General features: G+C 45.8%; 2 protein-coding genes across 4 annotated transcripts; one reads left to right on the top strand and one right to left on the bottom strand.

Annotated features, from left to right (window-relative positions):
• The first annotated feature begins 283 nt into the window (after nucleotides 1-283).
• On the top strand, nucleotides 284-35,972 carry ACOX2 (acyl-CoA oxidase 2). 3 transcript variants are annotated; one of them, XM_082664553.1, is made up of 15 exons: nucleotides 284-367; nucleotides 2,395-2,577; nucleotides 3,005-3,167; nucleotides 3,378-3,529; nucleotides 3,948-4,055; nucleotides 6,201-6,320; nucleotides 6,645-6,760; nucleotides 7,447-7,619; nucleotides 9,655-9,817; nucleotides 17,221-17,411; nucleotides 18,986-19,156; nucleotides 21,630-21,735; nucleotides 25,599-25,816; nucleotides 32,310-32,442; nucleotides 35,629-35,972. In XM_082664553.1, exons 2-15 carry the CDS (start codon nucleotides 2,418-2,420, stop codon nucleotides 35,689-35,691), a joined length of 2,037 nt encoding a protein of 678 aa, XP_082520679.1. In that variant the 5' UTR covers nucleotides 284-367; nucleotides 2,395-2,417; the 3' UTR covers nucleotides 35,692-35,972. The 3 variants fall into 3 exon arrangements, with proteins under 3 accessions (XP_082520679.1, XP_082520680.1, XP_082520678.1); XM_082664552.1 differs by lacking the exon at nucleotides 284-367 and having other exon boundaries at nucleotides 2,287-2,577; XM_082664554.1 differs by lacking the exons at nucleotides 284-367; nucleotides 32,310-32,442 and having other exon boundaries at nucleotides 2,286-2,577.
• A 2,619-nt stretch (nucleotides 35,973-38,591) lies between these two features.
• On the bottom strand, nucleotides 38,592-48,401 carry KCTD6 (potassium channel tetramerization domain containing 6). Its single transcript, XM_082664000.1, has 3 exons — nucleotides 48,347-48,401; nucleotides 41,153-41,222; nucleotides 38,592-39,899 (listed from the first exon to the last, which is right to left on the bottom strand). The coding sequence occupies exons 2-3, from the start codon at nucleotides 41,177-41,179 to the stop codon at nucleotides 39,213-39,215; spliced, it is 714 nt and encodes a 237-aa protein (XP_082520126.1). The 5' UTR covers nucleotides 41,180-41,222; nucleotides 48,347-48,401; the 3' UTR covers nucleotides 38,592-39,212.
• Nucleotides 48,402-53,933: the final 5,532 nt, after the last annotated feature.

Raw genomic sequence — 53,933 nt, 5'->3', positions numbered from 1 at the left:
TCTGACCAGCACAGGCTCTGGGAGGCGGGTCGGATAGGCAGGGAGAGAAAGGGAGAGACAGAGGCTCGGTAGCTGGCACTCACTAAGCTGCCCAGCCAGCCTCGTGCTGAGCTATCTATCCTGCTTCACACCCTCCTAGCAATCTCCCAGGGTAGCCCCCGACCAGGCACAGCGCGGTCACAACCACCAGAGGGAGGCAGGGGGACAGGAGAGTACATGCAATGAGCTCAACCAGGAAGAGCTGGGAGCCGAGGGCCTGCCAGGCCGCGCCCCTCCAGGGGAGGAGAAAGGGGCCGGGCCACCCGTGAGAGGCCTAGGCCTGCAGCTAGAGGCCAGGCCAGGCCGACTGTGCAGACACAGGACAGAGGTGAGTCGGGTGAACCAGGCCATAGGGTCCGGGAGGGACTGGGAGGCTCCTGAGGGCTGCACCCTCCCCGCAACTCCTACTGACTCTGAGAGCTGCCTTCTTCCAGTCGACCCCTATTTCCTAGACGCCACCTGTGAGCCGGGCCCTGTGCTAAGTGTGGGAGCCACAGCACGAATGTGACAAAGATCCTGGCCCTCTTGGAGTTTCCCTTTAAGTAGGCAGAGACAGCAATAAACAAAAACATAGCAAAAGAGCAAATTATGTTACGATAAGTGAAAAGAGAAAAGAGCAGAGTGAGGGAGACTGGGAATGCTGGGGGAAGGGGCTTGGGATTTTAAAGAGGGTGGTCAGGTGGGCCTCACTGAGAAGGTGGCACTGATGAAGGACTTGCAGAGGTAGTGAGGGAGCCATGGGCACATTGGGGAAGGAGTGTTCCAGGCAGAGCACACAGCCCTGGCCTCTAGAGGCTGGAGGGTGAGGGGCGAGGCCTGGGTGTTGGAGCACAGCAAGGACGCAGCGGCAGTTAGAGCGCAGGAGGAAGACGCAGGGAGAGAGGAGACAGGCTAGAAGGCCTTGCAGGGATCCAGGGGGCAGCTGACGGGGGCGCTCCTTGAATGTGCCAGGCCCTTTGTCAGCATCCCACAGCCCTGTTGCCCACTTAGGGGTGTCGGTTTGTAAGCCTGTGGATGAATCCCATGTGCTATCGTACATGTGGCTGCGTGACGTTACAAAGTCTCCTCTCTTCCCGAGGCTGCTGTCCTCTCTATAAAATACTTGTAACGACAGCAGTGTATCTGCAGGGTCGTGGTGGAGAAGAACAGGAATCAAAATAGTGGCCACCTGCAGGCTCTTGGGACCCCACAAAAGCAGAGCTGGCCTCCCCAGGCACTCACTGCCTTGGGACAGGGACATTCGAGTGAATGAGGAACTGCTCCTATTGTCCACTCTAATAGCACCCAGTGGGGGCACCGAAGGGCTGCTCGGTTCTCCCAGGGGGCACTGCCATCGGGAAGGCTTCTTAGAGGAGGTGGCCCTGGAGGCTGGGGCTCACTAGGAACACCAGGGGAAACAGCGGGGGCAAAGGGCAGGAGGAGAGGGAGAGGAGGCCTGGGTAGGCGGAGTGGGTGGATACGGGGCAAGGGGCGAGAGGTGGTGAGATGGCAGAGGGCATGGACTCCATACAACAAACAGCCGGCCCCAAGCACCAGACTCCCAGCAGGGTACAAGGTCAACAACGTGACCGCAGTTTAGGAGCTCACCCTGGCAGCCAGAAGAGCAGATGAGAGGCACTGAGGCCAGGCGAGCGACGAAGGTGGCCGAGGTGGTAGCCAAGGGAATGGATGGAACACATGGATCTGAGAGACTCGAGAAGTAGAAAGGACTATACCTGCTGGTCGCCGGGCTGTGGGGAAACAGGGGCTCTGAGAGGCTGAGGGTTTGCTGTGAAGGATGCAGGGCCCACCGTGGCTGTGGAGGACACACAGGGGTCCCGGGGGAACATGGCACAGGCAAGGGGCAAGCTTCCTCCCCTCAGCTCCGCAGTACCCCTCAAGGCTCACGGAAATGGGCCAAACGAGTCTGGGACTTAGTCCCCCAGGTGCGGCTGTAGCATGGACAGAGCATGTGTTCTGTGGTCGGACCCGGTCCAACTCCTGGCCAGCAGTAGCTGTGCAGCTAGAGGCCACGCACTTAACCTCTCTAACATGAATTTCTTCGTACGTGACCTTCATTGACTTTATGTGAGAATTTCCCCCAGGCAATCAGACCCCGTCCAAATCTTGGCTAGAACGCACTGAACTACTGTTTACTGAGCAGTTACTGCATACAGTCCTGGACAGTGCCTGGTACACAGCCAAGGGCCACAGGGGAGAGTGCGGGGGTGGAGTGGCACACGAGCATTTAAGGGAGGTTGCTTTCCTCCAAAGCAGGCCTCAGCTGACACTCAGCCCTGGGCAGTTCCTCCTGCACACAGGTTCTTAGCACAGCCCAAGGCTCAGAGCACCCAGGCCACAAGTCTCTCTTCTCAGACACCAGGCAGACCCGGGCTAGGATGGGCAGTCCAGTGCACCGAGTGTCAATGGGGGACACCTGGAGCAGGCAAGTGCACCCTGACATAGAGAGCGAGCGGCACATGCAGTCCTTCTGCGTGGAGGAGCTCACCAACATCCTTGACGGAGGGGCCCAGAACACTGCGCTCCGGAGGGAAGTCGGTAAGAGGAGGCTGGGGAATGGAGCGTCTGCTTCGTGTCCATACGCTTTTCTTGGAAGAAGAGTCCCTCAATAGCAGTCCCACCTTCAAATAACAAACTCTGCTCTCAAAATTCCACTATTAGAGATTCATTCTTTTGGACTATGAAGGCATCTTTAACGTGTCAATATTTCCTGAGCCCCTCTGAGGGATAGAAGAGTCCTAGGTAGCAGAAGACCTGGATAGAGTCCTTATTCTTCCACTGCATGGCTTTGTAACCTTGGGCATGTCACTTTGCCACCTCTGGACCTCATTCATTGCATCTGTAAAATGACAGCAATGTCTGACTTCCTTTCCACATCCATGAGGCAAGTGGATGGGAAGATTTGAAGGTACCAGGAACCTCACCCAGGACTCTAAGCCCTCTCTCTGTTCTCTGTCCCTGACAGAAAGCATCATCCACAGTGACCCAGAGCTTAGCCTGAAGGATAATTATTTCATGACCCAGAATGAACGTTATGAAGCCGCCATTAAGAAGAAATTCCACGTCCAGATGTTAGCACAGCGCCTGGGCTGGTCTGAAGACAGTCGTGAATTATATTACGCTAACAGGTGCTCACACCCAGGGCAACCCCACCAGAGAGGAATTCACCTGGGACCCCCCAGAAAACCCAGCCCATGAGCTATTTTCCCCAACAAAGGTACTACCTGTTGGGAAAGAAGGATATCAGGTGCCCCTTCCCTCCTGCACCCTGCCAGCCTGAGGGTACCGGGGCCCTTGTCTCCAATGGGCTGTTCAACCACTGTGTCTCTCCCCTGCAGAAGCCTTTCTGGAGATCTGGGCTTAGCGTTACAATTCGTCTTCCAGAAAGCGCTCAGGAGCCTCGGCTCAGAGGAGCAGATTGCCAAGTGGGACCCACTCTGCAACAAGTTACAGATCCTTGCGACATACGCCCAGACAGAACTGGGGCACGGTGAGCCAGGGCTGCTGGGTGCAGTGTACAGGTGTGCACTGCACAGTTCCAGAGGGCCCATTCACATCTCACTAGTCATAGGTTTATATATTTAATATGAAGATGTTACAGCAGGTGGCAGTTAAAGGTCTTGAGGAGGGGGTGATTTTTTCTAATTTACACGAACATATTGCATGATCTAGTGGTGAGGCAAGGTGTTCCTTCTGGAAATGTCAGCCACCATTCCCTATCATGGGCTGGCCATGTGCCCCCCAAAGAGCCCACCGGTGAAAGGAGAGAAATGCCTGTGAGTACAGCTGGGAGCTACCCCGACTCCATACTGCACTGACGACTGGGGGCTCCAGGCCGACCTAGACACTGCGCCCCCGGTGAGATTCCAACCATGGCCCAATGTCTAACTCCCCTCCTTGATGCCCAGGGACATATCTTCAGGGCCTGGAGACTGAAGCCACCTACGATGCAGCCACCCAGGAGTTTGTGGTGCACAGCCCCACGCTGACTGCCATCAAATGGTGGCCTGGGGACCGTGAGTATAGTATCCCTTCATCCCCCCAACCCCCGCCACCTGCCCCCAAGGAGAACAAAGCTGGACCGCAGAATAGCACTGACTTTGATGTTCAACAGACCTCAGGTTGATTCCCTGTTCTAGGCTGGTGACCTTGGGCAAGTGAATACGTCTCCTCGAGCCCCAGGTTCTTACGTAGTAAAACAGGTGGGATACGAAGAATTTCATCAGTGAGTGGCTGAGAGGCCGCCAAGGGAACTTTGAAATAGCTGAGGAAACTGACCCAAACTTTGGGGGCTGACGGTCAAGGTCTCTCTCACATGCACACTGCCCCCACGCCCTCCACACACAGCACTCGCCACAGCCCCTGTTCCTCTCATCTCCCAAGTTAATGATTAAGCTTGCCACCAGCCAGCACACAGGGTACAGTCAATGCGAAAAACGTCCCTCCCTTCCCCTGCTCCAGACACTCAGAAGGGCTCAGGCCCACCCCCAGCGCCAATCAAGCCACCGGTGCCACATCACCCCCTGTGGCCACCAGGTGCAGGCCGCACCCACCGTGCTTCCCAGAGTCTCAGTGATTTGCCAAGCCCCAAGGAGCAGGGTTCCACCAGGGCCCTCTTCCTCTGATTTGAGAATACATCTCTGAGGATACATCTGTGGCACTTGGGGACCCATTAGGTGAACACTTATATGGGGAAAAAAAAAATACAAGTGTGAGGAGTCCAACTAAAGCAGAAAGAGAGAGAGAGGGAGAGGTGAGAGACAAGCAGAGAGGGAGAAAGACTGAGAGAAGGAGAGAGAAGTGGAGAGACAGGCCAGAGAAATAAGAGAGCGATGCTCGGGGCGGGGAGGTGGGGCGTGGTGATCAATGACCACTGACAAAACTGCAGAAAAAAAGAAACCAGCCTTTGAAATCAGGCAGGGTTCAAACCCGGGCTCTGCCCCGTTCAGGCCAGTGACCTTGAGCACATCACTCCGTTCTCTGAGCCTCAGTTTCCTTTTCTGGAAAATGGGACTTCAGCTTACCTGTCCTGCAAAGACCGCAAAGCAACAGCACAGGGGCGGTACCACCTGGATTTTGGTAAATGCTAGCTATCTGTATTCATATTATTAGGCTGATGGCAGAAAGAGTCATTAATAAGTTTTTGAGGACAGAAAAAAAGCAAGCTTGTTTATTTCACAGTGCCCTTTGCAAGTCGCTGCTAGGTTTGTTTGGCTCTTTGGGGGTAGTTCCCCCTCTTTGTGAACAGGGACTTTTTCAGGTCTCAAAGGTGCCCATCTGCTAGGGTGGGCAGCAATGCACACATCTCCCTATGACTTGGGACCCATGTTCTGACCACAGATCCTGACATACGTACCCCAGCAGCTATGATATAAAAATCCTGTCTCCTTGATTCCAAAGGAAATGACTCAAGAGCACACACTTCAGTCAGAAGACTGTAGTAAGACCAAGTTTTAAAAGATGCAGAGCTTTTCCAGATTGCTCCATTTGGGGTGATTTCCTTAAAATCCATAGCCTTTGTCAAGCTTTGCCTTTGGAAGAAAGAGAGGCCAGAGGGCATAGAGGGCTTTCGTCCCCTCAAGATCTCCATCAGCCTCCTTGAGCCTTCCCTAGCCCATGGGGATCCTGCCTGTGTATCGTAGGGTGGTTCCTATACAAACCTGACGTTTAGACAAAACCCCCTGTATCTCCAGCCACCAACCCAGTGCATTCTAGAGCCAGACACTCACATTAAAGCTCTCTGGATGGTTCCAGTCATTTCCAAGGACGAGTAAAGGCCTTATGAATCAAGGGGTATCCTGACCAAGCACCCCTTGGCTGCCCTGGATGCCACCACCTCCGCTGCCTGGCCCCAACAAGCCAGTCCAGTCCTCAAGCTTCTGAGCAGGCTGTTCCCTCTGCCTTGCATACCCTGTCCTGTGCGGTTCCCCTAGAAAACACCCTCTGTCCTCCAGGCTCCTCGTGCCTCCTCCCCTGACCCACACCCTCCAAGGTGGTTCAAACAAAGCCCCATTCCAGCCTCACAGAGTGTCCTGCCCTTCCCGTACCACCACACTGGTCCTCACAGACTAGGCCCACACCCAGGGTCCTGATGGGGAGGGTTAGCCTGCCTGCTCTGTACATCAGGGATCACGCTGGGCTTCTCACCTCTCTACCCTCAGTGGGACGGTCGGCCACCCATGCCCTGGTCCAGGCCCAGCTGATCTGCTCAGGAGCCCAGCAGGGCATGCATGCCTTTATTGTGCCCATCCGGAGTCTCGAGGACCACAGCCCACTGCCCGGTAAGCTCATGCTGCTTCCTCCAGGACCCCTGCCAGGAGACCCCACCAGGACTCCCTGTCCTGGGGGCCCCAGAGGTCCATGGAAGAAACTGGGGCATGTCTCCCTTGGGCAGGGAGGGGTCCAGTTGTACAGGCCTGGCGCTAACTGGCTTGATGACTATGAGCAAGGCCCAGCACCTGACCTCAGCTTGGTCACCTGCAAACAGGTATGATAACCCCAATGTCACAGGCTGCTGGCAGGCTCAGATGAGCTGGAATGTGGGTGTTGGTACCTAACACACAAGCACTCAACTGATGGACGTTCCTACCTCTGTCTCCTCCTAGGAATCACCGTTGGAGACATTGGGCCCAAGATGGACTTTGACCACTCGGATAATGGCTTCCTGCAACTGGACCATGTGCGCATCCCCAGGGAGAACATGCTGAGCCGCTTTGCACAGGTGGGGTCCCGGGGAGGCTGCAAGCCTGCACTGCCTGGAGAGGGGACAGAGGCACCCTGTAGGCTGCTGCTGCCTCCGGGCCCTTCTCTACAGAGCTGAGTTTGGGGCACCCCTCCCAGAGAGGCTCTGGTGTCCCACAGACCTGAGTAAAACCCCAGCTTAGGAGCTTTATGATTTGGGGCCAGTCACGTGGCCTCTCTGAACCTCAGAGTTCTCATGGGTAAATGCTCACCTCGTGGGGTGACAGCGCAATCGTGGGGTAGGGTGGCAAGGCAATCTGAGGAAAAGAGGAACGGGCTGAGGACGATGTGCATATCGACCTACAGCGCAGCCTGGACACAGCCAGTCACTGACCAGCCAGCAGCCAAGTGCTGGAGCAAGTTCTGGAGGCCTCCATTTTGCCAGGCGTTAGCATGGAAGTGTGGGGAGGTCTGGGGTGTCACAGGAGAGGAGCAGTGAACCAAGACACTCGGGCAGCGGCTATTTAGCAACAAGCACAGGAGCGTTTCAGTTTTAAGAATCAGCGTGGTCACACCAGCACATTCTGGCTGGCGGCTGGCTATGTCTATCCCGGGTGAGCAGCTTGAGGACTATGGTGCTTTCAGGGCATGGAGGGCCACAGTTCTGGGTGTGGGGAAGGCTGGGGAGCCCTGGCTCAGACCCACTGCCTGTCCTTGGTCTACCAGGTCTTGCCAGATGGTACCTACATCAAGCTCGGAACAGCAAAGAGCAACTACCTCAGCATGGTGGTGGTGCGGGTGGACATGCTGTCAAACGAGGTCATACCACTGCTGCAGAAGGCCTGTGTCATTGCCATCCGCTACTCCGTCATACGCCACCAATCCCGGCTCCAGCCCAGGCAAGCGGCGCCCAGAGGAGCCACCGCAGCCCGGGCTACCTCGACCCCACAGTGCCTACCCCCTGACACCAACCCTCTGCCAGAGTGGGGTGCTGGGAGCACACGTTCCCCCCCCCCCTTGCACACACATCCGCCTGGACCTGGCCCATCGGGTCTGTGGGGTCTCTATCTGGCTCTCTCTAATCCAGGCTGACCAGCTGGCCCAACCTATGTCTGTCAGTGTCTGGCCCCATCAGGCTCTGTGTGATCTTGTGTCTCTGGCCCTGTACCACCAGATCTGACTCAGTCTGTCCAACAAACTCGGACTGTTTCCCAGTTGGGTATGGCTGTGACTGGCTGAGTGTATCTGGATCGGCTGGGCACCAAGCTGTGGGTGAATGGGGCTCCCGAGATTGTTCTGTCTGCCCAGTGAGTGACTGTGTCTGGAAAAACCCAGCTGTCACGTCAGACTGTACTTGGCTACAGCTGATTCTGTACGTCCACGCCTGCACCCATTTTGTTGTACGTGGTTCTGTCTGGCTAATAGCTCTACTCCATGGCACCAAAGGGCTCACTGTACCCTCTGCTTTGATGTGAGTACGTGTACACACGCATGTGCGCACACACACACACACACACACACACACACACACACACAAGGTTATCAGATTCAGCAAATAAAAATACAGGACTGCCAGTTACATTTCAATTTTAGGTAAACAAATAATTTTTTAGGATACATATGTCCCAAATGGGCACATACCCAGCATGCAGCAAACTGGAGCCTGGGCATATGGGGCCGCAGCATGAGCACAGGGAGAGAGGGTGGGGCTGGACACAGCATAACTGACCGAACTCATGGAGCAGAGACGAGCTTTAACCTGGCAGTTCTCGCCCCAACTATAGTAAGCGCCCCTTGGCAAGTCCTTTGCCCTCTCTGGGCCTATCTTCTCACTTGTAAAGGAAAGAGTGAGGTTACCAGGACTGGAACTTGAGGATGTCTGGCTCAAGAGGCCGGTGGTATTCCACACCATGGGCTCAAGGATCCAGAGTTCTCTAATGCAAAACGGGCTGAGGGTCGAACACCAGGCAGACCCGGTGCCACCCTCAGCTCCGCCACTTCCGGGAGCTTAGATTAGCCACCCCACCTCTTTGTCGCTCAGCTTCCTCGTCCACTAAATGGGCGTGACAAAAACGCTCTTCCAGGGTGGTGCTAGGGCTGAAATGCAGTGAAGGATGCCAGGCCCTCAGCCCAGGGTCCTTTACTGGCAAACCCAAATCACCCTCAGCCAGCCTGGCTTCAGAATCCCGGGCTGAGGGGGTCTTCTCTGGGGGACAGGGGAGCTGGGAAGGAGGTATTGCCAGTGATATCCTGTCGGAGCCCAGTCTTCTGGGTTGCATAAGACTGGGATGGTTATAATAGTACACGTCCAGGTGAGGGGCTGCTGGCCCAGAGAAGAGACACCAGGTTTCTCCCCATCAGCCACGGGAGGCGTCTCACATTCACACTCTGTTTCAATCCACTAATAGTTACCGAAGGCCCCTAATGCTGAACAGAGTCTCCAGCACTGAGAACACAGCAACGGACAAGGCGGGTGCAATCCTACCTCGGAATTCCATCCAACCCAAGTTCACATCCTCAGTTATCAATTAGGTTCCACATATTTCCCAGCACACAGCACATGCACCTGGACAGTGAAAGGTCAAGGTTCAAATAATCAGGGCTTCAGGGCCACAACCCCTCACCCAAAATCCTTGAGGCCAGATCTGCTGGAATTCAGAACTTTCCAGATTTTTAGCAGGTTAATACGGTGCGTATACTGTAAACCTCCACAACGGGCAGCACCCATAAGCGGACATGTTAATATTTCTACAGTGAAATGTGTGGATATTCATGTTAGATGGAATTTTAAGATTATTACTAGCGTCACGTCAGTCTACGTCAAATTTTGCAGTGAGCTATAAAAAACTGTCCGTTTTTAAGGATTTTATGGCACTGGGAATATGGGAAGATGGATGTGGCAGGTAGCAAATCTTCTGCTTTTCTTCCCCTCAGTGACCCAGAGGCAAAAGTCCTGGACTACCAGACACAGCAGCAGAAACTCTTTCCTCCACTGGCCAAGGCCTATGCATTCCACTTCGTGGCAAAGAGCCTCTTGGAATTCTTCCATCGCTCCTACAGTTCCATTTTGGACAGAGACTTCAGACTCCTGCCTGAGGTATACCTGCTTTCTCTGGGGGGCAGGAGCTGGGACCATGGCTGAAATGGTCCTCCCACTGGGAAGCAGCCCCAATCCTGCCCCCATGGGCTCTTTCCACTTTCTCCCTCTGCAGACTTCCAACATCCCAGGTGAACTGTACCCTGACATATAAATCCACCTACAACTGGCCCCCAGGAAGCTCCAAACATGTTAGAGGAAATGATCGCAGATAGTGTATAGAACACAGGTGCACAATCCCTAGTGTGTTTTTTTGTTTTTATAAATTTATTTATTTATTTATTTTTGGCTGTGTTGGGTCTTCGTTGCTGCGCGCAGGCTTTCTCTAGTTGCGGCAAGTGGGGGCTACTCTTCCTTGCGGTGCGTGGGATTCTCATTGCAGTGGCTTCTCTTTTTTTTTTTTAATTTTATTTTTTTTTATACAGCAGGTTCTTATTAGTTATCTATTTGATATATATTAGTGTATACATGTCAATCCCAATCTCCCAATTCATCACACCACCCCCAACCCCGCTTTCCCCCCTTGGTGTTTGTTCTCTACATCTGTGTCTCTATTTCTGCCTTGCAAATGGGTGCATCTGTACCATTTTTCTAGATGCCACATATATGCGTTCATATACGATATTTGTTTTTCTCTTTCTGATTTACTTCACTCCATATGACAGTCTCCAGGTCCATTCACAACCCTACAAATGACCCAATTTCGTTCCTTTTTATGGCTGAGTAATACTCCATTGTATATATGTACCACATCTTCTTTATCCATTCGTCTGACAATGGGCATTTATGTTGGTTCCATGTCCTGGCTATTGTAAATAGTGCTGCAATGTACATTAGAATGCATTTGTCTTTTTGAATTATGGTTTTCTCTAGGTATGCCCAGTAGTGGGATTGCTGGGTCATATGGTAATTCTATTTTTAGTTTTTTAAGGAACCTCCATACTATTCTCCATAGTGGCTGTATCAATTTACATTCCCACCAACAGTGCAGGAGGGTTCCCTTTTCTCCACACCCTCTGCAGCATTTGTTGTTTGTAGATTTTCTGATGATGCCCATTCTAACTGGTATGAGGTGATACCTCATTGTAGTTTTGATTTGCATTTCTCTAATCATTAGTGATGTTGAGCAGCTTTTCATGTGCCTCTTGGCCATCTGCATGTCTTCTCTGGAGAAATGACTATTTAGGTCTTCTGCTCATTTTTTGATTGGGTTGTCTGCTTTTTTAATATTGAGCTGCATGAGCTGTTTATATATTTTGGAGATTAATCCTTTGTTGATTCATGTGCAAATATTTTCTCCCATTCTGAGGGTTGTCTTTTCATCTTGTTTATAGTTTCCTTTGCTGTGCAAAAGCTTTGAAGTTTCATTAGGTCCCATTTGTTTATTTTTGTTTATATTTCCATTACTCTAGGAGGTGGGTCAAAAAAGATCTTGCTGTGATTTATGTCAAGAGTGTTCTGCCCATGTTTTCCTCTAAGAGTTTTATAATGTCTGGCCTTACATTTAGGTCTTTAATCTATTTTGAGTTTATTTTTGTGTATGGTGTTAAGGAGTGCTCTAATTTCATTCTTTTACATGTAGCTGTCCAGTTTTCCCAGCACCACTTATTGAAGACACTGTCTTTTCTCCATTGTATATCCTTGCCTCCTTTTTCATAGATTAGCTGACCATAGGAGTGTGGTTTTATCGCTGGGCTTTCTATCCTGTTCCATTGATCTATATTTCTGTTTTTGTGCCAGTACTGTATTGTCTTGATTACTGTAGCTCTGTTGTATAGTATGAAGTCAGGGAGTCTGATTCCCCCAGCTCTGTTTTTTTCCCTCAAGATTGCTTTGGCTATTCGGGGTCTTTTGTGTCTTCATACAAATTTTAAGATTTTTTGTTCTAGCTCTGTAAAAAAATGCCACTGATAATTTGATAGGGATTGCATTGAATCTGTAGATTGCTTTGGGTAGTACAGTCATTTTCACAATATTGATTCTTCCAAACCAAGAACATGGTATATCTCTCCATCTGTTGCTATCATCTTTGATTTCTTTCCTCAGTGTCTTATAGTTTTCTGAGTACAGGTCTTTTACCTCCTTAGATAGGTTTATTCCTAGGTATTTTATTCTTTCTGTTACAATGGTGAATGGGATTGTTTCCTTAATTTCTCTTGCTGATCCTTCATTGTTTAGTGTATAGGAATGCAAGAGATTTCTGTGCATTAATTTTGTATCCTGCAACTTTACCAAATTCATTGATTAGGTCTAGTAGTTTTCTGGTGGCATCTTTAGGATTCTCTATGTATAGTATCATGTCATATGCAAACAGTGATCCAGTTTTACTTCTTCTTTTCCAATTTGGATTCCATTTATTTCTTCTTCTCTGATTGCCGTGGCTAAAATTTCCAAAACTATGTTGAATAATAGTGGCGAGAGTGGACATTCTTGTCTTGTTCCTGATCTTAAAGGAAATGCTTTCAGTTTTTCACCACTGAGAATGATTCCTGCTGTCGGTTTGTCATATATGGTCTTTATTATGTGGAGGTAGGTTCCCTCTATGCCCACTTTCTGGAGAGTTTTTATCATAAATGGGTGCTGACTTTTGTCAAAAGCTTCTTCTCCATCTATTGAGATGATCATACAGTTGCTATTCTTCAATTTGTTAATATGGTGTATCACATTGATTGATTTGTGTATATTGAGGAATCCTTGCATCCCTGGGATAAATCCCACTTGATCACGGTGTATGATCTTCTTAATGTGTTGTTGGATTCTGTTTGCTAGTATTTTGTTGAGGATTTTTGCATCTATATTCATCAGTGATATTGGTCTCTAATTTTCTTTTTTTGTAGAATCTTTGTCTGGTTTTGGTTATCAGGGTGATGGGGGACTCATAGAATGAGTTTGGGAGTGTTCCTTCCTCTGCAAGTTTTTGGAAAGAGTTTGAGAAGGATGGGTGTTAGCTCTTCTCTAAATGTTTGATAGAATTCACCTATGAAGCCATCTGGTCCTGGACTTTTGCTTGTTGGAAGATTTTTAATCACAGTTTCAATTGCATTACTTGTGATTGGTCTGTTATTTTCTATTTCTTCCTGGTTCAGTCTTAGAAGGTTATACCTTCTAGGAATTTGTCCATTTCTTCCAGGTTGTCCATTTTATTGGCATAGAGTTGCTTGTAGTAGTCTCTTTTGATGTGCTGCGGTGTCTGTTGTAACTTCTCCTTCTTCATTTCTAATTTTACTGATTTGAGTCCTCTCCCTCTTTTTCTTGATGAGTCTGGCTAAAGGTTTATCAATTTTATCTTCTCAAAGAACCAGCTTTTAGTTTTATTGGTCTTTGCTATTGTTTTCCTTATTTCTATTTCATTTATTTCTGCTCTGATCTTTATGTTTCTTTCCTTCTACTAATTTTGGGTTTTCTTTGTTCTTCTTTCTCCAGTTCCTTTAGGTGTAAGGTTAGATTGTTTATTTGAGATTTTTCTGGTTTCTTGAGGTAGGATTGTATTGCTATAAACTTCCCTCTTAGAACTGCTTTTGCTGCATCCCATAGGTTTTGGATCATCGTGCTTTTGTTGTCAATTGTCTCTAGGTATTTTTTGATTTCCTCTTTGATTTCTTCAGTGATCTCTTGGTTATTTAGTAATGTATTGTTTAGCTTCCACGTGTTTGTGTTTTTTATGGGTTTTTTTCCCTGTAATTTATTTCTAATCTCATAGTGCTGTGGTCAGAAAAGATGCTTGATATGATTTCAATTTTCTTAAACTTACCGAGGCTTGATGTGTGACCCAAGATGTGATCTATCCTGGAGAATGTTCCGTGTGCACTTGAGAAGAAAGTGTAATCTGTTGTTTTTGGATGAAATGTCCTATAAATATCAATTAAATCTATCTGGTGTACTGTGTCATTTAAAGCTTGTATTTCCTTATTAATTTTCTGTCTGGATGATCTGTCCATTGGTGTAAGTGAGGTGTTAAAGTCCCCCACTATGACTGTGTTACTGTCGATTTCCTCTTTTATAGCTGTTAGCAGTTGCCTTATGTATTGAGGTGCTGCTATGTTGGGTGCATATATATTTATAATTGTTATATCTCCTTCTTGGATTGATCCCTTGATCATTATGTAGTGTCCTTCCTTGTCTCTTGTAACATTCTTTACTTTAAAGTCTATTTTATCTGAAATGAGTATTGCTACTCCAGTTTTCTTTTGATTTCCATTTGCATGGAATACCTTTTTCCATTCTCTCACTTTCAGTCTGTATGTGTCCCTAGGTCTGAAGTGGGTCTCTTGTAGACAGCATATATATGTATATATATATATATATATATATATATATATGGGTCTTGTTTTTGTATCTATTCAGCAAGCTTATGCCTTTTGGTTGGAACATTTAATCCATTTACATTTAAGTTAATTATCGATATGTATGTTCCTATTACCATTTTCTTAATTGTTTTGGGCTTGTTTTTGTAGGTCCTTTTCTTCTTTTGTGTTTTCCACTTAGAGACGTTCCTTTAGCATTTGTTGTAGAGCTGGTTTGGTGGTGCTGAATTCTCTTAGCTTTTGCTTGTCTGTAAAGCTTTTGATTTCTCTATCGAATCTGAATGAGATCCTTGCCTGGTAGAGTAACCTTGGTTGTACATTCTTCCCTTTCATCACTTTAAGTATATCGTGTCACTCCCTTCTGGCTTGTAGAGTTTCTGCTGAGAAATCAGCTTTTAACCTTATGGGAGTTCCCTTGTATGTTATTTGTCATTTTTCCCTTGTTGCTTTTAATAATTTTTGTCTTTAATTTTTGTAAATTTGATTACTGTGTGTCTTGGTGTGTTTCTCCTTGGGTTTATCCTGCCTGGGACTCTGCACTTCCTGGATTTGGGTGGCTATTTCCTTTCCCATGTTTGGGAAGTTTTCGACTATAATCTCTTCAAATATTTTCTCTAGTCCTTTCTCTCTCTCTTCTCCTTCTGGGACCCCTAAAATGCGAATGTGGTGTGTTTAATGTTGTCCCAGAGGTCTCTTAGGCTGTCTTCATTTCTTTTCATTCTTTCTTCTTTATTCTGTTCTGTGGCAGTGAATTCTACCATTCTGTCTCCCAGGTCACTTATCTGTTCTTCTGCCTCGGTTATTCTGCTATTGATTCCTTCTAGTGTAGTTTTCATTTCAGTTATTGAATTGTTCATCTGTGTTTGTTTGTCCTTTAATTCTTCTAGGTCTTTGTTAAACATTTCTTGCATCTTCTCAATCTTTGCCTCCATTCTTTTTCCGAGGTCCTGGATCATATTCACTATCATTATTCTGAATTCTTTTTCTGGAAGGCTGCCTGTCTCCACTTCATTTAGTTGTTTTTCTGGGGTTTTATCTTGTTCCTTCATCTGGTACATAGTCCTCTATCTTTCTGTGAATGTGGTTTTCTTTCCACAGGCTGCAGGACTGTAGTTCTTCTTGCTTCTGCTGTCTGCCCTCTGGTGGATGAGGCTATCTAAGAGGCTTATGCAAGCTTCTTGATGGGAGGGACTGGTGGTGGTAGAGCTGGGTGTTGCTCTGGTGGGCAGAGCTCAGTAAAACTTTAATCTGCTTGTCTGCTGATGGGTGGGGCTGAGTTCACTCCCTGTTGGGTGTTTGGCCTGAGATGATCCAGCACTGGAGGCTACAGGCTCTTTGGTGGGGCTAATGGCAGACTCCGGGAGGGCTCATGCCAAGGAGTACTTCCCAGATCTTCTGCTTCCAGTGTCCTTGTCCCCGCAGTGAGCCAAGCCAACCCCCGCCTCTGCAGGAGACCCTCCAACACTAGTAGGTAGGTCTGGTTCAGTCTCCTATGGGGTCATTGCTCCTTCCCCTGGGTCCTGATGTGCACACTACTTTGTGTGTGCCCTCCAAGAGTGGAGGCTCTGTTTCCCCCAGTCCTGTTGAAGTCCTGCAATCAAATCCCACTAGCCTTCAAAGTCTGATTCTCTGGGAATTCCTCCTCCCAGGTCCTTTGCCAGACCCCCAGGTTGGGAAGCCTGACGTGGGGCTCAGAACCTTCACTCCAGTGGGTGGACTTCTGTGGTATAAGTATTCTCCAGCTTGTGACTCACCCACCCAGCGGTTATGGGATTTGATTTTATTGTGATTGCGCCCCTTCTATTGTCTCATTGCAGCTTCTCCTTTGTCTTTGGATGTGGGGTATCTTGAACTTTTTTGGTGAGTTCCAGTGTCTTTCTGTCGATGACTGTTCAGCAATTAGTTGTGATTCCAGTGCTCCCGCAAGAATAAGTGAGCTCATGTCCTCCTACTTCACCATCTTGAACCAATCTCTCTTCTCTTGTTGCGGAGCAGGGGCTCTAGGCACAGGTTGCAGTAGTTGTGGTACGCAGGCTCAGTAGTTGTGGCTCGCAGGCTCTAGAGCACAGGCTCAGTAGTTGTGGCACACAGGTTTAGCTGCTCTGCGGCATGTGGGATCTTCCCAGACCAGGGATCGAACCCGTGTCCCCTGCACTGGCAGGCAGATTCTTAACCACTGTGCCACCAGGGAAGTCCCCCCTGGTGTGTCTCTGAAACCTGGAAAGCTCTGAAAACCAAAAGTCATTTAGAACTCATTTGGTGGCACAGTTTGACCTGAATTAACCTGATTTATCCCACTGAGTGTGAATACATTTTGCAGCCGAAAATATTAATACACTGGATCACTAGGGTCTCCCTGGACTCCTCTAGGGGTATTATATATAATCTACCTTAAATGCGCTGCTTTACCTTTCTAAAATTCAAAACATATCTGATTACAAAACGCATCTGGACCCAAGATTCTCAGATAAAGGACGGTGGCCTTACATACAGATTTGGTCTGTCCAGGCTCTGTGCTTTGTAAGCATTGCTTCAGTAATCCTTCCAACTGTACCGCAGGCACCATTTGTATACCCATTTTACAGATGAGGAAAGTGAAGCACAGAGAGGTTAAGGGACATGACCCTTCCTCCCAAGGACTTGAAAGTGTGAAAGATGGGTAAGGGCTTTCAAGAACCAAAAACTCAAACCAGGTTGGCTGCCTGGCAGCCCCTCCTACAACCCAGAGCAGTGGGCTGATGGTGGACCTGCATCCTCACAGACAAGCCCTCCAAAACCTCTGCCTGCCAGCAAAATCCACAGCTCCTGGATAATGGCGAGACCAATCCTAGAAGCACTCTCTTCCCAAGATCCTGGAGACACTGGTCTAGACAGTTTTCCTTCGTTCTTATTGCCCCTACAGCAACACTGCCTCTTTTTATGACCTTGGGTGAGTCACGTAACCCGAGTCTGTCTTCTCATTCATAAAGTTGTGAGCTGAGGAAACAGTTCTTATCTCACAGAGCTGTTCTCAGCATAGAGTGGGTGCTCCATGAGTGGTAAGCATGGCTGTAACTGAACGGCCCCTTAGGCCACCTGACCCCCTTCCTGTTTTTGCAGCTTCACGCACTGAGTGCAGGTATGAAGGCCTTGGTGTCGGACTTCTGCGTCCAGGGAGCTGAGCTGTGCCGCAGGGCCTGTGGTGGACATGGCTACTCGAAGCTGAGCGGCCTGCCCTCCCTGGTCACCAGAGTGACAGCCTCCTGCACCTACGAGGGTGAGAACACGGTGCTCTACCTGCAGACAGCCAGGTAAGGCCCACGTCTCTGTCCAACCCTCAGGGACCCCACCAAGCTTCTGCCTGGGTTGAAGCACCATCTGATGCCCACAGAGGGAGCAGACTTTGGGGACCACCGTCTGCAGACTGTCCAACTCCCACATTATGTCTCCAATCCATCCACTTCTCCCCAGACTCATGCAGCTCCCAGCCAGGCTGCCACACCCTCCACCAGGACAACATCAATCTCCTCACTGGTCAGCTGCTTCCACCCTGCCCCATTTCCATCCTTCCTCCACAGGCAGCCAGGGGGATTTTTTTGAAGCCTAAAGAAGATCACATCTTTCCCTTGCTTGAAATTCTTCAATGGCTTCCCACAGCTCACAGGAAAATGCCACAGTCCACACTGTGGCCTGCAAGGACCTTAAGACATGGCCCCTGCCTCCCCTCCATCCTCTCACAACCTTCTCCTCTGCTCACTTTGCCAGCCACACGTTTCTTCTTCGGGGCCTGCACACTCACTTCCCTCCCCCTAATCCTCTCCACCGCCAGGCTCCTCCTCATCTTCAGGTCTCAGCTAAAATGACACTTCCTTCAGATGCCCCCCTACTGCGTCTCTTTTTGTGTGACGGGCCTTGAGGGCAGGGAGTCTGCCGGCCTTGTTCACTGCAGCATCCCCAGGTTCAGCACAGGGTCTGCACCAGGAGGCTCCAACCTGAAAGGCAGGGAGGAATGGCTGATTCCCCCTCCCCGCAACAGGCGGTTTCTTTCTCTCTCTCTTATGTCTGTGGGTCTCGTGGCTGACCAGGCCTTTCACGTGCGTCTATCTCAGGTGAGTAGACAGGCCAAATACTTCTCCAGGCAGGGAGAAAGGACCTGCTGGCAAATTGGCTAGGTAACATTTCTTTAAAAAAATTTTAAACATACAACATTTGTTTTTTCTTTTCAAATTACAAAAGGAATACAAAATCATGTATTAGATACTCTATGCCCCACACTGTGCCAAGTGCTCTGCAAATATTATCTCATTCAGTTTTCCCAAACCCCCTCTCAGGTGACCCCATCCTCATCTAGAGATGGAGGCACTGAGGCTGAGGGAAGTGAGGTCACACAGGTCTGCATGGAGCTGCAGAGGAATCCAGGGTTGTCTGACCCAGAGCCGCTAACCATTGGATTAGCACAAGGAAGAAGCTAAGAGTCACCTGTAGTTCTCCTATACATGCTTGCAATCTTGCATCTATCCTTTTATGAGCTAAGAAAATTTAATTTCCGCCATCACTGTACAATTCATCATAAATCCCCGAATCATAAGATCTTAGCCAAGAGAAAAGATTCTGTTTGTTCAGGTATCAAAAGAATTTATGTTCATGGTCTGAGAATGTCTGAAGTCTACAGCTCCAGCTCCATTTCACTGTGAAAGAAGCTACAGCCTCGGGATGCATTTCGGCTTTTGAGTGAAGAGTAGCTATCAGTAGGGACCTGGGAAAGAAAGTGGGTGGCCCTGGTTCTCCCACGGGGAGCGTAAGAGTGCATGACGCTGGGAGAGGGGTGCTGGGCTGTCCCTCAGGGCTCCCCACCCTCTCACCTGCTGGTACCCCTGCCCCCTAGGTTTCTGGTGAAGAGCTACCTGCAGGCTCAGGAGTCCACATCACAGAGGTCTCTCCCTCAGTCTGTTGCATACCTGACTGCACCTGACCTGGCCAAGTGCCCAGCCCAAAATGTAGCCGACTTCCTCCACCCAGAGCTTTACACCACTGCCTGGGCACACGTGGCAGCCAGGTAAGCCAAGCTCAGAAATCAACCATCCCACCTGGGGGCAGGCTCCTTCCCACTAAGGCCTTTGGGACTGGCTGGGTGGACATTCTAGGATACTCTTCCAAAAACCACCCCCTTCCCCAACCTCCTCAGTCCTCTCAGCTCCTGCCACCAGGGGCAGAAAGGAGAATTCAACCTGTCAGCCATGGACCACTATCACTTCCCCATCCTGGTCAAGATAGTAGGAAGACATCACCCCTCTAGCCAGTGCAAGGAATTTTTAAAATCTTAGGTTCTTACTGTGGTTTGCATTACAAAGAATGTACCCATATGTAAATACTACATATGTATTGGTACATAAATACTAATAAATAAAGCAATACAGTCATCCATCTGTATCTGCAGGGGATTGGTTCCAGGACCCCTGCAGATACCAAACTCCCAGGATGCACAAGTCCCTTCTATAAAATGGGATATTTGCAGATTTGCAATATTATGTGTAGGTATTTGCATATGCACATCCTCCCATTTACTTTAAATCATCTCTAGATTACTTATAATACCCAATAAAATGTAAATATTATGTAAATAGGTGTAAATACAATGTAAATGATATGTAAATAGTTGCCAGCATGCAGCAAATTCTATTTTTGCTTTTTGGAACTTTCTAGAATGTTTTTTTCCCAAATATTTGATTCTTGGTTGAATTTGAAGATGTGGAAACTGTGGATACAGAGGGACAACTGTGCTCACGTATTCGAAATATCCCACAATCTAAAAATAATTTTCAAAAATGTGACTATAACAAGGGATAGTATATGTTTATTTCCAGGGTCTAGTAGACAAGACCAAGGACTCCTCCATTCTGTCATCCAGCAAATATCATTGGACACTTACTGTATGTCAGGAATGTCCAAACATGCCAGGGGGCTGGGAATAAAGACACCATCATGGAAAAGGTGGAGAGATTTAGCTACCTAGAAAGGAAACCTTCTGAGCCCCTCCCCAACTAAAACACCAAAAAAACCTGGAAAAAACAGTTTCATTATATAATATGAGGTCTTATAACCTAACCTGTGGTCTCAGGGATGGTTAATAGTCATTTCAAGATCACAAGCAACTTGGGACATTCATTTATGTTTTTCCACAAATATTTAGTACCTATAATCTGCCAGGCACTGTTCCAGTCACTAGGGATCTATCAGTAAACCAGTCCGACAAAAAGCCCAGGCCTCGGGCTTCCCTGGTAGCACAGTGGTTAAGAATCCGCCTGCCAATGCAGGGGATATGGGTTCGAGCCCTGGTCCGAAAGATCCCACATGCCACGGAGCAACTAAGCCCGTGCGCCACAACTACTGAGCCTGCGCTCTACACCCCACAAGCCATAACTACTGAGCCTGCATGTTGCAACTACTGAAGCCCGTGAGCCTAGAGCCTGTGCTCCACAAGAGAAGCCCCCGCAATGAGAAGCCCACACACCGCAACGAAGAGTAGCCCCCGCTCGCTGCAACTAGAGAAAGCCTGCACGCAGCAACGAAGACCCAATGTAGGGAAAAAAAAAAAAAAACCCAGGTCTCACAGAACTAACATTTCAGTTGGAGCAGTGGGGCAGGCAAAATAAGGCTGCTCAGGGTAATTAAAATGCCATCAAAGTTGGTCTTCCATATCCCCAGATGCAGAACCTGTGAATAAGGAGGGTGACCATACTATACTTTTATACCGGGACTTGAGTATCTCGATTTTGGTATCTGTGGTGGTCCTGGAACCAATCCCCCCGGAAATACCAAGGGACGGCTGTATATTGCTTTTTGCTTAGAACTCAATGTGACATGTGCTTATCTATCCCATGACAAAGCAAAATAAGTATTGCTTAATAAACAGTTTGTTTTGCATACAAATTCCAAGGGTCATGAGTGGATGGGCAGGGAATAGAAAATAAAAGAATAAAGGTTAACTAAATGGCAAATTACCAATTTCGTGGTTTGGAGAACAAGGATTGGTTTTCTTTTCTCCTCTTTTCTTTTCTTTTAAGGTCCCTTTGGTAGAACTTAGAGCAGACTGGGTGACTGACAGGCTTCACTAGCCTTTAGAGGAAAACCACTCTCCTTGCTCAGCCATAGGAAGTCAGTCAGTTGAATGGCCTGAAAACACTGGTATCAGGATGGAGTCTGCATTAGAAAGAAGGGATGGTGCCCGGGCCCTGAGGCTTTACAGCCGGGAGGTTAAGAACAGCTCCACTCCTTACTAGCTACGTGACGCTGGACCAGTTAATTAGCCTCTCTAGCACTCAGTGTTCCCCACTGCAAATTGGGAATGCCTACTCTTAAAAGGGTTAAAGAGATAACGTATACCAAGTATTTAGGTTTGTAACACAAACAAATGGTCAATAAATTGGTATTATTTCTACTTCTGTGGGACCCCAGGCAGCCTGGGACCAAATGCCACCCATCTCTTCCCCACTTGTTCAAAAACAGAACCTTTTTTCTTTGGCCTTTAGGCTCATAAAGGACTCAGTGCATCACTTACAGACTCTCATGCAATCTGGGGCTGACAGGCACGAGGCATGGAACCAGACCACTGTCATACATCTCCAGGCCGCCAAGGTGAGCTGCCCAGCAGCTAAAGCTGAAACAGACCTGTTTTGTTTCCCCAGCAGGTTGTCCTGCTGAGAAAATCAGAACTCTGCCATTATTCCCCAGCCCTGCTCAGTGGCTGCCTTTATTTGACTTTCAAGGCTTTAGTCCAGGGTATTTTAATTAAAGGACTTAACTCCAAAGCAATCTTACTGGCAGCTCTTAGGGAAAAAGTGTAATGAGGCAGTGTTATTGGATTTGCTTCAGGTTGTTCAAATATTTCCTCCCAGATAGAAAAGCAGGTCAAGTCTCTCCTCAGCCCCACAGGCAATCCTTAGATGTCTGATTCCATTTCCACTACATTTTGTGTTTGCGCATAATTCACAGTCAGTCAGCAAATATTTGAGCACCCACTCAACATCAGCCATCAGGCTGGGTACTGGGGGCTCAACAGCGTCCACAGACGGCTGCGATCAGGAAAGCACCGTCACGGGGAAATAAATACAGGCTGCCACAAGATCCCAGAGCAGGTGCAAGTCTACCCAGCTTGAGGAGTCAGAAAGCCTTCTCAGAAGTGGCGTATAGGCCAGGACTGCAAGGATGGGCCGAAATTAACCAGGCAAGGGGTGGAGGCTGTGGCTTTGGACAGGAAGGTGTCCCAGCAAAGGGATGAGGAGGTGTAGAAGGAGGAGGCAAGAAAAGGCATGGTGCTTGGGAGGAGATGTACATCCTTCCAAGGAGAACCTAAAGGAAGAAGACAAACCAGGACAGGAAGGAGGATAGGGGAGGAGGAAAGATAGGCAAGGCCTGGCACCTGCACCACTGTGAGAAGTCTGACTTCTGTTTCTCATTGCAGTGGGAAGCCTCTGCAGGGTCTGTATCAGAGGAGCGAAGCGATCAGTTTCATTCTAGAAGGATCATACAGGCTTCAGGGGGTGGAATGGACTGGAGGCTAGAGGCCAGTACGGAGCAGGCAGCAGCAGTCTGGGCAAGGGCTGAGGGTGATCCAGACCATGAATCTGCCAGAGGGCACGGAGAGAAGTGGGTAGATGCAGAGATATTAAGGGTGTAGGAGAAAGGGACGGGCTTCAGGGAGCAATGCGGTGGGAAGGAGGTAGGAATGACTGCTGAGCTCTAGCTAAGGCAGCTGGGACTCTGGCCCTACCTACAGCTGGAAAACCAAGGCGTTCCCTTCAATCCTCAGGCAGCAGGCCCCAAAAATAGCAGGCTAGAACAGGGGAGCCCAGAAGCGTTTTGCAGCCTCCCTCATGGGTCGGGCAGGGCAGGGCTGGTCAGGCAGGCTGGGCATGAGCGCCACCTGGTGACCTGCCACCTCCATCACATCGGCCGGCGCCGGTACTGACTCTGCCACCCTCCATTCCGCTCCGGCCGTCACAGAGGCACCCCCTGCTGTGTCAAATGTCCGGGTCAACACAGAAGAGGGTAAGCAAATGCTGTGCTCTCACCAGACACCTAAAAAGGAGCCACACCTGCCCATGATTCGCCTGCTTTCCAAACCCATGGCCGGCCATGCACCACACACTGCTTGCCAGGGTTACCTCATATTAAATGACCCTGAGAGGGAAAGTAAGCATAGCCTCAGTTTTAAGGATGAGCGGCTTCCTGGGAAGACGGTGCCCAAGCCGAGTCTCTAAAGTCATAATGCGCAGGGAAATCTGCGCTTTCTGGTCTTTGGGCTCTGGGAGGACATCTACTCTACAGAAACCTCAAGTACCCAACTGGGTCTCATCTGGAAACCACAAATGTGTAGGTAGAGTGATGGCAACACAGCGGGGGGGTGGGGGGGGGACAGTGGCAGAGGGGTGGAGGAGGAGGACCGGACCCTGGCCTAAGTTCTGGTCCCAGCCCATTATAATCTCGCCTCAGTCTCTGGTGGCTTTGGCAACACAGCACAGCGGTTAACAGTACAAACTTGACCGAGAGGCAGCCTACCCTGGTTTGGATCTCACTGCCACCACTCACCAGCCAGTGCTTGGGCAGGCAAGGAACTTAATCTCTCGATGCCTCAGACGCCTCATCTGCAAAATGGAGCTACTGATAGTACCTAACTTGTAGGATTATTGTGAAGATTCAATGAGTTAATACCTGTACAACTTGAAGAGCCACCTAGGCTATAAATGCTACACATCCCACCCCAGCCCTAAATTAGGCAGGAAGCAAGACTGAAACAGACACACACACACACACAATAAATAAAGTTCATCGTGTTCAGAGCATAGTGCCGAGGTTTGGCTCAGCCTTTGCCCAAAGGAAGAGGCCACCTTCCTCTCTCTGGTCCTCCTCCTGCTTTGTGAGGCAGAGCTCCTTGGGCAGCTCTTCATCACTCCACTCTTAAACCCAGGTCCCTGAGAATTTAAGGATGTGGCTCTCGGATTAGAAAAGAGAAACAGGGCCTAAGTGAAAAAACTGAGGCTCTCCAGCTGTGCCAAACTGGGTCCAGTTTGAACACCAAGGGCTGTCTGACCCAGCAGGGGCAGCAGAGCACATCTTCTCCTTTTCCATATTCAAATGCTGCAAACCCAGCATGGCTGTGAGCACCCCAGGTCCAGGTGGCAAAGTGGTATTGTTAGCACCCACGTGAGGCCTCCCTGGGAAAGGCAGATCCACTCCAAGTGAGAAACCTCATCAGGTCACTGGCCTGTTGAAGACTCTGGTGGCCCCCTGACCCCCACAGAATAAAATCCCAACCATGTCATTCACAGCCCTTCATCGACCTGGGTCCCAATTGCCCGTCCACCCTAACTTTCACAGTTCCCTGTCATCACCTCACCTTACCCTCAAATTGCTGCAGCCTCCTGAAAGTATAGCCCTGTGCCCGTGCAGTTCTCCCCTACCTAAGAATGACTTTACCCTCATTCCTTGTCCCTCGGGTAAACTCCTTTGATCCTTCGAGACACTCTAAGCCTTGCTACTTCAAGTCACTACCAGTAGGATGGGCATTACTGGGGAGCTATTCCAAAATCTGCATTTTGACAAAATCCCCAGGTAATCTGTACACACATAAAAATTTGAGAAGACCTAATATATATGCTCTCCTTTTCTCTCTCCTCCCATAGAACTCGTATATCCTACCAGATAAAAATAATGTGCATTTGTCTTAGGGAGAAGGGTTTAATAACCAGTAAAGCAGGAGCACCCACCAATCAGAAAGGACTTCAGACCTAAGGGAGGCAGGGTCCTTAAAGCCTCCTGCTGGGTCAGGCGGCGTTAAACCTTTAGTTGCTGGGCTGTGTGGAGGAGGGGGCATCCCTGGGAAGAAGCCTGGCAGAGGAGGTTCTCGCCAGATGAAGGCAGTGGTCACTTACCAACCAGCATCAAAGTATTATTTTAACCACCGACGAAGCCGGACTGTTGTATATGGGCTAAATAGCTTACCTCAAGGAGTTTACATTCTAGCTAGGATAAATTTTGTGTACATCTTGAACCTCTATTCTCTCACTTCAAGGCACACACACACACACACACACACACAACCACTGCCTTGAACACGGCAGACAATAAGTAGCTGTTTTCTTGAGAAAAGCAGTGCTGTCCTCCACTGTCCCCAGGTCAGCCTCCAATACTGCTGTATTCTCTCTCTCTGCTTTCAAACCTACTTGAGTGGCCCAAGGAAAATGAGGAAACTAAGGGCCAAGTTCCAGAGCCCACCAGCCCCCAGCACGCACACACACACACGTGTGCACACACACGCGTGCACACACCCCTGTCAAAAAGGCTCAGTTAGACGCGGTGAGCTAGTAGAAAGGCAGCTGCTTGTCAGCCTGCTGGGAAACACATGGCCACGGCAATCTTATTCCAGCAGTTTTGCCAAGCTTCCAGGATGACTTGTCGAGGCAGAAATCAGAGGCTAACGCATCTCTGTGTCTTTGTAGGCACACCTCTACTATGTCAGTGTGAAGATTTTTACAGAAGCTCTGGAGAAACTGGAAAATCAACCAGCAATTCAGCAGGTGCTCAAACGCCTCTGTGATCTCTATGCTTTACACGGCATCATGACTAACACGGGCGACTTTCTCCATGATGGCTTCCTATCCGGCGCCCAAATAGATGTGGCGAGAAAAGCCTACCTGGACCTTCTCCTCCTCATCCGGTGAGTGGCTGCCCTTCGCCCTAAGCCCTTTGTTCACTTCAAACTCCAAAACCTTCAACTCTAAAACCTTGTTAAATGGGGGTCTGGCAAAAGCAGCACCAGCCCTGGACAGGTTTACATCCTAGCATCATTACACCAACGTAAAGCATTATGAATTAATGAAAGGAAAAAATGGGGGGGAATCACAACTAAAAATGCTTTAGAATAAATTATCTAGCTACCTCAATCGAACTCTTCAACATCGTCCAGAAATGACAGAATCTACAGAATATGAATAAAAGCATACTACATATTAATAATATGTGTTAATTAATAATATTAATGAGCCTTGGTCTTAGCTAATACTTAAGGAACACTTATGCGTGGCAGGCACTATGCCAAAAGCTTTTATATACATCATCTCATTTAACCCTGACAGAGTTCTGAAGTGGATACTATTACGCTCCCCATTTTACAGGGGAGGAAATTCAGGCTTAGGGCCCAAGGTCACACAGTGAGCCAGAGGAGGGTCTGGGTACAATCGAGGACCTGTCTGCCTCCAGAGCATGTGCTCTTAAACTGTATGTTAAAGTGAAGGTTGGGCTATTGTTTATTTCAAATATATCCTTATCTTTGTTGAATATGCTTAGTTGACTAAGCTCACTTTAATACTCCCTCAGCTTCAAGACGACATTTTTAAAATCTAGTAATTCACATACTGATTTGTAACACAATAATATAGTTTTTATATGCAGCATAAGGCGGTGCAGTTTAGGGTCATGACATACTAATGCAATACTTTCATCCTGTCACTTTATATATAATCTAAATGATCACTTTAAAAACATATAAAAACCAAAGCCCCAACATGACCAGGGTACTGGAAGAAACAGAAATTAATACTAATTAGTAACCATTGTCCATAAGATGGAAAATGAGCTAACTTGATAACACAACCTTTTCTGAAAAAATAGGATGCCTGTTGTGTATGTTGGGGGCTGGATGTGGCATGACACATGTGTATATGACTTTTCCCCTAGAACCTCCAATAGTTCACATTATCAACAAGACTAAGAACAAAAAGAAAGGGGAATTCACTGGTGGTCCAGTGGATAAGACTCTGCGCTTCCACTGCAGGGGGCATGGGTTCGATCCCTGGTCAGGGAACTGAGATCCCGCATTCCACGCGGCCCAGCCAATAAATAAAGATTTGAATTTTTTTTATATAATAAGATATTCATGAAGGAGGTTTATAAAAACTAGACCAGGTTCTTTTTCTTTCTAACAATATGCAACATGTTACATATGACTCCAAATAAGCACCTAACGGATAGTTGGTGGTCAGTAAATGTCTGTTCAATTAAATCTTCAAAAATTATCAAAAACTACCTTTGATATAATTATGCCCCGGGTATTAAACTTTCCCTAATATAGAGAATCCAGTGGTGGGAACCATTAATAGCATGATTGAGTACTGCACAGTTCAAGCCCAAGTGTATCTAACTTTCTGAAACGCTTGGCATTTAAAAGCACATGAAGACAATAATGTTCTAGCCCTGACTGCCAGTGATAATGAAACACAAACGATCACCTTAATACCTATAAGCATGATTTTTTAAATCTCCAACAGCACACTAAGTGCTTCCCATGGCCCCAGAGGCTTACAATTCAAGACAAGAAAGACAGCACTGACACAAATAGACAACTTATGCATGCAACAAACCCACAAACTGATTTACTCACATTATGGTTCCTAAGTAACCTTCCGACTACCACAGGGTAATTAGGTATGTAACAGACTCCATGCTTTTAACAGTTCTGTGTTCCATGCCTCGATTATTCAGTATCGCCCTCAGATTTCTGAGATGACAAATGAAGGATGGCACACTATTCTAAGTGACACTGAGAACCAGCTCTCTGTGTTATGGTAATTAACTGACCAAAACAGTTTTTAGTTGTTTAAATGGTCATAAAATCTCAGGTGGGAGACTTCCAGGCAAAGATGGCAGATTGAACATATGCATTTATTTTTGTTCCCTCCTGAAACCCTACTAAAACGTCAGTAAATTAATTTAAAAATTAATAAACCCATAAAAATTTAAATTTTAAAAGGCATTAACACACAAAGAAAGAGAACTGGAGAGGAAACATGAAATTTGGAGAGAAGATGGACTTAGCAGACCTGAATAAACTGAATCATAAACCAGCAGTAGGAAAAGCCAAGAAGTAAACAAGTGCCACCAAAGAACTACAGCACCAGGTGCCTCTGGCAATGGGGGTGAAGGTAAACGTGACAAGATGGGTTGGAAGTCTATTTCAGGAGGAGTTGAATCCCCAGTTCCCCTTCTCCTGTCTGAGTAGTTTTAAGGCTTTCCCTGACCGCACCCTGGCAGGAGGGTAAACAGAGGGTCTACAGACTAGGGGACATCAGGCATAGTTGAGGATGAAGAACATCAGGCTACCCTACAGAAAACAGGGGCTTGAATAAATGTTTATAGGCCAATGCTGACAGCCCTCTCCCCCAGCCCTCTTTCCCCACCGGTTCCCAGCAAATTGGCAGCCAGGCTCGTGTTCTGCAGGAAAATGATAACATGATCCTCCTCTAGAGAATCTAACCAGCCCAAAGGAGAGAGAAGTAAAGACACTGACACCGAGGTCCCCCAATGGTATACCCAGTTCACCCCACAGGGAACCCCACACTGACAAGCACACCCAGACTTCTAATCAGCTAGTTAATGCCCCACTCTTAGCTATGATCAGACACTCAGGGATCACCAGACACCTGAGGAAAGCCCTTGACATAAAAGACAGAGACCAAGCAAGAACAAGGCAACTCGAGGCTCACAAAAGAATCTTCACAGAGAACTTTTTTGAAAGATCAGTAATATCCTCAAAGAGTTAAGAGGAGCTATGGCAACCACAAAACAAGAATGTCATTTCTTAAAAAGTAATATTCAGAGAACCAAAAAAAAAAAAAAGGGCTCTATGAAATTAATGATAGTGAAAATGAAAAGCTCAATTAAAGGACTGGAAGACAAAGCTGCAGAAATCTCGCAGAAAGAAAGCAAAAAGGCAAGAAGACAAAAATAGGAGAGAAGATAAAAATAGTAAGAGGACTGATCCTAACTGTCCATCATCTAAAGAACAGGTCTAGAAAGAGAAGAAAAAGAAAGCAGAAGGGAGCAAATCATTAACAAAATAATTCAAGAAAATACTCCTCAAATGAAGGATATGAGTTTCAGATTGAAAAGGCGACAGACTGGAGGAGAGGAAACAAACACACATACACAAAATAAGTCAAACATATAGCGTGCAAAGTGGTAATAAACGCTACGAAGAAAAAGATAGCAGGGAAGGGGGATGAGGAATGCTGGGGGTGGGGGTGGAGGACTGTAGTTTCAAATAGGTTAGAGAAGGCCTCTCGGGGAAAGTGATGTCTGAGGAAAGATCTGAAGGTGGGGAGGCGAGAAGAGCCATGTGGTTGGCTGGGAAAAGTGCATTCCAGGCAAAGGAGAAGTACAAATGCTGGAAGCCAGAGAGTGCTTGGCATGTCCATCCAGCAAACAGAGAAGAGGCCGCAGCAGCTGGAGTGGCATGACTGAGGTGGAGAATGAGAACAGAGGTCAGAGAACTAGGGGTGGACTGGGAACGACAATGGAGTGGGTGTAGGTCACTGCAAAGACGTAAGACTTTGACTTTCACTTTGTGTGAGAACAAGGAAGGTTCTGAGCGTAGGACAGACACAATCTGAGGAGATCTGAGGTGTGTTTCTAAAGGATCACTCCAGCTGCCATATTAAGAATTGACTCGGGAGGGGGACAAGAGTGAAAAGCAGGGAGTCCAGTCAGGAGGCTGCTGCAATAATCCAGGGGAGAGATGCTGCTGGATTGGACCAGGGTGATAGCACTGGAGGTGGTGGGAAGTGGTAGAAGTCTGGATATATTTTGAAGGTAGAACAAGATTTGCTGACAGATTAGATATGGAATGTAAGAGACAGAGAGGAGTTCAGGTTTTGGGCCAGGACAGAGTCGCCATTTACTATAAACGGGAAAGACTACAGGAAAGCCAGGTTTGGGCAGGATGGATAGAAGGTCTAGAAGGTCAGGAGTTTGGTTTTGAATACATCAAGTTTGAAGAGCCTGCTAGAAATCAAGTAAGATGTTAGTAAGCAGGAGAGACTGGAGAGAAAAATTTCGAAGTCACTGGCATATCGTTGGTATTTAAAGCCATGAGAAGGATGGTATCACAAGGGGTGAGTGTATGAAGAGAAGAGGCCCAGGTACGGAGTCTTGGGACCCTCCAAAGATGATGATGAGGTGACCTCGACAAGAGCTGCTTCAGTGGAATGGTGGGAGTGAAGACCTGAACGGATCTAGTTGAGAAGAGGCGGAGAAGAACTGGAAAGAGCAAGCATCAACAAGCAGAACTCTTTCAAGTTTTGTCACAAAGTGGAGCCAAGATATGGGTCAGATGATGGAGAGGGAAATAGAGTCAAATGATTGTTTTTATTTTCATTTTTTTGCGGTACGCGGGCCTCTCACCGTTATGGCCTCTCCTGCTGCGGAGCACAGGCTCCGGAGGCGCAGGCTCAGCGGCCATGGCTCACGGGCCCAGCCGCTCCGGCATGTGGGATCTTCCCGGACCGGGGCACGAACCCGTGTCCCCTGCATCGGCAGGCGGACCCTCAACCACTGTGCCACCAGGGAAGCCCCAAATGATTGTTTTTAGGTGGGAGAAATGACAGCTTGTTTGGAAACTGATGGAAATGTTTCGGGAGAGAGGGGAATTTTGACGTTATAGGGGAAAGGCAGGAGGACTTCTGGAACATTGCTCTCTCTACTAGGCAGGAGGGGAAGGCATCTAGTGGACGAGGAGGGACTGGTCAGAGCTGGGAACCTGGACAGTTTACCTGTACTATGAGAGAAAACCTCATATGTTTAAATGCATGGGTGGGAACTTGTGGAACTCTTCTTACCACTTCTATTTTACCAGTGGAATAGGACTCAAAGTCATCTAGGTTGAGAGAGATGTGGAGGTGAGCAGTGTAGATCTGAAGATCAAAGAGAAGGTGGGAGATAATCATCTAAGAGAATGAAGGAGTAAATGAATTAGAATGTGATATGACTGCCGGGTAGCAATAAGGGCCCACTTGGGTCCTTATTACAACAGTCAGTATTGGTTTTTCCAGCCATATAGTTACAAAGGTATGGGGCAAAGTCGGTGGAAAACTGGAAATAACGAGGAACGGGGTTTTGCTAAACAAGTATGACAAAGCAAGAAAAATTGTTGAATATTGTTTGGAGGGAGTGAATATAATAAATAGACCATGGAATTTCAGACAGATGAGGGAAGCGAGACCATGTAGATGAGGGACTTTAAATAGGCAGTAGGTGCCAGGAGGGTCAAAGAATCATGAACAGCCCTGTAGGAAAATCATTTCATAATAATGATTAAAGGCCATCCAGAAAGGATTAAATAAGTACAGTATCTCAGTCACCTCAAATACTCTGTGAAACGAGCGTTAAGGAAGAGTATAAACAAACAATCACATATTTTATTTTATATCCTCTGCTAAAAGAGGAAGGGAAGCATGTGAACAATTATTTTAATATTTCATTCCATAGGTTAAAATAATTTTGTCGCTTGAAAGGGAAAATAAGAATCATAGAAGTCAGAATAGTAGAGGGAGTAAGCTAGAAAGAGAGGAGACAGTGACAAGAACATGGCTGAGACTATGGTGAGATGCAGGTGTGGATGACAAGGCCTGGTGCGTGATCTCGGCAGACAGTGACAGAGCCAGGCTGTAGAACACGGTCAATGGGGAGAAGATTCAAGGAACTTCCACACAGACAGTGAAATCACTAAGAACTATGACAGAAGTGCTGGAGAGCGACCCCTAGAACAGGAGAGATGTGGTGGGAACGTGGCTCCGCCGTGAACAGAATACATAAAGTCATACTAACATACAGGATACATACAGTCATAACAAGGGAAGCACTGAACATCAGTCTGGCCAACACTGTAATTATATTGGGAGGCAGGAAGGCCGTGGGGAGGAAGCAGAGGTTGGGGGATGGGGAGGGGGGCTGATCGGTACTGCTGAGGAGAGTGGTGCTAAAATAAATCCGGATCTTCTGTAATAGTCAACAGATAATATCTAGCACCAATGAATATGAGGTAGCAATACAAACAAGACATTTAGAGTCATTCGGGTAAATTCCCCAAATATCAGCTAAAAGACTAAAACTGATTGCCTCTAGGGGTAGGGGGAAGAAATGGAGGGGAGAGGCAGGGATATGCTGATTTTCAATAACAAGCCTTGAAGAACTATTTGACTCTTTATGCTGTGCTTATATAACTGATCAAAAATTAAAACTTAAAGAAAAAAAAAGCCGAGTTGTTCGAAAAGTGGATAATGATGCAACTTCTAATTAGGTGTTGTTATTCACCATCCCAGATTAATCAGATTCGCAAAAGCAATCTAAAATACGACTCTTTTGTTTTTTTCTCTCAGAAAGGATGCTGTCTTGTTAACTGATGCTTTTGACTTCACCGATCAGTGTTTAAATTCAGCACTTGGTTGTTATGACGGAAATGTCTATGAACGTCTGTTCCAGTGGGCTCAGAGGTCACCAACCAATACTCAGGTAGTTGAATAGAACACATTATAAATTATGCAAGACAGCCGAGAGCAAGCAGTGAATATAACTCCATGTTTTCCCATTTTAATTGATTCCCATTAGGTTAGAAATTGCTTGGCATAGCATGTCTATTTAAAATATTTTGAGAATACATAAAAGAAACCTGGAGCAGGGATGTGGCCTGGTAGGAACTCTGAGTCTGAACTGTAATAAGCAAAATGCATTGCTCAGAATTTGGTAAAGGGAATTTGGAGAAAGGCCCAAGCTCTAAATCACGGCTTGACATACACAAGGGCATACACACATAGTGGCAAAGTGGCTTTTTAAGTAACAGAAATAAAAAGGTAAATCACTGCACTGATTTAACCATCTTAATTTCAGCCTTTTAACTCTTAGTTTCGTGTTGATACAGTAGGTATTCAGGGGTGATAGGAAGCTTGGGGGTGGGGGTCTCTCTCTCAGCCCTCACTGCCTGCTAGAGATGCCTCCTCCCTCTTCTCTACAAGGAAGAAAATCCCAGGGACAAAGAAGCCTGCTGCACTGCCATCAGTATCCCAGGAAAGCCAAATAAATGACAATTACAAGGGTTATGGCAAAAAGATCCCCAGCTGTCCCAGGAGAGAACACGAGAACTCATTAACAGAAGAAGGGGGAGGACTCATAAAATCCTAACAGTCTACAGCCAGCATCCCAGACTCTCTGCTATGAGCCTCATTGGGAAACATTATGAATATCAACGCCTACATTAACTGGAGTAGAGAAATAAACCCTGTATTTACAATTTGGGGAACCAACATTTACTAGCAGATTTGATACAGATGATCAAAACAAAGACACTCTATAGCTATACAACAGGTTATTTTAAGTTCTATAATGCAGATATGTAATTCAGATGATGAAGTCTAGTTTTTTACCTCTTTCCTCTTCAAATTTCAGAAAAGGTGTCTTAACACCTCATCAAATTGGCACCTCTCAGGCTTTCATTCACACTTAGCATGGTGTTAGACTTGCTCTTAACATTCTGCATCCTGTCATACCTCATAGCTTAATTTAACATGGTTATCTAAAGTTGCAACACAACGTTACCCCCAAGATGGTTGTCAGCTAGAAGGCCAATCCCTGTCTCCAGGAAGGCATCCTTTTAACTCAACAAGGAAAGATAAAGAACTTAACTAAAGAAGGTACAATACATTTACTGCTTAGTACAGTTAAGCTACTTCTAGTGTGTTACTTTTTCTAATGATTAGATCTCTCTACTTTCTAACATTTAAATCCTGGCATAGAACTACAGCAATCCTGCCACTCCAGATTAGCCCCTGTGGTCTAAAGAAACACACGTGCCCTTTGGTACTTGAGAGAAAAACCTACCCTGCCTTAACACCTGTCAGGAAACACTGACATATCTAGCTCAAACCTGCTTTACTAGCAACACAAGGAAACGTGCCAGTTCTCCTGATTCCTCGTATTCACCAAAGAACACAGGGGCTTCCTTGTCTTTTACTTGTTTCTACTCTTCATCTTGAAAGAATTTAATCTGGACACTATATGAGGGCAGGCTTGTCTAGATGAGGGGCATGACTGACCCACAGCATCAGCAGACTTGGTAAGATGGTGATGCACGCCATCCCATTCACTCTTCCCTATCTCCTGCCACGTGACTGTGAACAAGGATGGAGTTTTCATCTTCCCAACTCCAGGGTCTATCACAGAGTAGATACTTTGCATTTACGGAGTAAATGAACATGGTTCTGTGACCTACGCAGCGGAACAAGGACCCTGCTGCATACCCAACACTGCAAACTTTTGCCATCCTAGCTTACATTACCTTGCACAAAAGGTGACAGGTACAGCAACGTGACTCTTTCATGCACAGCGATTTTAAGAATGTGAGATTGTAAGTGACCTTGAAGAATGCTTCCAGTTAGTTAAAACGACACTTTGTTGACAACTAATATATGGCTCCCTAATCTTACATTTCTGGCTCCTCTAGGCACCACCAAAATAGCCCTTTTAAAGTGTAGTTTCTAATCTGCTGTAGGTAATTTTGAAACTGCAGTTAGAGACATTTTTCCTCATTTGCACTGGCAGAAAAAGGAACACTACAGGTATTTCAAATAAATTAAAACAAAAGCTACTTTGAAACATGCCTTGTAGACACAAAAGTACACACAGGAATTTATTTCACTGACATTTCTACCAAAAGAAAAGTGCTATGCTGTGTTGAATGTCTTAGAATTATAAGAGTCTCTCCTGTCTGGGGCAGGTTAGGTGCTGAGCTTTATCCCCAGACAGGATGATGCACTCCCATGGTTTACTCTCGCTATGGTGTTCTGCCTTTTGGCTTTTTTCCTGATTTGGATGCTATTTCAAGACAGTTTCTCCAAAATGAACTGCAAAAGACTGTTCCTGTTCCCCACGTGCACTCCTATCTAAGTGATTCCCTATAGATGCAAGCAGTGAAAGAACCACTGGGGATAATTTCAAAATAAGAATCCTATTTCTCCCCAATTATTCTATTGCAGAAATTTATTCAAGTAGTTGCCAGATGCAACTACTGATCCATGCATTCATTCAATCTGATCCATGCATTCATTCAATCATTCAACAAATAGTTACTGAGCATATGAGGTATGCCAGAAACTATTCTAGGCACTGAGGACACAGGAGAACAAAAGAGTCATAGACCCTGTCGTCAAAGAGCTTACAGTTTTAACTGAGACAGGCAAAAAAGTAAACAAGTAAATACTATAAAAGATGGGGATAGAGCTGTGAAGAAAAGAAATCAAGACATCACATTAGAGAATAATGGGGATACCCAATTCTGACACAGAATATTGCTTACCTGATTTCACCTTCTGGCTCCTTGCTTTGTGGTTAACATGTTCAATTTCAAAGAGCCTCAAAGAGTCAAGCCTTTCATTTGTATTAAATCCCAAAAGCAAATGATAGCTGTGTTTTTTTAATTGGCCACCTGCATCCACAATTTAAAATCTGCATGAGAAAAGGAAGGATGCCCTTTGGAAAAAATGTTTCCCCATATGTTCACACAAAATGAATTTTAAAAATAAATTAAAATATTAAGAATCGTATGTAATGTTACTTTTTTGAAACTAAAAACTTAATTTGAAAGTAGAAGTCATTAATCCTGGCAGAAATAGTCTGTCTTAACAATGCACTTTTTTCTACAAACAGGGGAACCCTGCCTATGAGAAATATATAAGACCACTATTACAAGGCTGGAGATCCAGGCTATGAAATAATCAACAGCATTCAGGAGGCACCACCACGTGGTAATGGTACTATGGCATGTGCATCATTAAAATCTACAACTACATATGTATGTATTTTTTAAAAAGGATCATTATCTTCCAGAGACACAGACTGAAGCAGATGAAATATCTGTGATTTATTTCAAAATAATCCATGGGAAGAAAAAGGGGGAGTGAATCATTGTTGAAGCTATTCAATGGGTACGTGGGTGTTTACATTATTCTACTTCCGAATATGTTTGAAATTTCCCACAATAAAAAAACAGTAGCACTATCCATTTGCAGCTTCTATTTTGTTAAATGCCAGGATTTGCTTTAGAGCTAGCAAAAGCCAATAGACTCATTAGTTATCACTTGTGTCCTTATAGCACACATTTATTTATCCCAGGGCTTAAAAGAACACATACACACACACACACACACACACACACACACACACACACACAAACAATCCTCTTCTAAAAGTGCCTATACTTGGTATAATCTAAATAAAATGTAGATCACCACACACCAATCAGAATGGCTGTCATTAAAAAGGTAATAAATAACAAGTACCGGCAAGGATATGGAGAAAAGGAAACACTTGTGCACTGCCGCAGGGAATGTAAGTTGGTGCCGCCTCTATGGAAAACAGTATGGAGGTTCCTCAAAAAATTAAAAATAGAACTATGATACAATCCAGCAATTCCACTTCTGGGTATTTACCCAAAGAAAACAAAAACACTAATTTGAAAAGATACATGTACCCTTACGTTCACTGCAGCACTATTTACAACAGCCAAGATCTGGAAGCAACCTAAGTGTCCAACAACACATGAATGGCTAAAGAAACTGTGGTGTACATAAACAAAGGAATATTACTCAGCCATAAAAAAGAATGAGATTGTGCCATTTGCAACAACATGAATGGACATAAGACGGTACTGGCTAAGTGAAATAAATCAAACACAGAAAGACAAATACCATATGATTTCACCTACATGTGGAATCTAAAAAACAAAACAAATGAGCAAACAAAACAGAACAGAAACAGACTCATAGATACAGTGGTGGTTGGCGGAGGTGGGGATGGGATGTAGGTGAAAGGGATTAAAAGGTACAAACTTTCAGTTATAAAATAAGCAAGCCACGGGATGTAATGTACAGCATAGGGAGTATAGTCAATAATAGTGTGATAACTTTGTATGGTGACAGATGGTTACCAGACTTACAGTGATCAATTCGTAATGTATATAAATGTCGAATCACTATGTTGTACACCTGAAACCAATATTATATTGTACATCAACTATACTTCAATTAAAAAAATGAAAAGGAAAAAAATACAGCCTTAGGAATACAACTAACATAAATGTTTAAAAAATCAACTCTTCCAAAGTAAAAATGATTTAAAGTTTCATAAAAGACATAATTGTCTCAAACTACCCAAATATAACCAACCTACATTTTTCACATCATTTTCAACTACCCGAGTATATAAAACACTCAAAATTGAATACCATCAAACAAATTAAATTGCAAAAAATCTCAGCGGGCTACTTTTCCTAATTTACTCATATAAATAATCACTTAATTGTTAATAATTTATAAATCTGAGAAAATTTACCAAAAGCAAACTTATCTCCAGTAATCTGGACAAGGAAGAGACCTCATAGATGTTTTACTCTTAAAACCTTGGAACAATTATTCATTCCCATTTCCATACCTGTTTTCAACCCAAATAATTTCATCTTTCATTCACCTCAGCTAACTCAACAACACATAGCTGGCTGGGCTGTTCCTTTTCTTGTCTCTTTTTTAGGTAACCACTAATCAGTTTGAAGGAGGAGACCATTTTCTAAAAAGATAACCTCATACTTAGTACATTTACTGAAACCACAGCAACCTACCAATAACATTAAGGGATTTTAGTTTGAAGATGGTAAAAATGGGGTAGTTACAGGTTTCTGGATATTGGTCATTTGTCAAATCTTAAGTTTTCAGAGAGACGTGGGCAGAAATGGATGTAAGTAAATATTCTCATCCTTCTTTGAAAGAGAATTTCAGAATCTTCTCAGAGGAGAAAAGGAGTGAGCTTCCCCAGTCACACAGCCTCAGTACTCTACTCCTCCCTTAGACAACGGGGAAGAAATTTCTGAACTCTCTTTTAAAAGGTGTTCTAGCAAACTAGGAAGTTTCACTACAGCTAACATAATCCTTCCAGTGAGTAACTTCCAAGAAATAGAATCAAATGAACTTATGCAAAATCAAATGAACTTATGCAAAATAAGACTACAGTAAAATTTTAAAAAGTACATGATATTTCCAACTGTTCTAGATCCTTCATTCACTGCAGTTTTCTTCTCCTCAGAAATTTAACCTTAATAACAAAATACATTTGTGGGTCACCATAATATATGAGAATAAAATGGCTGAAGAGTCGGTTTGTCCCTGTGCTCGATAGATACAAAGCTAGAATAAGGGTCATAGAGCAATGACAACTGGTGGCTTACTGAAGAAAAATCTATAATCTTCAAAATAAGTCCTATTTGAAAAAAATTTGTCAAACTGTACGTTCACTGTCCAGATATGCATTCTTTTAGACAAAACTAATAATTCCATCAATTCCCTGCTTCAACAGCATAGTAGAATTCTATAAACCACATCCTAAAGTTCCACTGAGTCCTCCTGAATCAAATACAAATGTGCTATAGGCAGCATTTATTGGGACATAAAACAATGCATATTTTAGACAAAGAATATGATTTCCCCCCTTAACTGACAATAATCAATAAATACAAACCTAATTTTCACATTTCATTTATTTATTTATTTATTTATTCTGGTAGACAGTACACTTGGGAATTATACTGCACCAGGCATAAGAAGTAAGATTTCTACCACAGGGACATTTTGTATTCAGAAGCCAATATAAATATTTCTAGTCAGACATTTCCATGGCTACAGATATTTGGTTGCTTGATTTATATGCATAGAAAGAAACAGTTGTCATAACTGTAAAAAGCAGTACTTAACAAGTACTTTTAAATGATTGGAACAGTTTTCCTTTAATATTATAATACTGCTTATTGGTTTGAAAACTAGGTCACCCTACATGATGTTTTGATTTTTCCCAAAGGCATCATGAGTACTCTGTTTATTCTTTCATTCCTGCATTTTTAGCCTTCTAGTTGAGTTAGGGACTATTTAATCAGAAATCATTTTAGCACTGTAATAAAAAAAAGCTGTTAGGGGTAGATTATATACCATAATGATTTTCAGACTTCTTTTTATAAAAAAGGTATCTGGAGGCTCTGAACAGGCACATGCATACTCAGGGTGAAGGGAACAAAACATAGAGGCGTCTGCTGAAGCACAAAACTTCCTTCCTTCTGGTCCCCAGTGCCTTCAAATAAATACAAATAGTAAAAAAAAAAAATCTCACACTGTGATTTAAAAAAAAAAAAAAATCAGCCTCTTCGATCTCCTGGAGAGTCCATTTCCAGGAACTTCTCCCAGTGCTGGAGGTCAGTCATCTGTCTTCCGGGCCAGCCTGCAGAAAGTCCAGTTGTGCTCCACTGTGTTCTCGTTGGCCCGCTCACTCATGTGATGCACTCGGGTGTTTCGGATTGTGAAACCTTGTTTTGTAATGTATTCCATCAGGTGGACTCGGAGAGAAACTTCCTGGTGATAATCACAGGGTCCAAAAGTAAAGGAAACCTGGCAATCTCTGGTGTCCATCATATGCTTATTCCACTTTGTAAAATAGTTTGATATACCTTCTAGTAAGGAATGGACCTTGGTGGTGATGGTTAATTGGGTTATGATGACAGCTACTGGATTGGAGTACTTAGAAAGCTTCCGAGTACTAGATAACTCCACAACTTCTTCAAAAGTATCCATAGGATACAAAGGCTTGGGGTCATTGAGACACTGAATCAAGGGCTCAATCTGATAAAAATCTGCTTCTTTCCGAAGCAGATCAAATTCCTTAAAATCCAGGGGTAAGGTCAACTCTGAAGTTCGCAAGAAGTTGAGGACATATCGGAAAAGAGGTCCATCTCGATCAATGAAGTAATTGCCTTGAGGGTCTCGAGCTGTGGGGAAGTCCCCCCCAAACATAGCTCCAAGCATGGAATCCGGGTAACGCGTCAGTGTGGTGAGAGACGTTGTGTACAAGTGTCCACCTACATTTAACGTGACTGGGTCAGTCATCTGCAAGTTTTTAAAAAATGATCAGTCATCTGAAATGTTTTTAAATCCTAACTTTGACAGATTAAGAAAATTAGTGGTAACAAGCAAAGCAAAAGATTCAGGCTACAACACATCTAGCAATCCACTGATGCAAAATATAGCTTTATTTTCAGTGAGAAACCCACCCGGATGAAGAGATCTAACATTTGCTTTCAATAGAGAAAAGGGATATGTCCAATTCTTCAAAGCCGTTCACTAAAAAAGGAGGACATGGCTTCCAAAGGCACTTTATTTCAGGCCCAGTATCTAGAGAGAAGTTTTCAGGTCAGAGTATATTATGGGAGGAGAGAGGCCAAACTAAAATATACTCATTTAAGTTTTTTTCAGATTTAAAAAAAAAAAAAAAAAACTTTCATTTTTCTTAACTCAATTTAACATAAAATAGAATAAAAATGATTTGATAACATAAAACATCTACTTTCAATATTTCTTTTGTCTTTTCCCCCTCAAAAGGAGGCGGGAAATCATGAAATTTATTTTAAAAATAAAGATTTGTGTAGACCTAATCTTCCTAACTTTTTCATGGAAATACCAGTATCAAATACTAAGTTAAAATACACAGTTTGGTCAGCACAATCTCATATATCCAAAGGCTAATAGCAGCTTTCAAATTTCATAATCTGATAGTATATTCACTTTTGTAACATTAATGTTGCAATCTGGCCTTTAATTTTGAAAAGCAAGCTTCTCTAAATAATACATACCTTTGGTTTTTAAAATCATATTTAAGAAATAAAATAAGACAAATAAAGACAGGTACTATACAAATAAAATATTTCTTAGCAAAGGAAAAGGAAAATAGGAAGACACATGCACATGCGAGAAAAAGTGCTAGTGGGAGAAGTCGCACCTTCTCAACCGTTAACCTTCCCAACCACAAGAAAATGTCCTCTCTACCCATTACCTACTAGACATTTAACAGTCACTACTCTACGATGGAAGAGTTTTAAGGGCAACATACTTTAAAGACCAAAAACAAAAATGATTATCAAAAGTTACATAGAGAGTCCATGTTGAGCTTGCTTACCTAAAAACACCAAACAAAGTTAAAACACCCAAAAAATACATCTAAACTAACTGGGGGGGGGCGGTTTGCACCACTGATAATTTTCATTCTTATGAGATGTATTATACCTAAAAATACATAAGAGGCGGGGAAAGACACACAAAAATAATTTGCCGGCCTTCAAAATGCATCTGCAAAAGCCTCTCACCATATAGCCCCAGTCTCCATTATCCATCTGCTCCAGTGCTGCGTCTCGGGGAGCCCAGGTTCCAGGGAAACTTGGGGAAGAGAAAAAGACATGTGACAGTGCATGAAACTATGAAAACAGAATAGAAAAGTTTTCTCACCCAACAGAGCAGGCCAAACACCAGAAAACTACTCATCTTTGCTCAACTAAAACCTGCTACAAGGCAAAGATCTGGGGAGGAAAGGATTCCTCTAAGGCCTTCTATGGGTCCCCAAGAGACTGGCAAATCTTTACAGAGAAAGAGTTATCCTATACTTAGAGAAGGTAGAGAGCCTAGTGAGTAAACCAGTCATTCAAACTCTACCTACCTTCTCCGAAAATTCAATGTTTAGAATTCCTACAGGAGAACACTACGATTACCTCTACAACCTTATCCTGGTACAAACCTGTGATGATCCTTATCAAAAAGGTTAAGAGAAAGAGGGAAAGGGAAAACTTTTTCATCAGCATTTCAGCTATATAAACTAAACACCATAGCAAAAGCATTAAAAATTATAAACCTCCAAGACACCGGTATCTCTTTCCAGGAGAAGTATGTCAGAATGGTAGCTCTTTTGTAAAATAGAAAAACTAATTATACTTTTAATAATGATACATTTCATTTTGTACAATAATCAAAACAAACAGAAAACAGTTAAATGCCAAACCATTAAAGTACAATTGGGGGCAAAAAGAACCTTACACATCTGAGAGGCAGTCCCCTGGCGCTTATGGAGAGCCGGCCTGAAGACACGGATAAACACCCAGATACTAAAGATGCCAGTTTGAATTTATTTTTATCTACAATTCAAAAGCACTTAAACAGTTTCCCAGTTACTGAACTGCTTTAGTCAGTTCTCCCTCACACACATCATTTCCCCAAATCACCCGGCAAAGCAAACTCCAGAGCAAATTTCAAAAGCTTTGGCAAAAGACAGTAAGAAACATGGAGTTATCCGTATTTAGCCAGGAAAAGCACTGTTTCGGTTGCTTTTTTTTTTTTTTCTTAACGTGGTCTTTGCACAGATTCACTTTTCCCACTTTTAGAGGAATCTGGCACACTAATTCCCAGAACAGGCCCTGGCTACAGAAGATCACAAAGGCTCTTTCTCAAAAGGTCACTCAGGCATGTAGAGAACATTTGCATAGCACAGCAGGGGCTGAAATCAGAGCCTGAAGCATCTATTTCTCTACCTTGCAAATTCTTCAAAGCAAACAAGCTAAAATGTGGACCAGACAACGTGGGGTCAGTTTTTATTCTCCACACTCAGCAGTTGGATATAGATAGGTCTCCACATGCTATAGGGTGAGAAATGGAACAAATTCAGGGCTGTTTTGACAGCCTTTCATTCCTCTGACTTGCTTCATAAACAGTATTTGAAGTAACAGAACCAAGAAATACGTTTTACCAATTTGTATTACGAGCACCTGATTCAGTTACTGATCCAACCGACAGATCAGTAGATTAGCAACTGAGCGATTTAAAAGGCCAGTCATCCCAAAGTTCTGGTAAGATGCCCATCTTTGGCATTTTCGCATCACCTGAAGTATTCATTACTGACAGCCTCAAAAATAATTCAGTCAACCGACATTTACTGCAGGGTAGAGCAAGGAAAGGTATGGTCCTTGCCCTCGTGGAGCTTTCAATCTATGAAGAAAGGCAACAAGCAGCAACTGAAGGACAGAATAAAATTCAAAAGTACTATATAAGGGCTTCCCTGGTGGTGCAGTGGTTAAGAATCCATCTGCCAATGCAGGGTACACGGGTTCGAGACCTAGTCCGGGAAGATCCCACATGCCTCGGAGCAGCTAAGCCCGTGCGCCACAACTACTGAGCCTGTGCTCTAGAGCCTGCGCTCCGCGACAAGAGAAGCCACCGCGATGAGAAGCCCGCGTACCGCCATGAAGAGTAGCCCCTGCTTGCCTCAACTAGAGAAAGTGCGCGTGCAGCAACGAAGACCCAACACAGCCAAAAATGAAAACAAACAAACAAACAAAAAGTACTATATAATACATGGACTGGCAGAGACCTGAGCAAAGGAAGACCAAGAACCATTCCAAATGTGAAAATGGAGGACTTCCGGGAAGAGCTTACTCAGTGGAACTCTGCAGGCATATTAGCACAACCTGAAAAGGGATTCTTGAATAAAGAAACAATTTAAGTAATGGGTGGGGGCGGGGAGGGGGGAGTGTCCCCCCAACATTCCTGATACAGTAGCAGAGTGTGAATAACTATCCCCCTTTTAGAGATGCAAAAGAGAGAACCGGCAGATTAAGAGACTTGCTCAAGTCCCCACAGCTAGAAAGTAACTGAACAAGAGCTTGGGTTTCCCGACTCCTAGTCCAGATCTTTCCATAAAACCCCTCCTTGGATAGAAATTGAAAGAACAGAATCCAAGAAATGAGAAATCGAAAGGATTAACTTAAAACACCCCTACAGCCATCTATTAACCCTATCCACCTAGTAGGGGTTTATTATTTAACAGTAACTCAAAGCGAGCAATCACAATGGGTTTGTAAAAATTCCCCTGAAGCAAAATAGCAAGAACCTACTCACTAGTGTAATTGAAGGCTGCTATACTCTGTCTTTTCTCTTTTTTTTTAACTTATTTATTTTATTTACTTTATTTTTGTCTGCATTGGGTCTTCATTGCTGTGCGTGGGCTTTCTCTCTAGTTGCGGCGAATGGGGGCTACTCTTCGTTGTGGTGCGCGGGCTTCTCATTGCAGTGGCTTCTCCTGTTGCGGAGCACGGGCTCTAGGCACGCGGGCTTCAGTAGCTGTGGCACGCGGGCTCAGTAGTTGTGGCTTGCGGGCTCCCGAGCTCAGGCTCAGCAGTTGTGGTGCTCGGGCTTAACTGTTCCGCAGCATGTGGGATCTTCCCGGACCACAGCTCGAACCCATGTACCCTGCATTGGCAAGCGGAGTCTTAACCACTGCGCCACCAGGGAAGCCCTGTCCTCTGTCTTAAGTGAAGTAAAGAACCCCACTCCATGAATATCCGAATGGTAAGAAATGGGAGACCAAAGACAAGTAAAAAAACAGACATCATCAAAGTTACAGCTGTTATGCAAGGACTGTCCACTATTAATCTTTTTCTTTTTTACTGCTAAATCAAAACAAGATAACTTTTTGAGCAAACACACACACACACACAAAATTAGATGATGCCCCTGAACCTGTTCCACAGCAAAAGCCAAGGTTCTGTTCCAGTACAAAGATGTAATAAAACACCAAACTTAATAACTCAGAAAAGCAATTATGGGAATCTATATAAGCCCATGTTTCTTAAAAAGTACCCAAAAGCCTCCCTTCATTTGTGTGTAAGATACATCAAAATAAAATGAAGTTACTATTAGTCACTTCCAATAACAACTATTAAACTATCCCCCCAAATCAAAACATTCACTAAAGAGCTCTAAGGGGAAAAAATAGTATTGATTAGTTTAAATTTTATCTCTGCACCTTACTTCTAAACATCCTCTGTGAAGATGCTCAGATACAGCAAGAAACAAACCAAAAAAAGGCAGAGATTCCTGGTCAACCAAGAGCTGGATAATCGACCTCTGAATTGATGACTGTTAGGACCGTCTCAGAGACAATGCAGATGAATGAAAGCAAAAGAATTTCCGGAATAGCTTCAATTTCCAAGTCATCTTCCAGAGCTGCTAACAGTTAGAAAATGATTCATTTGCTTTTCATCTTCTCTCCCTTCTGGCACTCTCCAGTGGAGGGCTTAATGAGAAATTAAAGGACCACAAGACAGGCAGCAGAAGGAAGATCTTGAAATGGGCATCAAATGGGCCTGTTTTACTTGATGAACACAAAGAAAAATCACAAAACTGTCCAGGAATGGAGATTATGAAGGTAACAATGAAAAAAAATTTCCTTTAAAGTGACTTTCCTTTCTAACAATCATTTTAAACAACAGTGAATGCAGCCAAGCACAAACAATTGTAAAGTTCAAAGAAAGACTTCTGACCCTATAAAATCAGTTCACCTGAAAAGAGCTGACCTTTGGCGCAAATAAAATACATGTGGAAACAACCAGCTGACCGTTCCCAAAGAATGTAAAGCAGTACTGAAAATTATGACTAATGTACAAAGTCTGACAGTGTAATGTTAGCAGATAATTACGTTAAGGAAAACACACACTCAAGAATTTATATAAGTCTTAAAAGAAATCGCTAAAAATTTTCCATAGTAGCAAATGTGAAAACTACACAATTCAACAAGTTAATGACTTAAAGAGTAGCATAAGAACACCTGAAAGTCATTCTCCTCACCACTGCAGAACTCAATTACAGGCTTCATGGTTATGATGAACTAATTTAACACAAATATTCTGCGTTTACCATTTCTGCTACAGACTAAGAATTCTCCGGGCTAAAAGTCCTGCTCCTACATAATAACCTATACACTGCAATACACACCTCCAAACTTGAATAAATAATAAAAATGTATAACTACTGCCTTCCCAAAGTTTCCAGGTAGCCCTTTTAAAACACCTTCCTACTGAAATCTTTGTGTCTGGCTTTCAGAAAAGAAGACTCAATAAATTCCATCTATACATACCCTCTGAGTTACCTTTGCGCTGAATTTCTCTGTTCTTGAAATGTGGGAGTTTGAAAGTGAAATACTTTTTATAGTAACTAGTTCAGCGACATCTAAAGGAGTCTTTTGGGTTAACATTCACATACAAGGTGGCATAGGTAGCCAGGCGCACAAGGGGAATGTGATTATGGTGTTAGGTTTACCCCAACCATAACCACTGCAGAAATGGATTGTTTTGTCCGAAAACTAATCCTTTTGTGGTCTAGGAGAAAGGCGCTCTACGTTGAAAAGTGACTTTAATACTAAAGAGCTGCCACAAACAGTCACAAAACCATAAAATTCCTCTTACTCTGTTTCTGTAAAATAAAACGGAATAACGGCACCTTCCCAAAAGTAATGATACCACTTGGGCACAACACAAAGGCAACAACTGGCCTACAGGGTAAAAGATCCGGACTAGAATTCTGAAGTCACAGGCAGGCCAACACAGAAGAAAGAGAACTGGTCACCGGTGAGGATCTGTATCCCAAGTCGACTCCATTACTAATTATGAGACTGAGTAAATCACTCTTTATGCCCAGCTGCTTCTTGCAGAGAAGAAAATGAGGTCATGAATCAAAAACCATTGGTAGGACTTCCCTGGTGGCGCAGTGGTTAAGAATCCACCTGCCAGTGCAGGGGACACGGGTTCGAGACCTGGTCCGGGAAGATCCCACATGCTGCAGAGAACTAAGCCCGTGCGCCGCAACTACTGAGCCTGTGCTCTAGAGCCCATGAGCCACAACTACTGAGCCCATGTGCCACAACTACTGAAGCCCGTGCGCCTAGAGCCTGTGCTCCACAACAAGAGAAGCCACCGCAATGAGAAGCCTGTGCACCACAAGGAAGAGTAGCCCCCGCTCGCCACAACTAGAGAAAGCCTGCGCACAGCAACGAAGACCCAACACAGCCAAAATAAATAAATTTATTTTTTAAAAAAACCACTGGTAAACTGACAAGTATCAAACAAATGTGAAAATACTAGTGGCAGTAGCATAAATAAAATTTCTGTGGTAAATTGAGAAACTTGAGAGTGTGAACACAAGTAATTTAGAGCATGGGCATGGAGACAGGGCACACATAAAGAGAAGGCCTCTTAATCTGCTTCCAGTCTCCCCTACACCATCCTCCTTTCCCCCGAGCTCCAGAAGGGAGACCTACAGGTAAAGGGAAGCATCTGGCTTCCACAGAGACCACCAGACAGCTGAGCTCTTCATCACAGAAGGAACTTCTCTAAAGCATGACTCAGGATTATCTCCAAGGTAAAACCAAATCCAAATAAATACGTGTATTCCATTTTAAACAGACTCCAAATATCAAAATCCAAGAAACCCTGAGGGATTCATAGAACGCTAGAATTCCTTTATGCAGTAATGCTTTAAAATATGATTTATGAAAATTCAAATCCCACAAACCTTAGAAATGGCATCTATGGCGGTCCCTGACCATCAATCCTTAATATCTATGGTGTTAAACAAAATGAAGTATTAGTATGGCCTGATAGTTCTCAGCCAAAGGGCAAGTTCTCTCAGCCTGCCAACCATGCAGGTACAAAGATTTTCCTTTTCCTAGCTACACATCTGCTCATTTGAAAACATCTCAATCTTGGGCTCAGTCCTGTGCTAAATGCTGGCCCCTCCCTTCTTTCCTATCTTGGGATCACTCATGTACCTAGGCATTTGTGACCGCAAGAAAATGAACATGCCAAGGGGAAAGGGTAAGGGACACTTAGGCTACCCCAAACATTCTTAGCCAAACCAGGTCACCTCGGGTCTCTTGACCACTCAAACCTCTTCTATCACAAAGCCCTAAAATTGGAATTATCAACTTGTTCTAGAACTGGTATACTTGCAGAAACATGATAACTTCAGCAGAATATCCAAACAGGATCTGTTTCATTTCTCGAATCCCACTCCCCAGACACAGCCTCCACCACTGACAGCCCGGCAGGTGCTTCAGGGGCTCCCCCTTTCCACGGCCATTTATCACCTCTGACATCCAGCATTAAAAATGCCCTGACACACACAAATCTGAGCATAAAGAACTCAGCTGCAGTCAATCTCTTTGGGGCGGAAAATCTCCTAAGGCTGGGCTCAGAAGCCCAGCCGTAGGTTTTAAATTAAGGCAAACGGTGGCCAATAAGCACCACCCCAAACAAATCATTTTCGAGCAAACCTCGAGGTGCTCCCACCCGGGCAGGGCTTCGCTGTTGCCCGCAGGCGGAGTCCCCCGCCCCGATCCGGCCCCGGCGTGGGACGGGAGACTCTCGGGGCCGGGAGGGTGGCACGCACCCGAGCCTGGAACCCGGGTCCGCCGAACCCGCACGTCCCCGCACGTCCCCCCACACCCGGGCGGGGCCCGGAACCTCCGCCCAAGGCCGGCCCCCGGCCGCAGTCAGCCCGCCGCGAGCTCGTGCCAGCCCCGGAGCGCGCCGCCCGGGCTCCCCACGGTCCCTTCAGTGCGGCCCCGCCGCCGCCCGGATTCCCCTCAACCCCGCTCCCCGGGCTGCTCCGCGCGGGTTTCTGCTAGTGCCCGGCCCTCCCGAGCCGGGCCCCCAAGCCGTGGGCCCGCCCCTACTACTCACTGCGCTGCAGCAGCGGTGGTAGCCGGGCCGGGAGACGCCGGCGGCCGGGGAACGAGAACGCGTGGACGAGTGAGCCCGCGCCCGGCGGCGGCGGCAGTGGCGGCGGCGGCGGCGGCGGCGGCGGCGGCGGCAGAAGGGACGACTGAGCCCGCGCCCGGAGTTGCGGCTCCTGCCGCCCGGCGCGGGCGGCGCCTTATCAGCCGAGACGCGGCGCCACGAGCGCAGACGCCCCCTAACGGCGGCGTGGGATGGTGGCCGGAGGGCCGAGCGGCCAGAACAACTCAATCAGGCGTAGCCTGGGCGCCTAGGTCAGACTGACTCCGCAGCAGCCCCGAAGCCCCGCCCCGACGCCCCAATCGAGCCCCTGAGGCTCCGCCCAGATTCCCCCGCGCTCCGCCCAGAATCCACCCGACGTCCCGCCTCCGCCTGTAGATTGGGATCAGCCCAGACCCTGTCAGTTTTCGCTAAGTTCTCAGGCCTAGGGTCCCCACAGTTGTTTCTCTTGTCATTTCACGAACTCTCATGGGGCCCCGAGAACTCCCATGTTCCAGGCCTGGAGAGTAAAGCGGCCACCAAGAGGGCGGGGCATCCTGAGAGGAGAAAACAGAAAAGACCCAAGGAAACAGCCAGTAGCCAAAATAATGACAAGTTATAATTATAAATGTTGGGAGGTACATGAATCAGTTGGAGAATAAGGGGAAGGGACCTCTGTTTCAGATACAGTGGCTATGGAAGATCTGGACTCTGGGACTGTGGCCAGAGCACCTCCCGACTTTGCCTTCTGTGGGATAGGTAGTAAGGTCACCTCTCCAGCCTTGTCAGCGGAGTAGTGAAAGGCAGCCAGGTGGGGAGAAGGGCAGAGTGACTTCAGCAGAGGAAACGACTAGTGCAAAGGCTCTGAGGCCTGAAGGAGCCGGCCCTAGATGAAGCTGGCGCCGCTACCGCCACGAAGGAAGCCACGGCTGCAAAGAGTGGGGAATTACCTAAAGTCTCAGCGCTAATTGGTCTCCAAGCATAGCGTCTTTCCAAATCCCATTCACTTCCTGCTAATCAGATCTCCATCCCTTTCCAGGTGGGACCAGGTATGTGATGTTGGTTTTTGCCATTTCCCCTTCAGCAGGATAACCACTTGCCTTGGAAACTCACCTGCGCTTCATGGCTGCGATTGTGTGAGCTGCCTCTGGGGTTTAACTTTTATCTGCAGGATCATCACAGTCATATCTGCTACTTGGTTTTTCTCTGAAAACTCAACAGGTTAAATAAATGGCATATGCTTCACCAACATAACTGAGTGCTACATTATCATATTCAAAAAGACTAGGTGAGGATACAGGGAAATGTGTGTGAAAATAAGCAGTGCACAAAATGGTATACATGGTATAATCCTAATTTTATTTTTAAAAAGGTAAATATACACAGGCAAAAATTTTGAAGGAAATACACGAAATCATTGATCCTGGTTCTAGGGAGTAGGATGGGAATATTAGTGACTTAACTACTTCCAAATGTTCTTCTGAATTTTCTATATTTTCTAGAATGCATGGATGCTGAATTTATAATCAGAAAAATACGAGTTTTATTTTTTACAAAAGAAAGGTAATGCTGAAATTACCCAACACAGATCTCCAGGATTTGGTGCCACTGAAAATCCAAAATTGCCCCTGGCTTACTGGTGTCCTTGGAGGGGTCATTTCTCCTCTCAGGGCTTCTATTTCCTCAACTAAAAACTGAGAGGAATTAATTTTGTCAGTGGTTTTCTCAGAACAATTCCTACACATCTCAAAGTTTTTAATACTATTGTAAATTATATTTTCAAATTTGTATTTTATAAGCTACTGATGGTTATTGAAATGTAGTTCATATTATATAATAATCTTATACCCAGCAAACTTTTTTAGTTCTAATTTAGTTCTAGGAAGTTTACAGGCTTTCTTGAATTTTCTATGTAAGTAGTTATAGAGTTTGTAAGTAATAACATTTGGTATCTTCCTGTCCAGTCTTTATTTCCTTTTCCTTATTTTACTGCACTGACTAAAATCTCCAGCACAATGTTGAGTAACAATGATGATAGTGACATTTCTATCTTGTTCTTGACTGCTTCTAATATGGCACCATTAAATATGGTGTTTGTTGTAGATTTTTGGTAGATACCCTGTATCAACGTAAGGATGTACCATTCTGCTTTATTATGAATGGGTGTTGAATTTTATCAAATGTGAGATTTTCCCCCCAATGTAATTAATTACACCATGGATTTTACTATATTAAACTCTCCATGCATTCCTTGATGATGTGCTTTTTTTTCCAATATAGTGCTGGATTTCATTTGCTAATAATTTAGAGTTTTTGTGTCCACATCTATGAATGAGATATGCCTACTATTTTCCTATCTTATTCTCTCTTTGTCTGATTTTGCTATCAAAGTTACATGAGCCTCATAAAATAAGTTAAGGGGGGACTTCCCTGGTGATCCAGTGGTTAAGAATTCGCCTTCCAATGCAGGGGACGTGGGGTTCAATCCCTGGTTGGGGAACTAAGATCCCACATGCTGCAGGGCAGCTAAGCCCATGTACCACAACTACTGAGCCCGAGCGCTCTAGAGCCCGCGTGCCACAATGAAAGATCCACATACTGCAACAAAGATCCTGTGTGCCGCAACTAAGACCCGAGGCAGCCAAATAAATAAATAAATAATTTTTAAAAAATAAATTAAGGAATCAGTGTCTACTCACTAGAGCAGCTTCTATAAGACTGGGGTTTTTTGGGCTTCCCTGGTGGGGCAGTGGTTGAGAGTACGCCTGCCGATGCAGGGGACACGGGTTCGTGCCCCGGTCCGGGAAGATCCCACATACCCCGGAGCAGCTGGGCCCGTGAGCCATGGCCGCTGAGCCTGCACGTCCGGAGCCTGTGCTCCGCAACGGGAGAGACCACAACAGTGAGAGGCCCGCGTACCGCAAAAAAAAAAGATTGGGGTTTTTCTGTGGTTTGGATTTTCTATAGGATTCTCCTGTAAACCATCTTGGTTTGGGGCTTAGGCGTGGAAAGTGTTTACCCTTATATACCGACCCACAGCTTTCAATCTGACCTTAGGGCCCACTTCTCCACCTGCACAGCTCTCGTGGGGCCACCAGAAAACTCATTGTTGCTGAATCCAAAAGACACTCCTCAGATCTCCTCTCAGGCCTCCCTGCAGTGATGTCACTGACCACACTCTCCTAGGGACAACCTCTTCCCCGAGCCCTGTTCTAGTTTTCCTCCTTCCTCTTAGGCTCATAGAGATGCTCCTCCTCTTGCTTTACCCACTCCTTAAGCCCAGGTTTCTGGCCAAGGCCATACTCTCTTCTCTATGTACTCCTCCCTGTGGACTGGCTCAGTCACCTCTGTGGATTCCATTCTTGTCTCTAAGCCCAAAGATTCCCAAAAGATTCCCAAATCCATAACTCCAGACCTACAGATGCTGCATTTCCTAAAGCCCCTACTATGTGCCAGGCGCTATGCTAAGTGCTTTTATCCTCTGGATCAGTCCTCTATTGCTGCATCATAAGTTGTCCCAAAATTTAGGGGCTTAAAACAACAAACCTTTCTTTCTTTTTTGGCTGCACCACGCAGCTTGCGGGATCTTAGTTCCCCGACAAGGGATTGAACCCAGTCCCAGGCAGTGGAAGTGCCAAGTCCTAACCACTGGACCGCCAGGGAATTCCCAACAAACGTTTCTTTTTTTTGTTTTTTGTTTTTGTTTTATTTTTTTGGCTGTACGCGGGCTTTCTCTAGTTGTGGCGAGCAGAGGCTACTCTTTGTTAAGTGCTCAGGCTTCTCATTGTGGTGGCTTCTCGTTGTGGAGCACGGGCTCTAGGCACACGGGCTTCAGTAGTTGTGGCACTCAGTCTCAGTAGTTGTGGCACACGGGCTTAGTTGCTCCGTGACATGTGGGATCTTCCCGGACCAGGGATCGAACCTGTGTCCCCTGCATTGGCAGGCAGATTCTTAACCACTGCGCCACCAGGGAAGTCCACCAACAAACGTTTCTCTTTTTTTTTTTTTTTTTTGCGGTACGCAGGCCTCTCACTGTTGTGGCCTCTCCCGTTGTGGAGCACAGGCTCCAGACGCACAGGCTCAGCGGCCATGGCTCACAGGCCCAGCCGCTCCGCAGCATGTGGGATCTTCCCGGACCGGGGCACGAACCCGTGTCCCCTGCACCGGCAGGCGGACTCTCAACCACTGCACCACCAGGGAAGCCCAACAAACGTTTCTTATCTCAGTTTCTGAAGGTCAAGACTCTGGAAGCAGATTAGGTAGGTAGCGGATCTTGCAGTCTAGATGTCAGCTGGGGCTGCAGTCAGCTGAAGGCTTGGCTGGGGCAGGAACATTTGCTTCAAGCTCACTCATGTAGTTGTTCACAGAATGCAGTAGCTCCTCTTCACATGAGCCTCTCCTGACAACCTGGTAGCTGGCGTCCCCCAAAGCAAGTAACCTAACAGAGAAGCCACAATGTCTTTTACAACCCAGCCTTGAAAGTGACATACCCATAGTCTCTTGGTCTCACAGACCAACCCTATTGCAGTGTGGGAGGGTACCACACAAGGACCTGAATACCAGGAGGCGGGGTCATTAGGGGTGACCTTGGAGGCTTCCCACCACACCCTCACAACTATGAAGACGACCCACATCATCCCATGAATACAGGTGAGAAAACGAAGGCAAGGAGAGGTGAAGTCGGTGATCAAGGCCACACAGCCAAGTCTGAGAAGAGAGATTTGAACACAGCTCTGCTTGTCTCCCCTCGGGTTTCTCCTCGTTCACAGTCTGTCCCCCGTGGTCCACCACCAGCTTCCTCACCTTCAACATGTGCAAACCTGAACCCTCTCGCCTCACCACCCCCAAGCCTCCAGCTCAGCTCAGCAAGTGGTGCCACCATCCTCCCATCTGTCCAAACCAGAAGCTTTGAGTCATGCCTGCTACTCCCACCCCCTCACGTCCCGGTGCCAGACCACCCAGCCCTGCCAAGTCTTCCTCCTCAGTGCAGCCTGGCTCCATCTCTCCTTCCCTCTCTCTCCATCTCCACCACCATCGCGCCGGGCCAAGCCACCAAACTGTCCATCCTGGGCATCTGCAGTAGCCCGCTCCTGGCCTCCCTCATTCTCTCTGCTGCCACACTACCCATCCGTCCTCTTCTCTCCACCGTGAGTCACCTTAGAGAACACAGAGCTGGTTGTGTCACCCTCCCTGCTTTAAACTCCTTCAGTGGCTCCCGCTGCCTTCAGGATCTGGCCCCTGCCCACTTGTCCAGCGCCCTCCTCTGCGCCTCTTCTCGCTTTCAGGGCCCCAGCCCCTCTGCCACATTTTGGCATCCGGGACCCGCTGCACATTTTTTCACTTCAGGGCCTCCATTATGCTGTTCCCTTAGCCTAAAACACGCTTCCCCCAGCCCGGGGCAAGCCTGTCTCCTCGTCCTTCAGCATGTTGTCAGAGAGGCCCTTCTGACCTTCCCTGACCTCCCAGCCAGGCTGATGTCCCCCAGCTATAACTTCCACAGTGCCTGTCCTTCCCTCCTCCCCTCACTGCTGCTCAGCTGAACCGTGGGCTCCCT

Source organism: Grampus griseus, assembly GCF_964374135.1.
Source record: "Grampus griseus genome assembly, chromosome: 10".
Classification (NCBI taxonomy): Eukaryota; Metazoa; Chordata; class Mammalia; order Artiodactyla; family Delphinidae; genus Grampus; species Grampus griseus.
This window is presented reverse-complemented; position numbering and strand designations above follow the sequence as displayed.

Coding starts and splice junctions, on each gene's coding strand:
- ACOX2 (XM_082664553.1), top strand. CDS start 2,418: ATGGGCAGTCCAGTGCACCGAGTGTCAATGGGGGACACCTGGAGCAGG. Junction 6,321..6,644: donor GGACCACAGCCCACTGCCCG/GTAAGCTCATGC, acceptor GTCTCCTCCTAG/GAATCACCGTTGGAGACATT. Junction 21,736..25,598: donor TACATCTCCAGGCCGCCAAG/GTGAGCTGCCCA, acceptor GTGTCTTTGTAG/GCACACCTCTACTATGTCAG.
- KCTD6 (XM_082664000.1), bottom strand. CDS start 41,179: ATGGATAATGGAGACTGGGGCTATATG. Junction 39,900..41,152: donor ATGGAGACTGGGGCTATATG/GTGAGAGGCTTT, acceptor AAAAACTTGCAG/ATGACTGACCCAGTCACGTT.